Below are 60948 nucleotides of genomic sequence, written 5' to 3' on the forward strand. Positions count from 1 at the left end.
AAAGTCAGGGCTTAATGGGTCATGCTGCTCTCTCTACAGGACTTTTGCATGCAAGATTACAACACGGAGAGGTAGTGGAGGCTTTGTTTTCCTCCTAGTTACTAAATTAAGAAGTGAAAACAGAACCTGGGGATAGCTTAAAACTGTACACATATTTTAGGACACCCAACTCTATCTCATGTGGTGATCAAGTGGCATATCTCAGCCATGAGAAAGTCAAATTTAACTCATGGGGGAAAAGCCACAAAAAGGACTTACCAAGATAATCCTTAAATGACAGGACTTGGAAAGAAGAGATTAATCTGGCCACAGAAATCCCCTATTGGCTCTGCAGTTGCCTTAACTTCTTAGCTGTTGCTACATTTCCAAGATGACTTCTGACAATGTAATAAAATGGCCCAGGTTTAGCTTAGGGACATCTTGCTTTCTCTTCTGCTTAATCTCCCATTAAAGATATACTCATAGATACCCAGAGTAGCAACTGGCTGATTCAGACATCGGTAGACCAATTTCTCCACAGGTGTATACATGCAGAGACCTCAAAGCAGGGGTGCATAGTTAATCAGAATCTCATCATCAAAGAGCCTTTCATTCATTCTAAAAGCCAGTGTCTTTAATATTTTCAAGAGAGAAATCCTTGTTTTGAGAGCCCGGTGAAGAGCCTCAGAAACAGTTCCATCTGCTTGTTACAAATGATAAAATCGGTGACGAGAGTGATAAATTGCTTGCTGCTGGGGCTGCTAAGTCGCTTCAGTTGTGTCCGACTCTGTGCGACCCCATAGATGGCTACACAAGGTTAATTTTAGTGACAGGTTTTATTTGTTCAAATTTCCTGATTTTCAATCATTGAATTTTCTTCAAATTCCATAAAGAAATTTGGAGGTGAGCACAGAACTGATGGTGTGGATCTTAACTGTGATTATGTGGGGGTTTCTTTCTGCATCCTTCGGAGTCAGATTTTCCTTTGTGAGAACTTCCCTGAGTTTTCAGTTGATCCAGATGAAATCAATCCCTCCTTTTTCTGTGTGCCTAGGGTAATTTTGCATATTTCTCGACTATACCATTTCACTCATTCATTTATTATTTGTTTATTCATGTGTGTATGTATGATTGCATTCCCCAAGAACATCACATTTTACTAGATTTGTTATTTAATTGTCCCTTGTCTTCTTGAATCTGATACCTAAAGTCAGGTACCTGACTTTAGGCAGCTATCAGATTGAATAATGGCTTGCATAATGGCTATCACAGTGAGAGAAATATACAGAGACAGAGAGAGGAAAAAGAAGAGAGGAGGGAGAAAGAGAATATAGTGTAGGGGAAAGAAGAAAAAAGAAAGAAAAGAGAGAGGAGAGAATTTAGGAGATGTTATGGACATCTGCTGATATTGCCTACTGAGCATCTCTATCCCCTTCTTCCAGCTCTAGCATCAACATTTTCATCTGGGAAACCAGACCTCTCTACTCTCACCCAGCCTGTGGACCTCATGTGGGGCTGACCTCACAGTCCCCTACTCTAGGGATGCACACACAAAGCAGGGTGTCCAAGCAGCTTGGTTCATTCTTTGACCATAATCATGGGCAAATGTGACCAAGTCAGACTGGTATCACTCAATTCTGGGAATTTTATGAGAACTACTAAAAGGAGAAGCTCTCTTTTCACAAGTTTCAAGGGAATGTGTCTGGGTCTATCAGAAGCAATTTTGTCAGCATGAGGGGAAAAATCTTCCAAAGAACAAAACTTATTCAGATAGAAGCAGAGATGAAAATAGATTCCTGATGCTGTGATTTGAACCCCTGAATACAGCTGTACCTGAAGCTGGATTATTTTATGAATCTAGTCATCTGAGCCAATACATTTCCATTTTCTGGCTGAAACCAGTTTGAGTTAGATGTCTTTCATCTGTCTATAATCAATAGAACTCCAATTAACACAAGAGTTATAGAAGGAGAAAAGAGAAAAAAGTAAGGAAAAATAAGAGGACAGGCTTTGGGTACCTTTGGGTCCTCTAGGTACCTTCTAGGTCCTCTCCACTGATTGAATATTCATGGTCTAACCCAATAACAGGAAGCAACAGTTAGAACTGGATATGGAATAACAGACTGGTTCCGAATAGGAAAAAGAGTACATCAAGGCTCTATATTGTCACCCTGCTTATTTAACTTACTTATATGCAGAGTACATCATGAGAAATGCTGGGCTGGAGGAAGCACACGCTGGAATCAAGATTTCCAGGAGAAATATCAATAACCTCAGATATGCAGATGACACCACCCTTATTGCAGAAAGTGAAGAAGAACTAAAGAGCCTCTTGATGAAAGTGAAAGAGGAGAGTGAAAAAGTTGGCTTAAAGCTCAACAGTCAGAAAACTAAGATCATGGCATCCAGTCCCATCATTTCATGGCAAATAGATGGGGAAAGAGTGGCAACAGTGGCTGACTTTATTTTTGGGGGCTCCAAAATAACTGCAGATGATGATTGCAGCCATGAAATTAAAAGACGCTTACTCCCTGGAGGGAAAGTTAGACCAACCTGCTTCCGCTGCTGCTAAGTCGCTTCAGTCGTGTCCGACTCTGTGCGACCACATAGACGGCAGCCGACCAGGCTCCCCAGTCCCTGGGATTCTCCAGGCAAGAACACTGGAGTGGGTTGCCATTTCCTTCTCCAATGCATGAAAGTGAAAAGTGAAAAGTGAAGTCACTCAGTCATGTCTGACACTTAGCGACCCCATGGACTGCAGCTACCATGGAATTTTCCAGGCAAGAGTACTGGAGTGGGTTGCATTGCCTTCTCTGATGACCAACCTAGACAGCATATTAAAAAGCAGAGACATTACTTTGTCAACAAAGGCCCATCTAACCAAGGCTATGGTTTTTCCAGTGGTCATGTATGGATGTGAGAGTTGGACTGTGAAGAAAGCTGAGCACCAAAGAACTGATGCTTTTGAACTGTGGTGTTGGAGAAGATTCTTGAGAGTCCCTTGGACTGCAAGGAGATCCATCCTAAAGGAGATCAGTCCTGGGTGTTCTTTGGAAGGGCTGATGTTGAAGCTGAAACACCAATACTTTGGCCACCTGATGGGAAGAGCTGACTCATTTGAAAAGACCCTGATGCTGGGAAAGATTGAGAGCAGGAGGAGAAGGGGACAACAGGATGAGATGGTTGGATGGCATCACCAACTCTATGGACATGGGTTTGTGTGGACTCTGGGAGTTGGTGATAGACAGGGAGGCCTGGCATGCTGTGGTTCATGGGGTCTCAAAGAGTCGGACACACCTGAGCGACTGAACTGAACTGAACCCAATAACCAGCTTGTGAATGAACTTTCTTGTTAGGTGGGAGGGAAAGGCCATGCCTGGGCAGACCCATGTTGGAGGTGTGTTTGGACAACGGCCTCCTCAGCCTTCTGCAATTTATTCTACCTACCACTCTAGTTAGGCCTCCTAGGTAGCACTAGAGGTAAAAGATCCACCTGCCAATGCAGGCGATCCAAGGGACTGGGTTTTGATTCCTAGATTGGGAAGATCCCCTGGAGGAGGAAAGGGTAACGCACTCCAGTAGTCTTGCCTGGAGAATTCCATGGACAGAGGAGCCTAGCAGGCTACAGTCTATGGGGTCACATATAATCAGACACGACTGAGTGACTAATACACACACCTCTCCAGTTAGGAATGACATAACCACGGGTACATCATTCCTTTCCTTTTATATAGCAAGTCTAACAGAGGAGCCTGGTGGACTACAGTCCATGGGGTTGCAAAAGAGTCAGACATGACTTAGCAACTAAACTACAACAACAGACCATAAAACAAGGATTTGGCCTATATTTTCAAAGCCCCTTCTATCTCTGACACCCCAGGTGCCTCACCTGGTTCTCCTGAAGCTCCAAACCAGTCTCATCCCCAGAGGTCTCTCTGAATCCCATGATGGGGCATTTTGGGTGAACAACCATCTCAGCTTTCCCAGGACTTAGGGGGGATCAGGGGACACAGGACTTTTAGTTCTGAAACCTAGAACATCCCAGGAAATTGGGACAAGATTGGCTCCCCAGACTGACATATTCCCATTAGCTGCTGCAGCCCAAGGGTAAGGCTCCCTCTAACAGATCAGACATTGAAGAGGCTAAAATGATGGTGACCTATCTCCAAGAATTTCAGAACTTTGCAACAATGAGTTGTAAAACTCCTTGTATAAAAACATTGTTTAATTGTTAAGTCTCATAATGATAAAAGTCAAACATGTTATTTATAGAAATGTAGATAGAAATAATGGGGGATTTCCAAGTGGCTTCTATGGTAAAAAAAAAAAAAAAAAAAAATCTACCTGCCAATGCAGGAGACTCTGGAGACCTGGGTTTGATCCCTGGGTCAGGAAGATACTCTGGAGGAGGAAATGGCAACCCACTCCAGTATTCTTGCCTGGAGAATTCCACGGACAGAGGAGCCTGCCGGGCTGCAGTCCATGGGGTCACAGAGTCAGACACAACTGAGTGAGCACATGGGCACAGACAGAAATAACAGGTTAAGTAGGTTGATAGACAGACAGACAGACAGACAAGGGATATGCCCGTATTCGCCTTACTTTTCCTTCATCCATCTTGCTTTTTGGAATTCAGATCGCTGTCAAGCCATCCTTGCTGATGCAGAAACAAAAACAGCCTAGGGATGGCAGAGCAACAAGAGAGGAGGGTCCTGGATCCCTGAATGACCTTGTAGAGCAGAGAGGCCACGCTTGCCTGGGTTGCTTTCCTTGCATCTCATCTTTTTTATGTTTAAGTTATTACTATTCTGGGCTGTTGATACACACAGGTAAACTAACTAATTCACACATTGTCTCATCTGGCCATCGCTGGAGCTGTTTCTGAAGAGAAGTTAAGAACTTTGCCCTTGACCACATACCCGGTTAGTGGCTGAGATTCTAGTAGAGTTTAGGCCTGACTCACATACAATTTGGGCTTCTAATCTCCAGGCTTAACTGTCATTCTCACTTTTGCTTTTATGCAGTGCCTTCCAGCTTCCCAAGTGTTCCATGATTATTACTTAGTTAAGGAGGCAGGAATTATTACTGTAGTTATTAGCCAGATCACTTAGGTATTTGACTAAAATCATCCAGTGAATTAGAGATGGAGCTAGGATAAAAGTCCTAGTCTTTGAAACTTTGCAACATTGCCTCTTTTACTTGACTTTATCCGTCAGGCTCTCTTGGAAGCACCAGACTCCACCAGCCTCTCCTAATATTTTTTAGTTACTCTAAGCCATTCATTCGGATATTAAATTCAAGAATACTAATGACAGCTATTTTCTTTGAATTAAGGTATATTTGACAGGGGAAAATTAATTTGTTAGACATAAATGAAGTTATGGTCAATTTCAGTCTCCCCTCCCACAGAGAGTAGTATCTTTTTCACTAGGTTTATTCAGAATTTTTATTAGTATCAATGAAATGGAGTTTAAACACTCTCTCTTTTAGCAAACAGATGATCTAATTCAGCCACAACCTGTCAGGCTTTGTTTATTGAGATTTAACAGCAGTACCTAATTCTTATCATCAATTTAGCATCCTTGAAACAGTCAGCTTCGTTCCCCAGTGCTCGACTTTCTGACAAACACTCTATTTTTCTTGCATATTTTCTGAACTGTAGGTTCTAATTCTATGTTCCAGTTAATTAGCACCGTCTGTAATTTTAGACAACCCATATCTGTTAAGGCACCCAAAATTCCATCTTTGTTTCCAAAGGTGGCTGTTTGTTGTGCCAGAAGGTACTTAGCTGCCGAAATAAATAGATGACGTATCACTTATAAAAAGTGCTGTTGCCTCATTGGGCAGATGTCTGGTGGTGATGGTACCTAAATATAGCATGCCGATTTTAGGGCAAAGATGTAATTTTAAAAAGTAATCATAAAACTATTGATCGGAACGATATCACTCATTTCCTGTTCACTGCAATTAAAGAAACCTTCATCCTTACCAGGCTTAGGAATTTTTAACCCTTGAAAACTAGAGCCCCCATGAACAGATTTCACACCAAAAAACTAAAAGGGATGGTTAGATAGCATCACAGACTCAATGGGCATGAATTTGAGCAAACTCCAGGAGATAGTGAAGGACAAGGAAGCCCGGTGTGCTTCAGTCCATAAGGTCAAAAACAGTCAGACACAACTTCAAGGCTGAAAGGCAACAACAACCCAGAGGGAGAAAAGTGTGAGTCAAAGACTTTTTTCTGCCCTTTATTCCAGCAATGAAAACACATTCAGGAGGGAAAAAAGGAGGTGCTATGGGAGGTACCATCTTAAATAATAATAAAACTCCTAAAAATATAATCCGGAGAAGGCTATGGCACCCCACTCCAGTACTCTTGCCTGGAAAATCCTATGGATGGAGGAGCCTGGTGGGCTGCAGTCCGTAGGGTTGCAAAGAGTCGGACACAACTGAGCGACTTCACTTTCCCTTTTCACTTTCATGCATTGGAGAAGGCAATGGCAACCCACTCCAGTGTTCTTGCTTGGAGAATCCCAGAGAGGAGGGAGCCTGGTGGGCTGCCATCTATGGGGTTGCACAGAGTCAGACACAACTGAAGCGACTTAGCAGCAACAGCAAAAATATAATCATTGTTACCATATTTCAGACTTCATCATGTGCCAGACATTGTGATAAGCACTTTATTTATATTGTGGGTTCATTCAGTTCTTGGCGTGCCTGTCATCAGAGCAAGATATATTCAATGTGAAGAACACAAAACTTACGTTTTAGGGTCCCCTCCCTCATATGGACCATTTCTAAGGCCCAAGCAACGTGTTTCCATCATCACATATTGCTTTGAAAATTTGTAAAAGTAAAATGTTTGCCTGGCAGTGGCTTAAGGCTGTGAATTCTTTCTCCTGGAGCTTGTCCTTTATTACATATTCCATCGTGGTTGGTGCTGGAGAGGCTGAGAGCACTTGGGGATTTGGGATTCAGCAGCAGTAACACATCAGGGTAGGGTTTTGTGGGATATATTTATGTGTTTCTCACTCATTTCCATGAATAGTTAAGTTACTCTACCCGGGAATGACTTATCCCTATGGTTTCCAGGAACACTCCCGCCGCCACTGCGCTGACTCATATGATATCTTGATCCAGAACTGCAGGGGCAGAGGTGGTACTTCAATGGGGCCAGAAGAAATGCAGGTACCAGAGGAGAATTTAGGTTGGAAGTTTACGGAGTCAGAAACTAGTCTGTGGGAAATTCTTCTAAAGCTTATAACTCATATATGAAACAAATTCATTAGAGCTTTCCCCAAATTTAGTGACAATACAAATTTACATGACATTACTAAAACAGTGAGTTGTGCAGCTGAAACAAAATTTTCTAAACAATCAATAGTCATATAGTATTTTATCAACCATGCTAGAAAAAGTTAAAGGGACTTCCCTGGTGGTCCAGTTACTAAGACTCCGAGGTCCCAATGTAGGAGGCCTGGGTTCAATCCCTGGTCAGGGATCCCACATTCTGCAAACAAGACCTGGCACAGCCAAATAAATAGTTTTGAAAAGAGAATGTTAGAATTCTTTATTCTCTTTATAGAAAGTATCTTTATAAAATTATTGTCTTATGAAGACAGAGTAAGCAGCATGAGCATAGAGGGTAAAAATATTATAGAGATTGATTAGTCTCTTAGTAAAAACTATTATCTTTAAAAATTTGGTGATGTGGGCATTTATCATCTTTTAAAATTTGAAATCTGCTGTGGCTTCTTTTTTAATTCTAAATTAACATTTATTTCTGTACCTAATTTTCATAGTTTTGATTTTGCTTTCTTTTAAAGAGTGTATACAACACAGAATAACTTGAAGATCCCATAAAATGTAAAAATGGCTAAGCAGTAGAGAGATTTATTTCTCATATGATAAAGCATCTAGAGAAAAATGTTTCAGAGAAAGTAGATTCAGCACCTAGACACTGTCAGGGCTCTGTATCACTTTTCTGTGATTTTCTTGCTTTTCCCCTCATGACTGCAAGATGGCTGCTGTAGCACCAACCATCATAGAATCATTAATGTCTAAAACTATGAAGAAGGAAGATGGGCTCACTCTTTTCTCCATTCTCTTTCTTCTTGTTAGGGAGGGAAGTCTTTCCCCAGCATTCTCCAGCAGGTTTCCCTTTGGACTGCATGATCCAGAAATGATTGCATGGCCTAACCTGAATGGACTAGGATTATTATGATCACTCTAAAAGTCAAAATTCATCCCCTGGCACAAGATACCTTGCCTTGAGTACCTAAATGAAACAATACTCTATTTTCAACAAAGATGGGATGACTGTTGGTTAGGCAACAGCACAATAGCATCTCACAGTCTCACAATAGCATCACTGTCTCCCTTCTGTCCCCTTACATAAAAGGCTTAGTGATATAAAGTGTTGTGTTTCCAGAGTCACGCACTGGAAGTCATGAAGTTAGAAAGCCCATATGTGTTTAACTCTGGGACTCAACTGATATCTTATACTATGTCATGTAGCCTTCCCAACCCACAAGGCCACTGGTACACACTACACTCTGTAGAACTTTGGGGAGCATGGGAGGAAGGAGTGTAGGACAGCAGAACTTTGAGACTCAGAAAGTCTCAAAGGGTCAAAGAGGGAGAGGGGCCTCTGTTCTGAATCCAGGGATCAAATTTCAATAGGGACCATTACAGGTACCCAAGACACATTTTGTTGTTTTTTGAGTGAAGAAGGGCATTTCAGGTAGTGGAGATGACATAAAGAAAATAATAGTGGAACATGACTGGATTAAGGGTAAAGAAAGACTGTGTTTGAATCAGAAATCTACCATTTTCAAGATCTGTTATTTCCCCTTGCAATATCTTATATTTTCAGAGGGGGATAGTTTGATGGGGGTCAAAGGAAAATCAGAGGAACCATCAGCTTCATGCCCCTTTTCCTTCACAGGGTATGAAACTGAGGCCCATAATAGTAAATTAGTGACTTGCCCCCAAATCCCAACCACTTATTACCAAAGCCTTCATCTACAAATTCAAGTTACTTGTTATTCAGTCTATCTTTTAGACCCTGAACTGGGAAGGCATCATTCTGTACTCAGTTCCTTATACAACCTACTCAGATCGTTTAATGCTAATAACATGCTTCTTTCCTTGTGGAAGTATGTCTATGATGACACTTATCAGCACCATCTAATACTGTGATTAAGTAATGCTTTTGAATTACTGTCTCCATTTCCAATAGGGTGTTTGGGAGATGTCAAACCCAATAGAGATCATGAATAATATTCCACATGAGATTAATATGATTGCTATCAAGGGTGCATTCCACATGGTACCTCTCATTTCTGGTCAGTTACACATCCATTCATTCATTCCACAAGATATACCACACATCAAATATGCTGCTCCAAACTCAGTTTATTATTGTTCAGTTCAGTTCAGTTCAGTTGCTCAGTTGTGTCCAACTCTTTGCAACCACGTGGACTGCAGCATGCCAGGCTTCCCTGTCCATCACCAACTCCCAGAGCCTACTCAAACTCATGTCCATCGTGTTGGTGATGTCATCCAAATATCTCATCCTCTGTCATCCCCTTCTCCTCCCGCCTTCAATCTTTTCCAGGATCAGTGTCTTTCCCAATGAGTCCGTTCTTCGCATTGGGTGACCAAAGTATTGGAACTTCAGCTTCAGCCGCAGTCCTTCCAATGAATATTCAGGGTTGATTTCCTTTAGGATAAGTCTATTAAGAAGATTAAAGAAATGAAAGTGGGTAAAGCGCTCAGAAGAATAATTGGAGCATCAGATCAGATCAGTCACTCAGTCATGTCCAACTCTTTGCGACCCCATGGACTGTAGCCTACCAGACTCCTCCGTCCATGGGATTTTCCAGGCAAGAGTACTGGAGTGGGTTGCCATTGCCTTCTCCCTTCACACTGTTTAGTTCAGTTCAGTCACTCAGTCGTGTCCGACTCTTTGCGAACCCATGAATCGCAGCACACCAGGCCTCCCTGTCCATCACCAACTCCCGGAGTTCACCCAGACTCACGTCCATCGAGTCAGTGATGCCATCCAGCCATCTCATCCTCTGTCATACCCTTCTCCTCCTGCCCTCAATCTTTTGCAGCATCAGGGTCTTTTCAAATGAGTCAGCTCTCTGCATCAGGTGGCCAAAGTACTGGAGTTTCAGCTTCAACATCAGTCTCTCCAATGAACACCCAGGACTGATCTCCTTTAGGATGGACTGCTTGGATCTCCTTGCAGTCCAAGGGACTCTCAAGAGTCTTCTCCAGCACCACAGTTCAAAAGCATCAATTCTTCAGCGCTCAGCCTTCTTCACAGTCCAACTCTCACATCCATACGTGACCACAGGAAAAACCATAGCCTTTGTTGACGAACCATAGCCTTTGTAGATGAACCTTTGTTGGTAAAGTAATGTCTCTGCTTTTGAACATGCTATCTAGGTTGGTCATAACTTTCCTTCCAAGGAGTAAGTGTCTTTTAATTTCATGGCTGCACTCACCATCTGCAGTGATTTTGGAGCCCAGAAAAATAAAGTCTGACACTGTTTCCACTGTTTCCCCATCTATTTCCCATGAAGTGGTGGGACCGGATGCCATGATCTTCGTTTTCTGAATGTTGAGCTTTAAGCCAACTTTTTCACTCTCCACTTTCATTTTCATCAAGAGGCTTTTGAGTTCCTCTTCACTTAGGCGCCCAATAAATTCTCTTTAAACTTTGGAAGATCCAGCAATATGGTTATTACTCTGACAACTTACAGCAGTGTTTCCCCAAGTGTGGCCAAACTCTCTAGGTCTGAACCTAGAAATATGCATTTTAGTGCACTCCCCAAGTGACATGGACATAGGCTTATGTTGGAGAATCACCAGCTTACCTGCTAAGAGATGTTGGGTAAATTTATTTGGTTCACAGCAATTTCTTCCTTTGGTCCTCAATCAATTAAGTCCATGTCAAGAAGACAGGGTGCACATCCAGTGCCTTCTAGTCTCTGTCCTTCAATAGCTGGCCATTTGGGGTCATGTGATCTGCATGAAATGGAAACAGGCAAGCTGATGTGTTTAGACATGGAGTGAGGATTTTCAGAATGAATTTTTCAGTTGTCATCCAGTTAAGTCACCATTGCGGGGACCCTGGCAGCAACTGTTCCCCTTATTGGAGAAAGACACCATTGGGAGGCCAAGGAGAGCCATGGCTGCCCTGCCCCCCCATCCCCACTGAGAGTTGGTGGGTGGTATCTGAATGTGCCTCCCATCCATGATCACACTGGGGCTTCCCAGGTGGCACCAGTGGTAAAGAGCCCACGTGCCAAAGCAGGATACATAAGAGACTCAGGTTTGATCCCTGGATCAGGAAGATCCCCTGGAGGAGGGCATGGCCATCCACTCCAGCATTCTTGCCTAGAGAATCCCATGAACAGAGGAGCCTGGGGGGCTACAGTCCATAGGGTTGCAAAGAGTCAGACATGAATGAAGCGACTTAACATGCATGATCACACTTGGTCTTTCTGAAAAGAAAAATAGTGACTTTATGTTATAATGATTTGACTCTGCCAAAAATCCAGAAATAGCAAACTTGAAGTAATCAAATCAATAAACAATGTCTAGTAAGATGTACTAAATAACAGTATTTAGTATGTTCTTACATACAAGAACAGTTTGTGAATGGGGAACTTTCAGACTTAAAAAGGATATGAAGCTCAGGGGCATGACTTTACAGGATGGCTTATAAAGTGACAATGAGGAAGTTGTTTAACCTTTAGAGTCATTGCTTATTACAATGGAGATTTCCAGGTATCAGGAGATTGGTTAAAAGTGACTATCTTATTCTCTCACCATAGTGAAGGTGTGGTTTAAGGGTAGAAACTTCCAGCTAGTAGATAAATAAGTCCTGGATATCAAAAACATAGCATAGTGTTTACACACAATAATATTGTAATATAAATATCAAAATAGCTAAGAGACTAGAATTTAATTAGGCTCAGAATGCTTATTCCTAGAAATGATAATTATGTGTTGTGATAGAGGTGTTAGCTAAATCTACAATGATCATTATATTGTGCTATGTAAATGTATCAAATTAACGGGTAATATGCCTTAAACTTATACAATGTTATTATGTCAAATATATTTCAATAAAGAAATAAATTTAATAGACTCACAGACATAGAAAACAAACTTATGGTTACCAAAGAGGAAAGGCAAGGGGAGGGACAAACTAGGAGTTTGGGATTAATAGATACACACTCTCCTCATTTCTGTTCTGGAAAACCATGGCTACCCCCAGCTGGCCTTTTATGGAGCACGGAGGTATTGAAGAACTCCTATGGGAGGCCAGAAAGCCACACTCCTGATAGGACCCAGAAGCAACAGAGCCAGGAGTGATGTGGCAGTGTGACCAGGATGTTAGTGATGAGACCATCAGTGGGCTGGTCTTTGAGCATGTGTGAAGCATGGCTGGGGCCTCACAAATAGCCAAGGGAGATGGTGGGGAAGGAAAAGGCCATGTAGTTCTTTGCTGGAGACAAAGGGTCATGGCAATTTAAGTGTTTGTGCCAATTTGGCTCCATGTGTGGGTAAGCCAGGTGAAACCTGGATCATTTTGGATATATCTGTGCATGTTGCTGCGCTAGACTGTAAACACCTAGAAGGAAGGACTCGGGTCTTGCATGATTTTTAATCCCAGCATCAGGTGCACAAAATTGGGGCTTAATCAATACTTGCTAAATGCCCTGAGGAACTCCATTTATTAATCAATTCATTCATTCATTTATTTAACAAATAATCAGTGAATATAATATTGTCCAGGCACTGTGTTAGAGCTGGGTTAACATTGGTGAATAAACCACATTGTTAGCTGCCCTTGTGAAGCCTGTAACCTAGTGAGGGACAGACAAGCACATAAAATTAATATATAATTGAAAAGATTATGAAAAATGCTAAATGTGGAATATAGGGAGAAGGATAAAGGGAGAAGGAAGATGCGTGAAGATCGAGTACCAGGAAAACCCCCTTTGAGGACTGATGTTTAAGTCAAGAATTCTTGAAGGATGGAAACATGGAAGGTGGAAGAGCCTTCTCAGCAGCCATCACAGCATGCACAAAGGCCCCGAGGCAAGAATTAATGGAGTGGCACATGATTTATGGACATGAATTAGAGCAGACTCCAGGAGATGGTGAAAGACAGGGAAGCCTGGCATGCTGCAATTCATGGGGTCGCAAAGAGTCAGATACGACTTGGTTACTGAACAAAAACGACATAAGATTTATAAGAAATATAACCCACACCCTAGATTGCTGCTCACTGAATAGCCCTACCCTATTTAAGCAACAGAAATCCTGAACTAAGAGTCAAGTCTGTCTGAGACAAACCAAGTTCTGTTGTGAGCCCTCGGGATTGCTTTGGTTTGTGCTCCTTTACAAAAGGAGAGTCATCCATTTGGAAAATCCAGGCACTGCGGGGTTGGAGTTTCTAGGAGACGTTAGCATCTCAGGGCTCAACCTAAAATCTCGTCTTATAGGTTTCTAATTTGTTACTCTTCACCCTGCACCCCGCACCCCCCCCACCCCCCCGCTCTTGATCGTGGAAGATGAAAGCGTGAGTCATGCGATTTAGAATGTGTCAGTGTCACATTTCAGGGCCACGTTCCAAATAGAAAGGAATATTTTTTTTTTTTTTTGGTGAAGATAATGAAAAAGTTCTAGCTCTGCTGTTACTATTTATGTGACCCTGAACCTCTTACCTCAACTTCCCACACCCGGTTGCTTCCTTGCCAAAACAGTCTTTGTGAGCCCCGTGATGTTTATGAGAACTGGCTCAGTTTTGTGCAGTAGGAAGGCATTTCTTGAGCACCTAACAGTCAGTCACTCATTTGACAAATGCATTGATTCCCTCTCTGTATGTTTTAAGCACTGAGTGAAACTCTGGAGATACAACAGAGTAAAACAGGAGCATCCCAGCTGCCAAGAGCTCACGGTCTACCAGGAAAGACAGGCTTAAAGAACAGCAGATGTGAATTTCAGCCCAAAATGTTAGCACTATATATAAAACAGGTAAACAACAAGGATTACTGTATAGCACAAACATCTTGAAATACAGAAAATAATGGAAAAGAATCTAAAGAATTTTTTGAAAAAAAAAATACACACACACACACACATACACACGTATATATTGTTGCTGGTTTTTTGTTGCTAAGTTGTGTCTTTTGCAACTCCATGGGCTGTAGCCTGCCAGGCTTCTCTGTCCAGGGGATTTCCCAGGCAAAGATACTGGAGTGGCTTGCCATTTCCTTCTCCAGGAGATCTTCCCTACCCAGGGACTGAGCTCGCATCTTCTGCTTGGCAGGCAGATTCTTTAGCACTGAGCCACTAGGGAAGCCCTATATATATAATCACTTTGCTGTACACTTGAAACTAACACAATATTGCAAATCAACTATACTCCAGTCAAATTATTTTTTTATAGTGAGGTTGCAAGAAATAGCAAAGATATTTATTGTCTGTAAACCAAGTGAAGGCTCATTTCAAGCCCCAATTGTGTCTGGTTGGCAGGTAATTCAGTCTTGGACATCACCAGGCTCAGTCTCTTAACGTGGGACTTTGCAGAGAACCTTGATTTCATCCTGTGAGATTTCTAGCAGACTACTTATGCTCGGCCCAGATTCCTGATCCCAGGAAATGGTGAGACGATAAATTTGTATTGTTTTAAGCCCTTGGATTAGTGGTGGTTTTGCAGCAGTAGAACAAAAATACAGAGGGTCTCCCATCCTTCCCTACATCTCTCCCGGTTTCTGTGAGTGTCCTTGTGTGTGAGCCTTCACGGTTCCTGCTGTGGTTTCCATGACACCTGAGACCAGTCTTACAGACCAGCAACCCAGACATTGTGATCCAATGTCTTTGGTGCACCAGACCTCCAAGTCCTTGTGCCAAGCATCCATGCCCACTGTCCATCCTAGCTCTGGGGGACTCTCTTGTCTCAAAGCTAGACCCCAAAGTCAAGCTCTTCTCTTCCTGTTCCCCTGCTGGGATGATGCCAGAAACGGCTTAGAATTTCATAAGATGCAGGGGGAAAAATAAAACAAACCCAGGTTCTTACTTTGCTTTAAAATGACATGGAGAATCATCACAGAACACTGAGTTAGAGGGGTGGGATGGGGGAGGGAGGCCCACGGGGGAGGGGATATGTGTATACATACAGCTGATTCACTTTGTTGTGCAGCAGAAACTAACACAACCTTGTAAAGCAGTTATGTGCTCAGTCGCTCAGTTGTGGCCGGCTCTTTGTGACCCCATGGACTGTAGCCCACCAGGCTCCTCAGCCCATGGAATTCTCCGGGTAAGAATACTGGAGTGGGTAGCCATTTCCTTCTCCAGTAAAGCAATTATACTCCAATAATAAAATAAATTCACAAACAAAAAATTGACACGGAAGAAGGGGTCCCATAGACAACTTGGGATTAGTGTGGGGAACTGGGGGGAGTTTGGAAAGCAAGGCGTGGCTATTTCTCCTCTGTTCTTGTCGTTCTGCAGAAGTGGCAGTGGAACACCAATGTCTTCATATATTTTCCCATCAAACTAATGCTGATATTATACCGTTTCAAGTGCTGTAATAGGAGAAGAACATGGGGCAACAGGAGCATATACCAGGGGCCGTTGGCATTTTCTAGCAAGTCTAATGGAAGATTGTTGGGTTGCACCCAGCAGTCTGCAAGCCCTGTACTTAGCTAGCTTCAGGACGGAAGAAAGAGCTCGGAGTCAGTGACAGAGACATCAATGGTTTAATGAATGGGGGGATCTTACAAGCAAGTTCCTGGAGCGACACCCCACCATGGGTGGCAGATGGTAGGTGGGACATGGCAGGAGGTTACCGGTTATAGAGGGAATTGACGTCAGATTGGCTCATCCGTTACCAGGGAAACAAGCAGAGGGGCACACTGCTCACCACCCCTTTGATAAGCTATCATGGTTGAGATGTTCTAATCTGAAGATTGGAACAATCACTAGCTGGGGCAGAGGCACTGTATGTAGGAAGGTCAGTTATGTGAGTAGGGTGTAGATGAAGCAGGCATTGGTCAAGCAGGGGATGTACAGAGAGCAAGAAAACAGCCATCTTAGGGGCCTGATCATACAGAAACTTACTGGTGGAAATGGAATTTAGTGTGAGAGCCAAAGAATGAGGAATTAACCAAGTGAGAGGGTAGTGGGATTCGGAGGGGGGAGGGGGGTGGAATGAGACAATATGTTATTAACTCAAAGCCAATCAAGACATGGCACAGTTAAAGAATTAAAGAGCAGAGCACGTGCTGGAGAGAAGGGGATGACGCTGGGGGATAAGTCTGGGTAGATAAGAAAGGCTCAGCCAGGGAAAGCCGTACAAACCCAGTTAACAACTTTTCTGTATCAGTCAGCTTTTGCTGTTGTAATTCTGCCTAACAAAAACCTCCCAAACTACGTGGGCTATTGAAAAAAAAAAAAAGCATTTCAGTTTTGCTTATGGGTCTCTGGAGAGGCAGTTGTGTTTCTGGGCTTGACTAGAATCAGCTAGGTTTGAATCTAGGTTGGGCAGTGGGTTGACTCCACCTGCTTCCTCCTTCTCTTTGGACCAGTGGCTAAGTGAGGCATGTTTTTCTCATGGTAGATGGCAGATATGCAACAAGGTGAGAGGAAGCATGTAATGTTTCTTAGGGTCTCAGCTGGGAACTGGCACAATGGGAGTTCCATTCAAGTTCCATTGGCCGGTCACCTGGCCAGGGCAGGAAAGGTCACTTTGCCCGCAGAGGAAGAGACACACTTCAGACGCCCATGGGAAAGGGCAGGGAGGTGCGATTTCTAATTCAGGGAGGGAAGAGAGAAGTGGGAACAGTAGCCCAACTTGTAATCCTAGGGGTAATAGAAACCCATGCCAGGGTTTCAAGGAGAGCTATGAATAAAATGATCAGATGAGCAAAATGTTATGCCAATGTGAACAGCCACCACTCTCAAGAGTCCTGAGGGGTGCAGCACTTCCTCCATGGATCTTGATCCTACTTGGTCACCTGAGCCTCAAAGCTGGCCTATCTGTTCTCAGAGATTCACACAACCTTTAATGAACTGTTGCCCCTTCCCTCAGCTGTGGTCCTTAATAGGACTAACCCAGGATTTGAACCCAGGTCTCCTGCATTGCAAGTGCATTCTTTACCATCTGAGCCACCAGGGAAGCCCCAAGAATACACCAGAGTGGATGTCCAACACAGTCCCCTTCTGCCGTCTTCTGTCCCAAATCCCTGGAAATGGCCAAAATAATATGACTAAAAGGGAAAACAAATGATCAATGGAAAACATCAGTTCAGTTCAGTTCAGTCGCTCAGTCATGTCTGACTCTTTGCAACCCCATGAACTGCAGCACGCCAGGCCTCCCTGTCCATCACCAACTCCTGGAGTTCACTCAGACTCATGTCCATCGAGTCAGTGAACATAACATCAATGAAAAACAACAAGAGAGGGACATTAGTGGACCAGAAACAATGAGAAATCACTACAAGCAAGTAAACAGGATGTGACTGAAGGAAGGAAAATTGGTGAGAGGCTTGGGGATGGGACTGGTTACAGGCTTTGCAGGGCCCAGTGCAAAGTGAAGATGCTGGGCCCAGGTTAAGAAATGATTCAGGATTTCTAGATGGCAACACCAGAGAACTCAAATAAGCCCAGAGCCCTTCTACGTGTACAGCCCATTGAGAAGAAGAAAGATTCCATCAAGGTGACTAGTCAGTTGACCTTAATACAGAGAGGATCCTAAGTTATTCAACTGGGTCCAGTGTAATCACGTGAGCCTCATGAGATTCTAAGTAGAGAAACCACCAAGCTAAGCTGCACGTAACCTTCTGAAAGATGGAAGGTATGAGATAATAAATCTATATTGTTTTAAAAAAAAGAAGAAGAAGAAGAAGAAGATCCCTTTTCTTTCCTGGCAAGGGCTCAGCCAATGAAAAGCCATGGACACTGCACAGGCCACATGCCCATGAAGCTGGCCGGCTAAAGGCAGCAGGTATCATGTGCAGGAGGGGGCCAAGAGCAACAATCATGGGGATTGGTTTGAAATCAGATTTATAACCAGGGCAGGATTCCCACGTGGTGCCATGGTAAACAATCTGCCTGCCAGTGCAGGAGATGCAGGAGATGTAGGTTCGATCCCTGGGTTGGGAAGATCCCCTGGATGAGGAAATGGCCACCTACTGCAGTGTTCTTGCCAGGATAATCCCATGGACAAAGGAGCCTGGCAGGCTATGGGGTGGTAAAGAGTTGGACACAACTGAGCAACTGAGCACACATTACAACCAGAGCAGTTGATGAGTTTAGCACGTGTCTTCTGCCAGGCCTGAAACCCTCCACTTGTTCCCATCAGGTGAAAGATTGGTTCTTCCGACCTGGACTGCTGTCATAGTAACCACTCACTGGGTGGCTTAGACAACAGAGACACATTGTCTCCTAACTCCGGAAGCCAGAAATCAGGAACTGTGGTGTCTGCAGGGCTGGTTCCTCCTGGTGGTGAGAGAAGTCAGTCCCATGCCTCTTCCCTAGCTTCTGGAGGTCTGGTGGCAATCTTTGGTGTTCCTTGGCTTGTGTCGAGGCATTGCCCTGATCTCTGCCTTCAGCTTCACTTGATGTGCTGCCCAGGTACATGTCTGCGTCCAAAGTCCCACTTTTCATAAGACACTACTCATACTGGATTAAGGGGAGGGTCCATCCTTCTCCAATAGGACCTCATTTTAAATAATTACATCTGCCATGACCCTATTTGTAAACATCATATTCTGCTCAATATTTTGTAATAATCTATAAAAGACTCTGAAAAAGAGTATATATAGATACATAGATAAAACTGAGCTATATTGCAGTACACGTGAAACTAACACAACATAGTGAATCAACTATAGTTCCATTAAAAAAAATAAAGTCACATTCTAAAGCACTGGGGATTAGCTATATGTCTAATGACAAATGAATGGAAAATGAAGATGTAATACATATATACAATGGAATACTACTTAGTCATAATCAGTAACAAAACTGGGTCCATGTGGATGGACCTAGAGTCTCTCATACAGAGTGAAGTAAGTTAGAAAGAGAAAAAACAAATACTACATACTAATGCAAATATATGGAATCTAGAAAAATAGTGCTGGTGCTGCTGCTACTAAGTCGCTTCAGTCGTGTCCGACTCTGTGCGACCCCATAGACGGCAGCCCACCAAGCTCCTCTGTCCCTGGGAGTCTCCAGGCAAGAACACTGGAGTGGGTTGCCATTTCCTTCTCCAATGCGTGAAAGTGAAAAGTGAAAGTGAAGTCACTCAGTCGTGTCTGACTCTTAGCGACCCCATGGACTGCAGCCCACCAGGCTCCTCCGTCCATGGGATTTTCCAGGCAAGAGTGCTGGAGTGGGGTGCCATTGCCTTCTCCGATAAAAAGACATGAAGGAACCTTAAATGGAACCTATTTCCAGGGCAGGAATAAAGACACAGGTATACAGAACAAACATATGGACCCAGGGGGAAGGAGAGGGTGGAACGAATTGGGAGAGTATGACTGACATATACACACTACCATGTGTAAAAAGGTAGTGTAAAAGGGCTCTTGTGGGAGCTCAGCTGCGTAAGCTCCTGTATAAAAGGTAGTGTAAGAGGGCTTCCTGTGGAAGCTCCTGTATAGAAGGGTTTCCCTGGTGGCTCAGCTGGTAAAGAATCTGCCTGCCATGCGGGAGATCTGGGTTCAATCCCTGGGTTGGGAAGATCCCCTGGAGAAGGGAAAGGCTACCCACTCCAGTATTCTGGCCTGGAGAATCCCATGGACTATACAGTTACAAAGGGTCAGACATGACTGAGCGACTTTCACTTTCACTTCATGTGTGAAAAAGATAGCTAGTGGGAAGCTGCTGTATAGTACCAGGGATTCAGCTGAGTGCTCTGTGGTGACCTAGACAGATGGGGGGAGGGGTGGGAAGGAGGTCCAAGAGGCAAGGGATATATGTATACAGAGAGCTGATTCACTTCACTGTACGGTAGAAACTAACACAACATTGTAAAGCAATTATACTCTAATGATAAAATAAAAAATAAAATTTTAAAGCACTAGGGGCTAGGAATTCAACACATGAATCTGACCAGAGACACAATTCAACCCACAACCGGGGTGTGGTGGGAGCTTGAGGCCGAGGTGCAGGGCCATGCCCCGACACAGACTTCTTCACTCCCAGGACACGGGCAGGCAGGGAAGCTCCCTCACCCCCCGCCTCACCTGGCTGCGTTCTGCTCCTCTCTCCACAATCACAGGCAGCAGATGGCCCTAAACAGACAGAGAAAACCAGGACCATCAAACACCAGGGCAAACCAAATGTCAGGGAATGAGAAAGTTTCTCATGAAGAATATCATTTGATTAGACTGCATTACTTATACAAAACAGATGGACTTTTCATAGTCCCCTGACCGTTCTGAATTTGTACTGCAATTACCCAACAGGTGCGGCTGTCTCTTGCACTACCTTACCTGCTGCAGTCAGGTTACAGAGTTTGGAAACACTGTGGCTTGACTCATCCAAGGTCAGAGGTTGTGAACCTCGGCTACACACTGGAGTCCTCTGGGGGGCTTTGAAAATGCTGCCTGGGCCCCACCATTGAACTAGTCTGGGGGGTGCAACCTGGACACTGGACTGTTTTTCTTTTGAAAGCTCCCAGGGATGGCGGAGCCTGGTGGGCTGCCGTCTATAGGGTTGCACAGAGTCGGACACGACTGTAGTGACTTAGCAGCAGCAGCAGCAGGTGATCAGAGTGCATGGCGGAGGCTGAGAACCGCTGGCTTGGAACCCTCCCACAACCTAGCCATCTGCGTAGCTGTAATGATGCATATTGATTGCAGATGGCATGGAATAGGTTTGTCGGAGGTTGTCTTTTGTTCGTTGCTTTTGAATGAAATGCATCAATATCTCTATTCTTTAACTCTGCAGGGCCACATGCTCTATTTTCTTTAACTTCTGTCGGCTGCTAAGGAGCCAAATCTTTGCCGTATGAAGTTCGACTTTGGCTTACACAAGCAGCACCTCAGCTGGAAACCGAGGCAGCACAGTGAATTGTAGTAAAATGGAATAGAACAGAAAATAGGTTTGCATTCAGTACAATGTATGATCAGGAGTAATCGTGTGGACCATAGCATCTTTTTTTCCCCAAGGATGCAGTTTGGTCCTGCTTACTCTATTCAGCAGAAAACACTGGTCTGAGGCCACAGTGCATTGCTCCCTCTGCCTCCTGGGTTCTTTTCCTTTTACTCTCTCTCTCTGATTCTCTTTCCATCTTCTCATTTATTCTCATTCCCTTTCTCTTCTCTTATGTTCCTTCCCACGTTGTCTCTCTCTTTCCCTTTCTATCCTCAAAACTGTTACTCTCACCACTTTCACAGGTTGGGGTTGGGGCAGTGTAGGTTCAATAGCTAAAATGCTCTGACAATCAAGACATTATACATGCAAACCCTATGATCTTCTGGGACATCTTCTATTGCTTCTTGTAAAAGATGTGAGGAGAAACCACGCAGCCAAGAGAACTAAGTAGGTCTCTCTTTCCCTCAACCCATGAAGTCTTTCTCTCCTACAGTCTTCTCTTTCCAAATCTGCTATGTCACCCTGTTTGCTGGTCCCAGAAACTATACCTAGGGAAGTTGGCTCTACAAACCTGGGAAATAATAATAGTGATTGACTAGAGCATGCTTCTTACGTGCCAGGCACCCTTCTTAGCACCTCTGACAGATAAGGAGACATAGCCAGAGATGGGGGTAGATTTCAAGCCCAGGCTTTGTGCTCCAGGGTCTTTATATTATGAGCATTTCAGAAGGGGAAGTGAGAAAGAAAGATTACAGCGAAGGAGAGAGACAGAAAGTAGAAAGCAGAAAGATGAAAGACAGAGACACAGGGGGGATGAAGAGAGACAGCCACTAAGACATAAAGAAGAAGAAACAGAATGGGACCATAAAAACCTCAGCAGCAACAATCACAGAGCCAGAGAGAGCCCTGGTGAACACACTTTGTATTGGCTGTGAATTGGGTAAAAGCAAGTCCATGTCTGGGGCCAGTTTAGCTGAGAATCTCCAACTGTATGAAGTACAAGTTTGACTCAGGTATGGCTTGAAAGAAAATTCTGATGTCATGGTTCACTGGTTTTGGAAAATGTGTGTTTGTTTCTGGTTCACCTGGTGTCTTTTGAAAAGGGAGGAAAAAAATCCCCTTTACTTCTAGTTTCAAGCCAGAAGAGAAAAAAAAAAGTAAAACATTGTATTTAAGTCTTGTTTAATTCAGCCTTCAGAAAACCAAGGCAAAAAATTCTGATTTTTTTTCCAAGTCTCATCATTGGCACTTGCCAATTGAAATCTTCAGAGACCTTGTTAAATCCAATGCCTAACCTACTGCAGCCATGAAATTAAAAGATGCTTACTCCTTGGAAGGAAAGTTATGACCAACCTAGATAGCATATTCAAAACCAGAGACATTACTTTGCCAACTAAGGTCTGTCTAGTTAAGGCTATGCTTTTTCCAGTGGTCATGTATGGATGTGAGGGTTGGACTGTGAAGAAGGCTGAGCACTGAAGAATTGATGCTTTTGAACTGTGGTGTTGGAGAAGACTCTTGAGAGTCCCTTGGACTGCAAGAAGATCCAACCAGTCCATTCTGAAGGAGATCAGCCCTGGGGTTTCTTTGGAAGGAATGATGCTAAAGCTGAAACTCCAGGACTTTGGCCACCTCATGTGAAGAGTTGACTCATTGGAAAAGACTCTGATGCTGGGAGGGATTGGGGGCAGGAGGAGAAGGGGACGACAAAGGATGAGATGGCTGGATGACATCACTGACTCGATGGACGTGAGTCTGAGTGAACTCCAGGAGTTGGTGATGGACAGGGAGGTCTGCTGTGCTGCGATTCATGGGGTCGCAAAGAGTCAGACATGACTGAGCGACTGAACTGAACTGAAGGGATAATACTGATCAATTTTTGCTTATCATTTCTCTTGGTGGAAGAATATCTGTGCAGTAAATCAGTTGATAAACAGAAAACAGGAAGAAGGAAGGCAAATAAAGGGTCTATCCAGCCATTAAGGTTCCACTAGGCAGAGGATGAGATGGCTGGATGGCATCGCTGACTCGATGGACGTGAATCTGAGTGAACTCCGGGAGTTGGTGATGGACAGGGAGGCCTGGCGTGCTGCGATTCATGGGGTCGCAAAGAGTCGGACACGACTGAGCGACTGAACTGAACTGAACTGAACCTAGTAGTTTCATTAGAAGTAAGTGGGGATAACAAGGCAGGATGGGGCTGCATTTCCTGGATCTGAAGTTCCAAGAGCACCCATCGTAGGGAAGTAGGGGTGGATGGAACCTGTTGGTGGTTATAATTGGTAGAGGTATTGTATTGTGATTTTCAGGCCAGTTCCAGTAGCCTCAGCTAATCAATTTTATTTCTTTAATTTCTTAGTGTGGTAGGTGTTAGGATGCTAGTGACCTAAGACCTATCTTTTGTGGTATGTTGGTGGGACCTTGAATCATTAAGAGGAATTATTTCCCTTCCAAATGGTCTTGGAACATTGCTATCTGCTCATTCCATTCTGTGGTCACTTGAGTGTAAGATGGAGACCTAATTTAATTCAATAAAAGTTGCATGTTCTTCAATAGGTGAATGGATATGTGAACTATGGTATATTCAGACGATGGAATATTATTCACTGTTAAAAAGAAACAACCCATTGAGCCATAAAAAGACATGCTGCTGCTGCTAAGTCGCTTCAGTTGTGTCTGACTCTGTGCGACCCCATAGACGGCAGCCCACCAGGCTCCCCCATCCCTGGAATTCTCCAGGCAAGAACACTGGAGTGGGTTGCCATTTCCTTCTCCAATGCATCAAAGTGGAAAGTGAAAGTGAAGTGGCTCAGTCGTGTCGGACTCTTAGCGACCCCATGGACTGCAGCCTACCAGACTCCTCCATCCATGGGATTTTCCAGGCAAGAGTACTGGAGTGGGGTGCCATTGCCTTCTCCGATAAAAAGACATGAAGGAACCTTAAATGCTTATGACTGACTAAGTGGAAGAAGCCAATCTAAAAATGCTACATACTGTACAGCATTCTTTCAGTTTTGAGGTGAACCTAAAACTGCTCTAAAAAAATAAGGCCTTTACTTTCAAATTGTGGTGTGGAGAAGACTCTTGAGAGTCCCTTGGATGGCAAGGAGATCAAACCAGTCAATCCTAAAGGAAATTAACCCTGAATATTTATTGGAAGGACTCATGCTGAAGCTGGAAGCTCCCTTACTTTGGCCACCTGATGAGAAGAGCCAACTCACTGGAAAAGACCCTGATGCTGGGAAAGATTGAGGGCGGGAGGAGAATGGGACAACAGAGGATGAGATGGTTGGATGGCATCACCAACTCGATGGGCATAAGTTTGAACAAGCTGCAGGAGATAGTGAAGACAGGAAAGCCTGGTGTGCTGCAGTCCATGGGGTCACAAAGAGCTGGACATGACTTAGCAACTATACAATAACACAAACATTTTAAAAGAGATTATGTATTAAAGACTTGATAATCTCATTTGTTAGGATGCTATTAAACATGAAAATTCCCTTTCCTCTTTGATTTTTCCATCTCCTCCTCAAATTGATTTTTGATAGAACAACTACTATGAGCCAAGTTTCTCTCTTTTACAAAGGAGACTTAGGCTCAGAAAGGCTATCAATATTTCCAAAGGACACAGCACATAAAAGAACCAGGATTTTTCAAACACAAGATTTTCCAAATTCTGAGCTTTCCCACTGCTTCTCCATCCTGAGAATCTGCTAGAGGTTTGGCAGTCATTTCCATGCAGCTTTCTGTAGCTTCCTACTTAATTCCTGGGATTGAAAACTCCTCAGTCTCCTGTTTCATATTGCAATTCACAAAGACTGTCCCAGAACTGATACGTGGGAGCCACCTGGACCCAGATTTCAACGAATAGAAATTGCTCCACAGGGCAGAGAGCTCCCCAGGGTAGAATGGACTGCCTCAGTAGTAATGACTTCCCCATCACCACAGATATTCAAGCAGATGATAGAAAAACAAGGATTCTTCAATTGGGATTCACAAATGAACTGTGGACCATCTAAAACTGCCAAATTTTGAGTGTGGAGAATACACATATATGGAGAAGAGTTACACTAGGTTTTCAAATTTTAGTTTGACCCAAAAGTTGAGAACTTTTAAGACCAAAGGTGGAGGAGAGGGTGGAATGAAATTATATCCCGAAGTTGATCATCCAAACGTCTCCCTACTGAGTCATTTTCATGAGTGAAAATGAGTCCTCAGGGATAATATCAAGCCAGGCATCAGCTGAAAGACTTGAGTCTCCTGTGTTCCAGTAGGAGTCAGTGCTTTCCTAGGGTCAGGGTGAAAATGAACTGTAAATTGCATAAAGAATAAGGGATCTTACTAAGGTGATGGAAGTGCTCTAAATGTGTACCATGTATTTTTACTGAAAAAAAAAACAGCTATATTTGAAAGCACTAAAAACTAATATATACACTTAAAGGACAGACTTGTGGTTGTCAAGAAGAAGAGGTGAGAAGGAGGAATGGATTGGGAGTCTGGAGTTAGCAGAGGCAAACTATTATGTATAGAATGGATAAACAACAAGGCCCTACTGTATAGCGCAGGAACAACATTTAATATCCTGTGATAAACCATAGTGGAAACGAAAAGAAAAATGTATGTATGTGTATAACTGAATCTGCTCTCCAGCAGAAGTTAACACATTGGAAATCAACTGAACTCCAGTAAAAAAATTTTTTTAAACGAATGTGTCTTAGCTTCTTAGAGCTTTTGTAACAAAGTACCACCAACTTGGTACCTTAAAACAAGACAAAGTCACATTGAACTAAATTATACCTACAACAATCCTATTTTCAAATAAGGTCATAATCTGAGCTACTGGGGGTCGAGATTTCAATATATCTTATTTGATGTACACAATTCAATACACAGCAAAGTAAAATCATAGTTTTGCTTGCAAATGTATGTAAGTTTACAGGGATAGGTATATTTTATAATATGTAAGTTAAACTTTGTAAAAAATGAATAAACAGAAACCTCAATAAAGTAGAGTTGGGAAACCAGAAGGGGGAGCTCTCATGCCCTCTGATGATAGCACAGCCCAAAGGAAAGAAGGACTCCTTTTCTTTGCCGGCAAGGACTCAGCCAGTGAAAAGCCATGGAACCTTTGTTTACTATTACCCCCACCCCCACCCAACTTGCTTTTCCTCTTTTAAAAGCCTTCTCCTTCTCTTGCTCCTCGGGGACTTGCAGTGACTCAATATGGTTGCAGACCCCAAAGTTAACATTCTCTGCTGATTCCGAATAAACCCATCTTTCATGGAGAAAAAATACCAGCAGTCTATTTGTTTCAGGTCAACATTTTAAATCAAGTAATTTTTAAAGAGTGGCAAGGAGATTTTTCAAACCATTGCTGGGACTCTGAAGTTCATATAGTCAGCCAGCACTGTATCTTAACACACCATCTGAAAGTTTCAAGTCATATTTAGTGAACCAGCTATTCCATTTCTCATGTATAGCTCAGAGACACACTCGCATTGAGTTTAGATAGCACAAAATTAGGAACAATCTAAATCTCTTGGTAAATAAATTGAGATATAGCCAATCATGGAATACTATGCAGCAATAACAAAGAATGAGATAATGTGACATTTCGTGACATGGAAAGAAATCTGAGATAGCTTGTTGTGAGGAGAAAAAAAGCACACAACAGACTGACACAGGAAACATACCATTTGAATAAAACACAAAAAGTCAACATCAAAAAAAAAGTATATTACATGTTGTCTGAGGATACAAACATAAAAAATAATATTGAGCATTTACTATATTTCAGGCTGTGTTCCAACAGACTGACATATAATAACTTATTAACTTCTCAGAACTAATTAACTGCTATATTATTATAGCCCGTTTACTGAAGATGAAGCTAAGGCACAAAGAGGTTAAGTTACGTCTCCAAAGATATTACCTGGTGGAATCAGAATTTGAATCCAGGCTTGTCTGAATTCAAAGAACTCTTTCCACTCCGGGCTGTTTTATGTATTCCAGAAGAATGCACATTAAAATAATGAACGTGCTTATACTCACTGGGAATATACTACATACCATCTTATAAGTTGCTTTTTTCATTTACAAGTCTATTATGAACACTACCCCCATTACATTAAGTATTTCTCTAAAAAATGTATTTTGGCTTTTTCCCTTAATTACTCTTAGTCATCATGATAAACCTACTATGTTCAGGGAACTTGCAGGAGAGCTGGAGGTAATGTTAGAGACCACCTTGCTCACCTTCCTTGCTTATGAATGTAGCGTATTCTCAGTGAGTATAAGCACACACACATACATACACACACACATGTGTGCGTGTACATGTCTGTGTGGGTATGTGCATAGAAAGATTTCACACATATAAAAAATTATCTAAGACTAAGCAGATTATTACCAGTGGTGGCATTGAAATTACTGATATTTTATTCTTGGTATATTTTTGCATTTTATAATTTTTCTGTAAGGTACAGGTTTTACTTTATTAGCTGGAGAAAAATAAGTTTTGTGAATGTTTTCTTCTGATCATTAAGTTAGTATGTGTGCCTTCTAATAGAGCTAATATTTTGTAACTATGTAATTGGAATTAAAATGATAGTTGACCAAAAGAAAAAAAAACAAAAGTCCTGAGCATTCATCTTCAGAAATGAGTAGAGGGGAATCCATGACTCCAGTTAGTAATCAATAGGATTTTAACTTTTTGACTATTGTAGGAAATAATGCAGAGAGATTTGTGTATCATTTACTCAGTTTCCCCTGATAATATGATCTTGCATAATTGTAGTAAAATAACATTATCAGGACACTGACATTGGTATATTCACTGATAAATGCACCTATTTTTACTCATTCATATGTGTGTATTTGGCTGTATGTACTTTTAAAATTTTATCTATTTATTTTTGGCTGTGTTGGGTCTTCGATGCTGTGCACAGGCTTTTTCCAGTTTTGGTGAACGAGGGCTATTCTCTAGTTGTGATGCACAGGCTTCTCATTTCGGTGGCTTCTCTGGTTGCACAGCATGGGCTTTAGGACTTCCGGGCTTCAGGACTTCCGGGCTTCAGTAGTTGGGGCTCATGGGACTTAGTTGCCCTGCAGCACATGGAATTTTCCTGCATGAAGAATCAAAAGTTCCATACATCCCATATGAATTTTAGAATCATTTTTACTATCTCTGAAAAACTCTGTTGGAATTTTGATAAGATTTGCATTGAGTCTCTAAATTTGGGGAGGCAACATGGACACTTAAAAAATACTTTTCCAGTCTACAAACACGGGGTATCTTTCCCTTTATTTTTATGTTATTCAATTTCTTTCATCAATGTTTTGTAATTTCCAGTATCATGTCTTTCACCTCCTTGGTTAAATGTATTCCAGGTCTTTTGATGCCATAGTTTACTCATAGCATGTAAAAATATAACTGATTTTTTCCATGTTGAATTTATATCCTGCAAATTTAATGAGTTCCTTTACTAGTTCTAACAGTTTTTCTGGTGGCGTCTTTAGGATTTTCTATATATAAAATCATGTCATCTGCAAACGGAGGCAATTTCACTTCTTCCTTTCCTACTTGGGTGCCATTTGTCTCTTCCTCTTGCCTAATTACTTCTGGCTAAGACTTCCAATAGTATTTTAAATAGAAGTGTTGAGAGTGATACCTTTGTCTTGTTTCTGATCATAGAGCAAAAGGCTTCAGTTTTTCACCATTACAGTATGATGTGAGCTCTGGGTTTGTCCTTTATTGGACATTTGGCCTTTATTATGTTGACATTCATCTCCTCCACACCTAATCTGCTGAGATTTTTTTTTGTCATGAGCAGATATTGAGTTTTGGCAAATGCTTGTTCAGCATCTATTGAAATGATCATATGATTTCTATCCTTCATTCTGTCAATGTGGTGTATCATGTATATTGATTTGTATGTGTTGAATCATTCTTACATTCTGGCAATAAATCCCATTTGATGGTACTGTATGATCCTTTAAATGTGCTGTTGGAATTTGTTTGCTAGTATTGTGTTGAGGTTTTCTGCATTCATACTTATCAGGAATATTGTCCTGGAATTTTCTTTTCCTGGAGATCCTCATCTGACTTTGATATCAGGGTTCTGTTGGCCTCATTAGGAGCAATTCGTTTCCTCTTCAAATATTTGTAAGAGTTTGAGGAGGATTGACATTAATTATTCTTTAAATGTTTGGTAGAATTTACCCATGAAGCCATCTGGTCCTGGGCTTTTCTTTGTTAGGGCCTTTTTGATTACTGATTTAATCTACTTATTAATAATTTATCTGTTCAGATTCCCTATTTCTTCATGATTAAGACTTGGTAGTTCACAGGTTTTAAGGAATTTATCTATTCCTTCCAGGTTGTCCAATTTATTGGTATGTAATTGTTCACAGTAGTCTCTTATTATCCTTTGTGTTTCTGTGGCATCAATTGTAATATATCCTCTTTCATTTTTATTTATTTTAATCTCTTTTTGTCTTAGTCTTGCTAAAGACTTCTCAATTTCATTTATCTTTACAAAAACTCAACTGTTAGTATCATTGACCTTCCTATTTTTTTTCTAGTCTCTATTTACATTTATCCAATATAACTATGTGTTCAATGATCATGAATCTAACTAGGTCATGGCCTAGTTAGTACATATAAGTTTACTGCTGAGCTAAGCTGTATACATGGATTATCTTTTCTCAGTAATGTAACTTTATATTTTCTTGGAGTTGATAATTGCTTCAGTTTTTCATTTGCTTAGCTTTCACACTCCACAGAACTCTAGAGATCATTTTTACTGTTTTCCTCACAGTCAAGTGAGACAGTTATAATTCATCTTTCTCAAGTGCCTCTGTGTTCCTGTTCTGATCTGTTGTGGCTGTTCGCTGGGCCTACTTCCCAACGTCATCTAGAGACATCCCCTCAAAACCATTCTTAAAATGGCCTCTGCCTCTGCTTTCTGCTGGATGCCTCCCCTAGAAATCTTATTTTTCTGTCTTTTGGCTACATCTTTTTAGAGGAACACTTTGTCCAATAGCTTTCTGAGAACTTACAAATACTAAGGAAAAAAAAGCTTTCCCTTAATACTTGGTCGCTCGTTTGAATGGCATAGAATTCTTATTCAGAAATCATTATTAGTCAGAGAATTGAAATCATTGCTCTATTGTCTCCTAGTTTCCAACATCATTGCTAAGAAAACTAATACCATACTCATTTCCAGTTCTTTGTATATTGTCTCCTTTTTGTCTCTTTTGAAGCATTTCAGTTTTTCTTTATTCCTCTTGTTTTAAAATTAAATAATGATGTGTCTTAGTTTTATTATTGTTATTGCTTTGTTCTGGTCATTGGGTTAGAAAGAGAGTGTTTTTCAAAACTGGAAAATATTTCTTGTATTTTTTCTTTAATAGGTTTTTCCTTTCTCTGTAATTCCTGTTCTATTTTTTTTAAACTCTCTTTAGTAAAATATTGAATCTCTTGGATTCATGGTCAAATTTAAAGTATGTATATATGTGTTTCTGTGTTTTTATCTTTTGGTACTACTTCCTCTGAGATGTCTTTGATTTTATCCTTCAACTCTTATGTTTATTTTGTTCTTTAAAAAGTTTGGTTATGATATTTTAATTTAAAAGATCTCTTTCATACATCTGATAGTTTATCTATGATTTCCTGTTTCGTGGATATTTCATGAATTATAAAGTAAAATTAGCTATAATGATAGCTAATATTAGTTGAACCATGGAGTATTTTAAGAACTTTGTGAAATTAGCTCCTTTAATCCCCAGAACCATGGACTGAGCAAAGGGAGTAGTTCTTTAAAACAAACAAACAAAAAAAAAGGCATTGATAATAGAAGAAAATGAAAGGAATGTGGAATGCCAAAAAAGGACAGATAGTCATGAAAGAATGATTCAAAGTTATATATACCTACCAGGAGAAGGGGACACCAGAGGATGAGATGGTTGGATGGCATCATCGACTCAATGGACGTGAGTTTGAACAAACTCTGAGAGATAGTGAAGGACGGGGAAGACTGGTGCCCTGTGGTCCATGGGGTTGCAAAGAAGTCTGACAAGACTTAGCAACTGAACAGCAACAACCAGTGCCCAGGCACTATTGTAGGCCCAGGGGCTGGGACCTTGGAGAGGGCGATAAGGTACCATTCCTGCTGTATTCACATCCTTTAGTATAGTTGAAATCTAATGGCATTTGCCACTTGTCAGCCCCTGATGAATTCCTCCCCCAGTGCCTTGAAGCAGCCAGGAGCTCTGCAGGAAAGGCCTCCTGGAACAGGAGGAGGAAAGGGAGGGGACCTTGGAGTTGCTCCTTCTTTGTGAAAAACTTTGATGGGAAAATTGTCAGCTGTACTCCCACTCTCTCTGAAAGTCAGTGTGATGCTGCATCCATCTTAATCACCATCGGAGAGAGCAGGCATTTTAATAAGCAGCATTATTCATGAAAACTGTGTTCTCCTTTCCCACTTCCTTCCAAAATAAGATAGACATGAACTTGGAATGAACTCCTCATTTGTCTTCTTGCCTCTTCTTTATATTGAAACCTGTTACCTTCCCATCATGGTCTCCATCCTCTGGACATCTCTGGGGAATAACTGAGGAGCAGCTGTCCACCTGGGGGTGGGGGGGAGGGAGAGTGTGGCTGGAGGTGTCTGGACCCTAAGAGTGTAGGGACCTGTCACTACAAATTGAGAGGCGAAAGAGATGGGATCCCTGCTGTGGTGGAACCTAGAAGTCATTCACTGAACCAATGACTTATTTAACAAGTATTAATTGGTCACTTAATGTGTGCTTTGCTGAGAACACAGTGAATCAGATATGATTTCTATCTCTGGCATGCATACATGGTAAGTTGCTTCAGTAATGCCTGACTCTTCATGACCCTATGAACTGCAGTCTGCCAGTCTCCTCTGTCAATGGGATTTTCCAGGCAAGAATATTGGAGTGGGTTGCCACACCCTTCTCCAGGGGATCTTCCCAACCTAGGGATCGAACCCATGTCTCTTATGTCTCCTGCATTGGCAGGCAGGTTTTTTACCACTAGTGCCACCTAGGAAGCCTTCTATCTCCAGAGGAACTATCAGTTCATTCAAGAAATAGTTTTGAGCTGTGGAACAGACCCCAGACAAGATTCTTAGTATGCATATGCATTATGCATTGTAGTTCATTGCATTATAGGGACACCTACATATTTTAGGTACTGTACTAGACACTGGGCTTATAGAAACATAGAAAGTCCAAGCCTTTGTTCTACTCAGGGTCTAGAAGAAAAGGTTAGGAAAAGAAAAGAAATCTATAAAACATATTATATATTGTGGGGGATGACTTAGGTAACAGCTCACAACTTCTCCCTTCTAGAGATTTCTCTGTGTGTTTCAGAGGCACTATTGCACCTTCCTGAACACAGTGCTTGTTTCAGAGATGGAGCAGGACTCAGACTGAATAATGCAACACTTTGTGGGGACACTGCTGGGACCATTGGAGTAAGGCATGTGTTTATATTAGGGTTTCTCAGTGTGTTTCTGCTCCCATATGCAGAGAGAGTTGTTGTTGAGTCTCTCAGTCATGTCCAACTCTTTGAGACCCCGTGGACTGCAGCACACCAGGCTTCCCTGTCCTTCACTATCTCCCGGAGCTTGCCCAAACTCATGTCCATCGAGTCAGTGATGTCATCCAACCATCTCATCCTCTGTCATCCCTTTCGCCTCTTGCCCTCAATCTTTCCCAGCATCAGGGTATTTTCCAGTGAGTCTATTCTATACACCGGGTGGCCAAAGTATTGGAGTTTCAGCTTCAGCACCAGAACTTCCAGTGAATATTCAGGAGAGAGCCTGCCTGAGAATAAAACCAATGAGGAGCAAAATAGAGCAGAGATGAAAAGAAATCAAACCCTTTTGACACTGGAGTGCCTGGAACCAGTCATACCTAAAGTAGTCATATAAGAGTAATCCCTAAACTCTTGGGGATTTTAGGGAGGCCTCAATTTTTGGGCTTCACTTAATAGTGCATTGTAGATACTTTTTTTTTTTTAACAAATTGAAGATTTATGCAAATCCTACATGGAGCAAGTCTATCATCATCATTTTTCTGACATTTGTTGATTTTATGTTTCTGTGCCACGTTTTGGTAATTCTCACAATATTTAAATTTTTTCCATATTATATTTGTTATGATGATCAGTGATCATCATGTTATCAGTGATCTTGGACTTTACTACTTTGGCTCACTGAAGGCTCAGATGACAGCATATTTTTTAGCAATACAGTATTTTTTTAAAATAATTATTTCTTTATTTGGCTGTGCCAGATCTTAGTTTTGGCATGTAAGATCTTCAGTTGCAGTATGTGGGATCTAGTTCCCTGACCAGGAATGGAACCCTTGCATTAGGAGCACATGGAGTCTTGGCCACTGGACCACCAGGGAAGTCCCCAGCAGTGGAGTATTTTTAAATTAAGATATACACATTGCTTTCTAAGACATAATGCTTTTGCATACACAACAGACTACAGTAGAGTGTAAACATAACATTTATATGCACTGCTGCTGCTGCTAAGTCACTAAAGTCGTGTCCGACTCTGTGTGACCCCGTAGACGGCAGCCCACCAGGCTCCACTGTCCCTGGGATTCTCCAGGCAAGAACACTGGAGTGGGCTGCCATTTCCTTCTCCAATGCGTGAAAGTGAAGTCACTCAGTCGTGTTCCGACCCTCAGCGACCCCATGGACTGCAGCCTGCCAGGCTCCTCCATCCATGGGATTTTCCAGGCAGGAATACTGGAGTGGGGTGCCATTGCCTTCTCCTAGGAAACCAAAAAATTTGTGTGACTTGCTTTATTGTGATACTTTACCATTGTTGTTCAGTAACTAAGTTGTGTCTGTCTCTGCAGCTCCATAGACTGCAGCACACCAGGCTTCCCTGTCCTTCACTATCTCTTAGAGTTTGTCTGTTGAGAAGGTGATGCCATCCAACCATCTCATCCTGTCATCCTCTCCTCCTGCCTTCAATCTTTCCCAGCATCAGGGTCCTTTCCAATGAGTCAGTTCTTCACATCAGGTGGCCAAAGTATTAGCGTTTCAGCTTTAGGATCAGTCCTTCCAATGAATGTTCAGGTCTGATTTCCTTTAGGATTGACTGGTTTGATCTCCTTGCAGTCCAAGGGGCTCCCAAGAGTCTTCTGCAGCACCACAGTTTGAAAGCATCAATTCTTGGGTGCTCAGCCTTCTTTCCCGTTCAACTCTCACATCTGTACATGACTACTAGAAAAATCACAGTTTTCGCTATACAGATCTTTACTGGCAAAGTGATATATCTGCTATTTAATACACTGCTTAGGTTTGTTATAACTTTTCTTACAAAGAGCAATTGTCTTTTAAATTTTGTGGCTGCAGTCACCATCCTCAGTGATTTTGGACCCCAAGAAAATAAAATCAGTCACTATTTCTACTTTTTACCCATCTATTTGCCATGAAGTGATGGGACAGGATGTCATGGTCTTAGTTTTTTGAATGCCAAATCTTAAGCTAGCTTTTTTACTCTCCTCTTTAACTCTCATCAAGAGGCTCTTTAGTTCCTCTTCACTTTCTACCCTTAGAGTGTTATCATCTGCATATCTGAGGTTGTTGATGTTTCTCCTGGCAATCTTGACTCCAGCTTGTGATTCATCCAGCCTGGCATTTCAAAAGATGTACTCTGCATATAAGTTAAATAAGCAGGGTGACAGGATACAGCCTTGATGTGCTTCTTTCCCAATTTTGAACCAGTCTATTGTTCCATGTCAGGTGCTAACTGTTGCTTCTTGACCTGCATACAGGTTTCTCAGGAGGCAGGTAAGGTGGTCTGGTATTCCCATCTCTTAAAGAATTTTCCACAGTTTGTTGTGATCCACACAGTCAAAGGTTTTAGCATAGTCAGTGAAGCAGAAGAAGATGTTTTCTTAGAATTCGCTTGCTTTTTTGGTGATCCAGAGAATGTTGACAATTTGATCTCTGGTTCCTCTGCCTTTTCTAAATTCAGCTTGTACATGTGGAAGTTCTCAGTTCATATACTGTTGAATCTAGCTTGAAGAATTATGCTCATTCCTTTGCTAGCCTGTGAAATCACTGCAATTGTACAGTAGTTTGAGCATTCTTTGGCACTGTCTTTGGGACCGGAATGAAAACTGATCTTTTTCAGTCCTATGGCCACTGCTGAGTTTTCCAAATTTGCTGGCATATTAAATGTAGCACTTTAACAGCATCATTCCTTTCCTGTGATGTTCGCTTTATTGCAGTGGTCTAGAACTGAGCCCTCAGTATCTCCCAGGGATGCCTTGACGTGGATCATTAAATCTCCCCTTTGATCTAAGCCAGTTTGAGCTCTGTTCCTAACTAATATAGAATCTGATACATATTAATATTTCCCAACTCTTCAGCCTTTGTAGAATCAAAGAGGGCCATGTGTCAGGTGTCTGCAATTCCTAAAATGAGATTTTATTTTTTATACAGAAAAAAAAATAAGAAAAATGAGATCCAGCGAAGTTAAACATAGCAGAGTTGAGATTTGGATTTAAGTTAGTCTGATTCCAAAGAAAAAGCTCTTCATCATCGTGATGGAGGCCCCATATAACTTATACTCAGAAAATGTACTGTTGAATCCTAGAGGGCTGGGGTGGGGGCATGGCAGAAAGCTCAAGAAGCAGGGGATATACATATATTTATGACTGTTTCTAGTTGTTGTATGGCAGAAATCAGCACAACATTGTAAAGCAATTATCCCCCAATTACATTTTAAAAATAAATAAAATGTACTCTTAACTATCAATCAACAGAATTTTAAGGGGGTTTTCCAGTGGCTCAGTCAGTAAAAAATCCACCTTCAGTGTAGGAGATGCAGGAGACCCAGGTTCAATCCTTGGGTTGGAAAGATTTTCTGGAGAAGAAAATGGAAACCCACTCCAGTAGTCTTGCCTGGGAAATCCCATGGACAGAGGGGCCTGGTGGGCTACCATCCATGGGGTCTCAAAGAGTTGGACATGACTTAATAGAAATTGTGCACACATGCATGTGTGTGTGTATTATTTCATAATAACAAAATATCTATGAATTGGGTACTTTTATGCTCACTTTGCAAATGAGAAAACTGAGGTTCAGAGAGTTAACTTGGGCAAGATCACTTACTATTAAGAGGCAAATCATGGATTGGAACTGGAACTGCTCTTGTTCCAAAGGTCCTTTCATGTTCTTTCCAGAAAATCAGTTTTCCAAACTTATTCAGTGGTATCTACAGGGGATCTGATTTTATCTCCAAGAATGCCTTCACTGTGGTGCACAGCTACAGTCCATCTTGCTTGCTGCTGTTCCAAAACTCTTCACCCTGTGTACTTTCCAATACCCAAGGGAAGAGAAAGTACTGAGCTTTTTGGGTAAAAATGGCATTTAAAAAAATGCTCTTGGAGAACAAGATGGTGGAGGAGTAGGTGGATATGAAGTACATCTCTCTCCATGGATACATGAGGAATATACCTTCAGACACAGAAGTGTATGCAGAACACCAGCTAAGAGCAGACAGGAGTATCTGACCAGCGGAAAAGAATATATCAGATCACATCAGATCAGATCAGTCACTCAGTCATGTCCGACTCCTTGCGACCCCATGAATCGCAGCACAGCAGGCCTCCCTGTCCATCACCAACTCCCGGAGTTCACCCAGACTCACGTCCATCGAGTCAGTGATGCCATCCAGCCATCTCATCCTCTGGAGTCCCCTTCTCCTCCTGCCCGCAATCCCTCCCAGCATCAGAGTCTTTTCCAATGAGTCAACTCTTCGAATGAGGTGGCCAAAGTACCGGAGTTTCAGCTTTAGCATCACTCCTTCCAAAGAAATCCCAGGGCTGATCTCCTTCAGAATGGACTGGTTGGATCTCCTTGCAGTCCAAAGGACTCTCAAGAGTCTTCTCCAACAGTTCAAAAGCATCAATTCTTTGGCACTCAGCCTTCTTCACAGTCCAACTCTCACATCCATACATGACCACAGGAAAAACCATAGCCTTGACTAGACGAACCTTTGTTGGCAAAGTAATGTCTCTGCTTTTGAATATGCTATCTAGGTTGGTCATAACTTTCCTTCCAAGGAGTAAGCGTCTTTTAATTTCATGGCTGCAGTCACCATCTGTAGTGATTTTGGAGCCCAGAAAAATAACGTCAAGATCAAGCCCTGAGCCCTTGGAGTGGGAGCACTGACTCCAAAACCCTAGACTACCAGATAACTAACCCTAGGGATTATCAAATAGTGAGAACTCCCACAAAGGAAACCACTTGAATATAAGACCTGGCATCACCCATTCACCAGTAGCACCCTGTGCAGGAGGCCTCATCCAAATAAGAAACAAAACAAAAATACAAACCTAATCATCAGCAGACAGGATTGCCACCTCACTCAGCCTTGCTCATCAGAGGAAAAACTAACAAACAAAAAACTCAGCACAAATCTCACCCTATACAAAGCTTACACAAACCACTGCACCAAACTTAGGAGGGCAGAAACCAAAAGGAAGAAGGAATTCAACCTTGAAGCCCGAGAAAAGGAGACTTCACACCCAGTAAGTTAAAAAAAATGAAAAGGCAGAGAAATACTGCACAAATGAAGGAACAAAGTAGAAACACAGAAGTCCAAATAAATGAAGAGAAAATAGCCAAACTACCTGAAAAAGAATTCAGAATAATGAGAGTAAAGATGATCAAAAATCTTGAAAACAGAATGGAGAAAATGTAAGAATCAATTAACAAAGACCTAGAAGAATTAAAGAATAAACATAGAGTCAAACAAAACAATTACTGAAATTAAAAATACTCTAGAGGGAATCAATAGCAGAATATCTGAAGTGGAAGAACAAATCAGTGAACTGGAAGATAAAATGGTAGAAATAACTTCTGAAGAGCAGAATAAAGTAAAAAGAATGAAAAGAACTGAGGATAGTCTCAGAGACCTCTGGGACAATATCAAATTCACCAACACTTGAATTATAGGGGTCCCAGAAGAAGAAATGAAAAAGGAAAATGAGAAAAATTTTGAAGAGTATAGTTGAAAATTTCTCCAACATGGAAAAGGAAATAGTCAATCAAGCCCAAGAAGTGCAGAGTCCCCTACAGGATAAACCCATGGAGAAACAAGCCAAGACACATATTAATCAAACTAACAAAGATTAAACACAAAGAAAGAATATTAAAAGCAGCAAGGGAAAAGCAACAAGTAACATACAAGGAAAACCCCATACATTTAACAGCTGATCTTTCAGCAGAAACTCTACAGGCCAGAAGGGAATGGCAGGATATATTTAAAGTACTGAAAGGGAAAAATCTACAACCAAGATTACTGTACCCATCAAGGATCTCTTTCAAAATTGATGGAGAAATAAAAAGCTTTTCAGACAAGCAAAAGTTAAGAGAATTCAGTACCACCAAACCACATTTACAACAAATGTTAAAGGGTCTTATATAGTCAATAAATACAAAAGAAGTAAAAGATCTATAAAATCAAGCCCCAAACAATTAAGAATATGGCACTAGGAACAAATATATCAATAATTACTTTAAATGTAAATGATTTAAATGCTCCAACCAAAAGACACAGACTGACTGAATGGATACAAAACCAAGACCAGCATATATGCTGTCTACAAGAAACCCACTGCAGACCTAAAGACACAGATAGACTGAAAGTGAGAGAATGGAAAAATATATTCCATGCAACTGGGAAGCAAAAGAAGGCTGGAGTAGCAACTCTCATATCAGACAAAATAGACCTTAGAATAAAGAAGTTTACAAGAGATAAGGAAGGACAATACATAATGATCAAGGGATCAGTCCAAGAGGAAGACATAACAATTGTAAATATCTATGCACCCAATATAGGAGCACCTCAGTATATAAGACAAACACTAACAGACATAAAAGGAGAAACTGACAGTAACACAATAATAGTAGGAGACATTGACACCCCACTTACACCAATGGATAGATCATCAAAATAAAAAACAAATAAGGAAACACAAGTCTTAAATGATACATTAGATGAGAGGGATCTCATCGATATCTTCAGGACATTCCATCCAAATGCAGAAGAATACACCTTCTTCTCAAGTACACATGGAACGTTCTCCAGGATAGACCACATCTTGGGTCACAAATCAAACCTCAGTAAATTTAAGAAAATTGAAATCGTATGAAGCATCTTTTCCGACCACAACAGTATGAGACTAGATAGCAATTACAAGAAAAACCTGTAAAAAAACACAAATACGTGGAGATTAAACAATAAGTTTTTAAACAACGAACAGGTTACCAAAGAAATCAAAAGGGAAATCAAATAATTTCTAGAAACAAATTACAATGAAAATAAAACAACTCAAAACCTATGAGATCAGCAAAACAATTCTAAGAGGGAAGTTTACAGCAGTACAATCCTACCTCAAGAAATAAGAAAAACATCAGATAGACAATTTCTAACTTTACACCTAAAACAACTGAAAAAAGAACAAAAAAACTCCAAAATTAACATAAGGAAAGAAGTCATTAAGATCAGAGCAGAAATGAATGAAAAAAAAAAAAGAAATGAAAGAAGAAATAGTAAAGATTAATAAAACTAAAAGCTTGTTCTTTGAGAAGATAAACAAAACTGACAAACCTTTAGCCAGACTCATCAAGAAAAAAAGAGAGAAGAATCAAGTCAACAAAATTAGAAATGAAAAAGGAGAGGTTACAACAGACAATGCAGAAATACCAAGGATTATAAGAGACTATTATGAACCACTATATGACAATAAAATGGATAACCTAGAAGAAATGGACAGATTTTTAGAAAAGTTCAATCTTCCAAGAATGAACCAGGAAGAAATAGAAATTATGAACAACCCAATTACAAGCACTGAAATTCAAGCTGTGATCAAAAATCTCCCCCCAAACCAAAGCCCAGGACCAGATGGCTTTACAGGAGAATTCTATCAAACATTTAGAGAAGAGCTAATACGTATCCTTCTAAAACTCTTTCAAAAAATTGCAGAGGAAGAGACACTTCCAAACTCATTCTATGAGGCCACCATCATCCTGATACCAAAACCAGACAAAGACAACATAAAACAAGAAAACCACAGGCCAGTATCATTGATGAACATAGATGCCAAAACCCTCAACACAATTTAGCAAACAGAATTCAACAACACATTAAAAAACTCATATACCATGATCAAGTTGGGCTTAGTCCAGGAATGCAAGGATTCTTCAATATATGCAAATGAATTAATGTGATGCATCATATTAACAAATTGAAAGATAAAAACCATATGATAGTTTCAATAGATGCAGAAAAAGCCTTTGACAAAATTAAGCACCCATTTATGATTCAATTCAGTTCCATTCAGTTCAGTCACTCAGTCGTGTCTGACTCTCTGTGACCCCATGAATCGCAGCACGCCAGGCCTCCCTGTCCATCACCAACTCCCGGAGTTCACTCAGACTCACATCCATTGAGTCAGTGATGCCATCCAGCCATCTCATCCTCTGTCGTCCCCTTCTCATCCTGCCCCTAATCCCTCCCAGCATCAGAGTCTTTTCCAATGAGTCAACTCCAAAGTACTGGAGTTTCAGCTTCAGCATCATTCCTTCCAAAGAAATCCCAGGGCTGATCTTCTTCAGAATGGACTGGTTGCATCTCCTTGTAGTCCAAGGGACTCTCAAGAGTCTTCTCCAACACCACAGTTCAAAACCATCAATTCTTAGGTGCTCAGCTTTCTTTATAGTCCAATTCTCACATCCATTCATGACTACTGGAAGACCTATAGCTTTCATTAGATGGACCTTTGTTGGCAAGTAATGTCTCTGCTTTTTAATATGCTGTCTAGGTTTGTCATAACTTTTCTTCTAAGGAGCAAGCACCTTTAAATTTCATGGCTGCAGTCACCATCTGCAGTGATTTTGGAGCCCAAGAAAATAAAGTCTCTCACTGTTTCAATTGTTTCTCCATCTATTTGCCATGAAGTGATGGGACCAGAAGACATGATCTTAGTTTTAAATGTTGAATTTTAAGCCAACTTTTTCACTGTCCTCTTTCACTTTCATCAAGAGGCTCTTTAGTTTTTCTTTGCTTTCTGCCATAATGGTGGTATCATCTGCATACCTGAGGTTATTGATATTTCTCCCTGCAATCTTGATTCCAGCTTGTGCTTCATCCAGCCAGGTATTTCACATGATGTACTCTGCATTTAAGTTAAATAACCAGGGTGACAATATACAACCTTATATATAAAGGAAAGTACTCCTTTCCTGATTTGGAACCAGTCTGTTGTTCCATGTCCACTTCTAACTGTTGCTTCTTGACCTGAATACAGGTTTCTCAGGATACAGGTCAGGTGGTCTGGTATTCCCATCTCTTTAAGAATTTCCCACAGTTTGTTGTGATCCACACAGTCAAAGGGTTTGGTGTAGTCAATAAAACAGAGGTAGATGTTTTTCTGGAACTCTCTTGCTTTTTTGATAATCCAACAGATGTTGGCAATTTGATTTCTGGTTCCTCTGCCTTTTCTAATTCCAGTTTGAACATCTGGAAGGTCACAGTTCATATACTGTTAAAGCCTGGCTTGGAGAATTTTGAGCATTACTTTGTTAGTGTGTGAGATGAGTGCAATTGTGTGGTAGTTTGAGCATTCTTTGGCATTGCCTTTCTTTGGGATTGGAATGCAAACAGACATTTTCCAGTCCTGTGGCCACTGCTGAGCTTTCCAAATTTACTGGCATATTGAGTGCAGCACTTGCACAGCATCATCATTTAGGATTTGAAATAGCTCACCAGGAATTCCGTCACCTCCACTAATTTTGTACGTAGTGATGCTTCCTAAGGGCCACTTGACTTTGCATTACAGGATGTCTGGCTCTAGGTGAGTGATCACACCATTGTGGTTATCTGGGTCATGAAGATAGTAACATAGTAAAGGCCATATATGATAAGCCTACAGCAAATATTATTATCAATGGTGAAAAACTGAAAGCATTCTGCCTAAGATCAGGAACAAGACAAGGGTGTCCACTTTCACCACTATTATTCAACATAGTTTTGGAAGCCCTAGCTACAGCAATCAGAGAAGAAAAGTAATAAAAGGAATCCAGATTGGTAAAGAAGAAGTAAAGCTCTCACTGTTTGCAGATGACATGATACTGTGCATAGAAAACCCTGAAGATATTTTCAGAATATTACTAGAGCTGATCAGTGAATTTAGCAAAGTTGCAGGATATAAAATCAATACACAGAAATCACTTGCATTTCTATACACTAACAATGAAAAATCAGAAAGAGAAAATAAGAAATCAATCCCATTCACCATTGCAACAAAAATAATTAAATATCTAGGAATTAACTTATTAAGGAGACAAAGGGAGAAGGCAATGGCAACCCACTCCAGTACTCTTGCCTGGAAAATCCCATGGACGGAGGAGCCTGGTAGGCTGCAGTCCATGGGGTCGTGAAGAGTCAGACACAACTGAGCGACTTCACCTTCACTTTTCATTTTCATGCCTTGGAGAAGGAAATGGCAACCCACTCCAATGTTCTTGCCTGGAGAATCTCAGGGACTGGGGAGCCTCGTGGGCTGCCATCTCTGGGGTCAAACAGAGTCGGACACAACTGAAGTGACTTGGCAGCAGCAGCAGCAAGGAGACAAAAAGAACTGTACACAGAAAATTATAAGATACTGATGAAAGAAATCAAAGATGACATAAACAGACGGAAAGATATTCCATGTTCCTGGGTTGGAAGAATCAATATAGTGAAAATGACTATACTACCAAACACATTCTACAGATTCAATGCATTCCCTATCAAATTACCAATGACGTTTTTCACAGAACTACAACAAAAAATGACACCACCCTTACGGCAGAAAGTGAAGAGGAACTCAAAAGCCTCTTGATGAAAGTGAAAGTAGAGAGTGAAAAAGTTGGCTTAAAGCTCAACATTAAGAAAACGAAGATCATGGCATACGGTCCCACCACTTCATGGGAAATAGATGGGGAAACAGTGGAAACAGTGTCAGACTTTATTTTTCTGGGCTCCAAAATCACTGCAGATGGTGACTGCAGCCATGAGATTAAAAGACACTTACTCCTTGGAAGGAAAGTTATGACCAACCTAGATAGCATATTCAAAAGCAGAGACATTGCTTTGCCAACAAAGGTTTGTCTAGTCAAGGCTATGGTTTTTCCAGTGGTCATGTATGGATGTAAGAGTTGGACTGTGAAGAGGGCTGAGCACCGAAGAATTGATGCTTTTGAAGTGTGGTGTTGGAGAAGACTCTTGAAAGTCCCTTGGACTGCAAGGAGATCCAACCAGTCCATTCTGAAGGAGATCAGCCCTGGGATTTCTTTGGAAGGAATGATGCTAAAGCTGAAACTCCAATACTTTGGCCACCTGATGCGAAGAGTTGACTCATTGGAAAAGACTCTGATGCTGGGAGGGTTTGGGGGCAGGATGAGAAGGGGACTCCAGAGGATGAGATGGCTGGATGGCATCAGTGACTTGATGGACGTGAGTCTGAGTGAACTCCGGGAGTTGGTGATGGACAGGGAGGCCTGGTGTGCTGCGATTCATGGGGCTGCAAAGAGTCAGACACGACTGAGAGACTGATCTGATCTGATCTGACAACAAAAAATTTCACAATTCATATGGAAACACAAAAGACCCCAATGGCCAAAGCAGTCTTGAGAAAGAAGAATGGAGCTGGAGGAATCAACTTTCCTGACTTCAAATTATAGTTCAAAGCTCCTGTCATCAAGACAGTATGGTACAGGCACAAAAACAGAAATACAGACCAATGGAACAAGATAGAAAGTCCAGAAATAAACCCATGCACCTATGGGTACCTTATTTTTGACAAAGCAGGCAAGAATATACAAAGAGGCAAAGACACCCTCTTCAATAAATGATGCTGGGAAAACTGGCCAGCTATATGCAATAGAATGAAATTAGAACACTTTCTAATGCCATACACAAAGATAAACTCAAAATGGATTAAAGACCTAAATGTAAAACCAGAAACTATAAAACTCTTAGAGGAAAACATAGGCAGAACACTCGATGACATAAATCAAAGTGAGATCCTCTATGACCCACCTCCTAGAGTAATGGAAATAAAAACAAAAATAAATAAGTGGGACCTGATTAAACTTAAAAGCTTTTGCACAGCAAAGGAAACTATAAGCAAGGTGAAAAGACAACTCTCAGAATGGGAGAAAATAATAACAAATGAAACAACTGATAAAGGATTAATTTCTAAAATATATCAGCAGCTCATACAACTCAAACAAACAACCCAATGAAAAAGTGGGAAAAAGACCTAAACAGACATTTCTCCAAAGAAGACATGCAGATGGATAACAAACACATGAAAAGATGCTCAACATTGCTCATTATTAGAGAAATGCAAATCAAAACTACAATGAACTATGACCTCACACCAGTCAGAATGGCCATCATCAAAACATCTACAAACAATAAATGCTGGAGAAGGTATGGAGAAAAGGGAATGCTCTTGCACTGATACAGCCACTATAGAAGACAGTATGGAGATTCCTTTAAAAACTAGCAATAAAACCACCATATGACCCAGCAATCCCACTCCTAGCCATATGCTCTGAGGAAACCAAAATTGAAAAAGACACATGTATTCCATTGTTCACTGCAGCACTATTTACAACAGCTAGAACACAGAAGCATCCCAGATATCCATCTTCAGATGAATGGATAAAGAAGTTGTGGTGCATGTACACAATGGAATATTACTCAGCCATAAAAGGAATGCATATGAGTTGGTTCTAATGAGGTGGATGAATCTATAGCCTATTATACAGAGTGGAGTAAGTCAGAAAGAGAAAGATAAATATCTTATACTAACGCATATATATGGAATCTAGAAAAATGGTACTGAAGAATTTATTTGCAGGGCAGCAATGGAGAAATAGACATAGAGAATAGACTTATGGACAGGGGAAGTGGGGAAGAGAGGGTGAGAAGAATGGAGAGAGTAACATGGAACGTTACATTACTATATGTAAAATAGATAGCCAATGGGAATTTGCCGTATGTCTCAGGAAACTCAAATAGGGACTCTATCAATCTAGATGGGTGGGATGGGGAGGGAGATTGGAGGGAGGTTCAAAAGGGAGGGGATATATATAAATATGACTGATTCATGTTGAGATTTGACAGAAAACAACAAAATTCTGTAAAATAAAATTTTTTAAAAATGCTCTTTCTACCTTTCCCTTCAACAGTCATGGAAATATCACTGTATAGTTTACTTTTAATCTGGTTTTCTTCTCTTATTTATTTTTTTATTTTTAATTGGAGGATAATTGCCTTATAATGTTATGTTGGTTTCTGCCTACAATAACATGAATCAACCATAAGTATGCTATATATATGGTAGAATATGTATGTCAGTGCTACTTTCTCAATTCATCGCACCCTCTTCTTTCCCTGCTCTGTCCACCAGTCCATTTTCTACATCTGTCTCTCTATTCCTGGTCTGCAAATATTAATAGGTTCATCAGTATCACTTTTATAGGTCCCATATATATGGGATATAATATATGATATTTGTTAATATATGATATTTGTTTTTCTCTTTCTGACTCACTTCACTCTGTATAAAATCTTATTTTTTAAATAGCACACATGCTAAAATTCAAACAGTACAAAAGTATTTACAATGAAGACTAGGTCTCTCTCCCACCTACAATCCTAGCCCCAGCTGTAACAGGGACAGCTGCCACTGATGAGTCACATGGTTATTCTAAAGATGATCTGTGCACACGCAAACACTCATAGCCCTTAAGTTCCATGCATCTATGGCCATCATTCTTAACCAGCAGTGCTTTAGCATTGCTTTCCCCAGGGAACATCTAGTAATGTCTGGAGATACTATACAGAGTGAAGTAAGTCAAAAGAGAAACACCAATACAGTATATTAACACACATTTATGGAATTTAGAAAGACAATAACAACGACCCTATATCCAAGACAGCAAAAGAGACACAGATGTAAAGAACAGACTTTTGGACTATGTGGGAGAAGGCGAGGGTGGGACGATATGAGAGAATAGCATTGAAACATGTATATCACCATATGTAAAATAGAAGATCAGTGCAAGTTTGATGCATGAAGCAGGACACTCAAAGCTGGTGCTCTGGGACAACTCAGAGGGATGGGGTGGGGAGGGAGGTGGGAGGGTGTTCAGAATGGGGGGACACATGTACGCCCATGGCTGATTCATGTTGATGTATGGCAAAAACCACCACAATATTGTAAAGTAATTAGCCACCAATTAAAATTAATTAATTTTTTAAAATTTATTTATTTATTTATATGTTTGGTCACACTGGGTCTTCTTTGCTGTACATGGGCTTTCTCTAATTGCCGTGAGCAGGGACTATTCTCTAATTATGGTGTATGGAATTCTCCTTGCGATGGCTTCTCTGGTTGCACAGCACAGGTTCTAGGGCACATGGGCTCAGTAGCTGGAGCTCCCAGGGTCTAGAGCAGAGGCTCAGTAGTTGTGGAGCATGGGCTTAGTTTCTCCGCAGCTCATGTGGGATCTTCCCAGACCAGGGGTCAAACTCTTGTCCTTTGCACTGGAAGGCAGATTCTTAACCATTAGACCACCAGGGAAGTCCTGGAGACATTTCTTACTGTCACGGCTTGAGAGTGGTAGGGATTGCCTCTGGCATCTGGTTGGTAGATGCTGCAGATCATCCAACAATGTGCAGCACAGCCCCTCCACAACAGAGAATTATCTGGTCCAAATTGTCAATAGTGCTAAAGTTGAAAATCTCTCCTTTAAAGGAATCTGTTTTCAACTTGTTTTCAACACTTAGCCGTGTGTTGTCTCTTTCCATATCAGCTTACACTGATATTTTTCAGTGTTTTAAATAGCTTCATGATACTCAGTTATGTAGATAGGTCTTAGTTCATTTAATTAGCCTGCTATTGAAAAACATTTAGGTTATTTACTGTATAAGACAAGTACAGTACAATACCATGCAGCAAAGAGTCTGAACATGTCTTTGGGCCCAGAATTCATGTATCTGTAAGATATATTCACAGAGGGTCAATCACTAAGTCAAAGGGAAAGTATTTTCTCTTTGCTTTGAGAGTTATTTCCAAGTTGCTCTTCAAAGAAGCCCTACTGGATTACACAGCCACATCCATGAATAAGAATATCCGATTCCTCACATTCACTCATCCTGTGTTTTACCAAGCATTTTAACTTTAGTCCATTTGATAGATAAATAATTGGTGTGTGCTCAATCATGTCCAACTCTTTGTGACCTCATGGACTCTAGCCCACAAGGCTCCTCTGTCCATAGGATTTCCCAGGCAAGAATACTGGAGTGGGTTGCCATTTCCTACTCCAGAGGATCTTCCCAACTCAGGGATCAAACTCGGGTCTCTTGCATCTCTTGCACTGGCAGATGGATTCTTTACCACTGTCCAACCTGGGAAGCCCCAAATAACTGGATCTAGCTGCTATTCAGAATACCATTTCATTACTAATGAGCATGATTGAACATCTTCAGTGTGCCTAAATTCTGAAGTTCCTTGAAATGGCCCCTTGTTGCTACAGGACCAGGAAACTCACCCTTTCAGAAGGAGGTTTTACTTTAACACCTCTTTGCCCTGCTCCTAGAGCCTGACTGATTCTCTGGCAGAGCCCTCAGAAAGTGTGAGATGATGTCAATGCACTCATGACTGTATGCTTCTTGTGAAAATGAAAGCATTAGTCTCTCAGTTGTGTCTGACTTTTTGTGAACCCACGGACTGTAGCCCACCAGGCTCCTCTGTCCATGGGATTCTCCAGGCAAGAATACTGGAGTGGGTTGCCATTTCCTACTCCAGGGGATCTTCCTGACCCAGAAATCAAATCCGGGTCTCTGGCATTGCAGGCAGATTCTTTACTATCTGAGCCACTTAGAAGCCTACATATTAGTTAGAAACAGATGGGGACTCCCTAATGTATCTGAAGTCATTCCAGTTCTTATCTTCATGACCAGAGGTGTTTTGTTTTGTTTGTTTGTTTTTCTGTGTGGTGATTCCAAGAGAGATTAAAATTGCAGAAAACCAGAAGGAGGACTATGCCTCTGAATAAGCAAATTAATTTATTTTAGGCTGATTAAAAACTACATTTCTCTATTTCCTAGAGTTGAGAGAATATTTCTTATTCTATAAATGATGAGATCTTATATGAAGAAGGCATTTACCCAAAGGGAATGTAAAACAAAAGAAGCTTTAATGACACCTCCCTCCTTTCAGGAGACAGGAGAAAGGCAAGGGTTAGAGCATCTCACCAACCAGCGAGGGTGCCATGCTCACCAGTGATAGAGAACAGGGTGAACCCCCATGAGCCAGACTGTGTCTCAAATGGATAAGGGATAAAGAGCTCTTCTACCAATATGGATGGCAATTGCCATAACAGTCTATACGTACATGAATGGCCTATATGTACCATTGCTCAAGCTGCTCAGGAACAGAAAACTATGGATTGACTTTGTTATGGGGCAATCTGAGTATTGAAAGGAACTAGTCACTAAGGGAATATGCTGCCCAGTTTCTGGCAATCCATAAGTTCTTTTGCCTTGTGTTGCCAACTATTAATCATTCATTTATATTTTGAATGTCACATTTATTCTAAATTTTAATGCCTCATAAATTTGCAGGGAAGAGAAGACAGAGGACTGTCCCAATGTACTCTCCCATTGTGACTTTGTTGTTGTTCAACTGCTAAGTCGTGTCCGACTCTGCAACCTCACGGACTGCAGCATGCCAGACTCCCCTGTCCTTCACTGTCTCCTGGAGTTTGCTCAAATTCATGTCCATTGAGTCAGTGATGCTATCTAACCGTCTCATCCTCTGCTGCCCACTTCTCCTTTTGCCTTCAATCTTTCCCAGCATCAGGGTTTTTTCCAGCGAGTTGACTCTTTGCATCAGGTGGCCCAAGTATTGGAGCTTCAGCTTCAGCATCAATCTTTCCAGTGGATATTCAGGGTTGATTTCCTTTAGGATTGACTGGTTTGATCTCCCTGCAGTCCAAAGGACTCTCAAGAGTTTTCTCCAGCACCACAATTCTAAAGCATCAATTATTTGGTGCTTAGTCTTCTTTATGGTCCAAATCTTGTATTTGTAAAAGCCATAGTTGGATATGATTGGAAAAACCATAGCTTTGACTATTCATATTAGTATGCCATCAGTCTAATTGAAATATTGTCCATGGTATGTTATATCGCTGCTGAAAATATTCACTGCTTTTCTCTAAGGGAAGACTGTACATATTTCCCACTGATATCAGGCTTGACCGTATGACTTGTTTTGGCAAGTAGAATGTGAACCAAAGTGACATCAACCGATCATGAACAGAGTCATCATCTAGTAGTCCACTTCCTCTCCTTTTTCTCTGCAACACTATCAGTGACATTCCAGGGTGGACTTCTTCTATCATCTTGGATACTTAGGTTGGTTGCTGTAACTTGAAATCAAGAATTGTGAGTACTCCAGATTTTCTGTTTTTCAAGGCTGTTTTGGCTGTTTAGGATCCCTTGCATTTTCATATGATTTTTAGTATCAGCTTGTCAACTGCTGCAAAAATGGGAAAAGAATTTTAATAGACACTGTGTTGAATCTGTAGATCAATTTGGGGAGTGTTGTCATCTTAACAGTATGAAGTCTTCTGATCCATGAATACATTCTATCTTCCCCCCACCTTTTTTTTACTTCTTTAGTTGTCTGCAAGGATTTTTTCAGTTTTCAGTGCACTAGCCTTACATTTCTTTTATTAAATTTCCTGAGCATTGTATTGTTTTTAAGGCTACTGTTAGTGGAATTGTTTTTTCATTTCCTTTTTGAATTGTTCATTACTGGTGTATAAAAATACAACTGATTTTTGCATGTTGATGTTATATCCTATATCTTGTGGAAGTAATCTGTTAGCTTCAGTCTTTTTTTATTCCTTTGGATATTCTGTGTAAAAGATTTTGTCATTTGCAAAAATATGCCAAGATGCTAGTTTTACTTCTTTTATTGCAGGATGGACAATTTTATTTCTTTTTCATATCTAATTGCCCTAGTTAGAAACTTTAGTACAATGTTGAATAAAAGTTGCAAAAGTTGACATCCTTGTCTTGTTCCTGATCTTAAGGGGAAAGCTTTCATTCCTTCACCATTAAGTATGATGTTAGATATGAATTTTTCATAGATATCCTTTATCAAGTTGAGGAAGTTCCTTTCTAGTCCTAGTTTATTGAATATTTTTACTCAGGAAAGAGGATTAGATTTTCTCAAATGCCTTTTCTGCATTTATTGAAATTACCATGTAGTTTTGTCCTTAACTCTATTAGTGTGACATATCACATTGATTGATTTTTCATATATCTAACCAACATTATATTCCTGGAATAAATTCCACTCCGTTGTGGTGTGCAATCCTTTTTATATTTTGCTGGATATACTTTCTTAGCGTTGTGTTGAAGATTTTTGTGACTACATAATACAAGGGATATTAGCTTGTAGTTTTCTTTTCTTGTGATGCCTTTTTCTGGTTTCAGTATCAGAGTGCTATTATCCCAATAGAATGAGTTGAAATGTATTCCCTCCTTTTCTATTTTTTAAGATTTTTTTTTAAAACGTTTGGTAGAATTTGCCAGTAAAGCCATCTGAGTCTGGGATTTGTTTTGTGTATGTATCTTTCTTAACTTGATATTCAGACCTTCTTGAGTCAGTGTTGGTAATCTTTGTTTTTCTAGGAATGTGCCCATTTCTTCTTGATTTTCTATTTGCTGGCATACAGGTGTACATAATATTCTCTTATAGTTCTTATTTCTATGAGATTGGTATTAATGACCCCACTTTCATTTTTAACGTTAGTAATTTGAGTCTCCTCTTTTTTTTCTTGATCAATCTGGATAGAGTTTGGTACTTTTGTTTATATTTTCCAAGAACCAAGGTTTGGTTTCATTAATAGTTTTCTCCGTTATTTTTCTTTTCTCTACCACTAATTTCTCCCTAATATTTATTATTTCCTTCCATCTAGTTGCTTTGGGTTTAGTTTGCTCTTCCTTTTCTAGTTTGCTAATGTAGAAGACCAAGTTACTGCCTTGAGATCTTTCTGATTCTCCCACCACATTTTGTTGTCGTTGTTTTGGTCACTGCTGTTGTTGCTGTGTGTTTAGTGACTTTCCTGAACTAATTATTTAACTTTTCTATTCATTGTTATGTGTAGACATTGAAGTTTCTGTTTGCTTGGCTTAATAGTCAGTTAATAATTGGACAGAAATTTTCTTGGATTCTTGGAACCAGTAAGTCATACAGGCTTTGTTTAGTCTGTGTCTGTATGTGGAGACTCCCTTCAGTTCTATGGCAGGCAGTTTACAACTCTTCCTCAGCCTTCACCTCCTACTTGCGTAAAGCCTCAAGGTCAGTAGTGAGAACTTAGGGCCTTCCCATTTCTTTCCTAATCATGTGCAGCACTGTTCATGTGTGTACTCGCCTAGATTCTCAGGAACATGTCAGAAATTTACAAAACCTTCAACGAACATCTCATTTTTCACCTTTTCCTTTTAATTATTTTTGGTCAGGTTATTTTGTTTTCCCAAATTTTTGTTGCTGCCTCAGGCAGCTTCCATGTTAAACAATTGCCACGAATTGTTTCTGACAAATGCCTAGAGGGAAAAGGGCATTCACAGAGAGAAGGCTCTGAGACAGGTCAGGTAAATACAAGTCGCCTTAGTGAGTGTTTCCAGGCAATTGTCAGATAGGTTAAAAATGATAATTACCTGAGAATGGTTTTTCTGGAGAGCTCCAAACTTGTTTTTTCCCTTCACTGGCCACTATGCATGCATGCTAAGTCACTTCAATCATGTCCTACTCTTTGTGATCCTCTGGACTGGAGCCTGCCAGTCTCCTCTGTCCATGGGATTCTCCAGGGAAGAATACTGGAGTGGGTTGCCAGGTACTACTCCACGGGATCCTCCCAACCTAGGGATTGAACCTGCATCTCTTATGTCTCCTGCATTGGCAGGCAGATTCTTTACCACTAACACCACCTGGGAAGAGTTTTCACTGTGGTTGCAGGCTTTTGATTTTCAAGGCTATCATGGACCTGGAGAGAGGGACTTAAAGGGAGCAAGTTAAAATGCCACAAAGCTCTCTCTTCTTATTGGTATTTATCTGCTTTTCTTGACAAATATTTCTTAGATTGTTGCAAGCCTTTGGTTAACCTCCAGAGTTCTGAAAAAGTTGGGTTTTGACAATTTTCACTAGTGTTGTATATATGGAACAACAGATTTTTGAAGTTCATTACAATGGCATTCCTACTGATGTCCCTCTGATGGATGTTAAATCTTAGCCTAAATACTTTACTTTTATAATCCTTTTTTTTTTTTCTAAGTGTCTCTCTCATTAAACCAGAGGCTCCACAAGGGCAATAGTTCAGGTTTTCTTATTTATCATATTCCACTATGTGAAAGTCACTCAGTCGTGTCCAACTTTTTGCGACCCCATGGACTATACAGTCCATGGAATTCTCCAGGCCAGAATACTGGAGTGGGTAGCCTCTCCCTTCTCCAGGGGATCTTCCCAACACAGGGATGGAACCCAGGTCTCCTACCTTGCAGGCAGATTCTTTACCAGCTGAGCCACAAGGGAAGCCCATTCCACTATGTTGTACAATACAGTGTAGCAAGCATTCACTACGTATTTGATGTGTCAAGGAATAAATGAATTTCCCCATAGCCAACCAAGAGAAAATGAAATTTTAGAACTAATCAATTATCTATTTACTTCCCCCCACCCCTCCACAACAGTGAACTAACGTTCCCTTTTCTCCATGCATGCATGCTAAATCGCTTCAGTCATGTCCAACTCTTTATGACCCTATGGACTATAGCCAACCAGGCTCCTCTGTCCATGGAATTCTCCAGGCAAGAATACTGGAGTGGTATGTCATGCCTTTCTCCAAGGGATCTTCCCAACTGAGGGACTGAACCCTTGTCTCCTGCAGCTCCTGCACTACAGGCAGATTCTTTACCACTGAGCCGCCAGAGAAGTCCCCCTTTTCTCCACATCTTCCCAATTGTTGTTGTTGTTCAGTCACTCAGTAGTGTCTGATTCTTTGTGACACTATGGACTGCAGCATGCCAGGCTTCCCTGTCCTTCCCTATCTTCTAGGGTTTGCTCAAACTCATGTCAATTGAGTCAGTGATGCCATTCTTCCAATATGTGGTGTCTTTTTGAAGCTAGACATTCTGACAGCTGTGCAGTGGTACCCACTTGTGTTTTTGATTGGCATTTTCCTGATGATTAGTGATGTTGAGCACCTTTCCATGTGCCTGTTGGCCAGTTGTATTTTTCCTTCGGGAAAAAAATGTCTATTTAGGTCTTTTGCTGATTATTCAATTGAGTTGTTTGGTTTTTTGATACTGAGTTATATGAGTTCTTTATATATTTTGCACCCCTTATCAGACATCATACTATGAAAAGCAGTATGGAGGTTCCTCAAAAAACTAAAAATAGAACTACCATATGATCCAGCAATTCCACTCCTGAGTATATGCACAAAGAGAATGAAAACACTAACTTGAAAATATATATACACCCCAATGTTCATCAGTATAGTTCAGCCACTCAGTCGTGTCCAACGCTTTGAGACCCCATGGACTGCAGCACACCAGGCTTCTCTGTCCATCACCAACTCCTAGAGATGTTCAAACTCATGTCCATCAAGTCGGTGATGCCATCCAACCATCTCATCCTCTGTCATCCCTTTCTCCTCCCACTGTCCATCTTTCCCAGCATCAGGGTCTCTTCCAGTGAGTCAGTTCTTCACATCAAGTGGGCAAAGTGTTGGAGCTTCAGCTTCAGCATCAGTCCTTCCAATGAATATTCAGGTCTGATTTCCTTTAAGATTGACTGGTTTGATCTCCTTGCAGTTCAAGGGACTCTCTGGAGTCTTCTCCAACACCATAGTTCAAAAGCATCAATTTTTCGGTACTCAGCCTTCATTATAGTCCAACTCTCACATCCATAGTTGACTACTAGAAAAAAAGATAGCTTTGGCGAGACAGACCTTTGTTGGCAAAGTAATGACTCTACTTTTTAATATGCTGTCTAGGTTTGTCATAGCTTTTCTTCCAAGGAGCAAGCGTCTTTTAATTTCATGACTGCAGTCACCATCTGCAGTGATTTTGGAGCCCAAGAAACAACCTGTCACTGTTTCCATTGCTTCCTCATCTATCTGCCATGAAGTGATGAGACTGAATGCCATGATCTCAGTTTTTTGAATGCTGAGTTTTAAGCTGACTTTTTCATTCTCTTTCACTTTCATCAAGAGGCTCTTTAGTTTCTTTTCACCTTCTGCCATAAGGATGGTGTTGTCAGGTGAGGGTATGTTACTCAGTTCTGCCTCATCACAACAAAGATTTGGAGTGACGGACATTAAAGCCCTCATTGCATCACACTCTTGGGTCTTAGATTATGTTATAGCTCTCAGGTCTTGAACAGACCATGTTATAGCTCTTAGACAAATCAGTGTTTCACCTCTGTGTTACAGCTCTATTTTATTTAGAAAATAGCACGAAAATCCATCCTCGAGGCGTGAGGGCATGTTGACCCAAAGATGCGAAGAGAAGAGCACCCCAGCGAGTGGGGGAGAGAGAGAGACCCCCGGCCTTTTGGCTCCTCCTTTTATATGTTTTTTTCTCCCCCTGGACCTGCCCTATATAAACTGGGCTAGCTGGGAGTGTTATTTGTTCTACCTGAGGTCCTCACTCTGGTCCTCGGACCTTCCTTTGTTCTATTTTTGCAGGCTTTTCCCTTCCTTATCTTTTAGCCACCACCATTCTGGACTCCTGTTTCCTATTCTACCTACTTAACAGCGTTATCTGCATATCTGATGTTATTTATATTTCTCCTGGCAAATTTGATTCCAGCTTGTGCTTCATCCAGCCTGGCATTTCACATGATGTACGCTACATATAAGTTAAATAAGCAGGGTGACAATATATAGCCCTGATGTACTCCTTTCCTGATTTGGAACCAGTCCATCATTCCAGGTCCAGTTCTAACTGTTGCTTCTTGACCTGCATACAGATTTCTCAAGAGGCAGGTAAGATGGTCTGATATTCCCATCTCTTTCAGAATTTTCCACAGTTTGTTGTGATCTACACAGTCAAAGGCTTTGTTATAGTCAGTAAAGCAGAAATAAATGTTTTTCTGGAGCTCTCTTGCTTTTTCTATGATCCAGTGGATGTTGGCAATTTGATCTCTGGTTCCTCTGCCTTTTCTAAATCCAGCTTGACCATCTGGCAGTTCTGGGTTCACATACTGTTGAAGCCTGGCTTGGAGAATTTTGAGCATTACTTTGTTAGTGTGTGAGATGAGTGCAATTGTGCTGTAGTTCGAACATTCTTTGGCATTTCCTTTCTTTGGGATTGGAATGAAAACCAACCTTTTCCAGTCCTGAGGCCACTGCTGAATTTTCCAAATTTGCTCGCATATTGAGTGCAGCACTTTCACAGCATCATCTTTTAGGATTTGAAATAGCTCACCAGGATTTCCATCACCTCCACTGGCTTTGTTTGTAGTGATGCTTCCTAGGCCCACTTAACTTCAATGTTCATAGAAGTCCCATTTTCATAGGAGCATTATTTACAATAGCCAAGATATGGTAACAACCTAAGAAAGATATGGTACATATGTATATAATAGGACATTATTCAGCTTTAAAAAAAAGAATGACTTTTCCCATTTGCAACAACATGAATGGACCTGGAGTTTAGTGAAATAAGTCAAACAGAGACAAATACTCAATGTTTCCACTTACATATGGAATCTAAAAAAAAAAAAAAAGACAAAAGACAAAATGGAAACAGATTCACAGGTATGGGAACAAACTAGTGGTTACCAGAGGGAAGAGAGGTGGAAGGAGAGGCAATATAAGGGTATGGGATTGAGAAGTGAAAGTGAAGTCACTCAGTCATGTCCGACTCTTTGTGACCCCATGGACTGTAGCCTACCAGGCTTCTCAGTCCATAGGATTTTCCAGGCAAGAGTACTGGAGTGGGTTGCCATTTCCTTCTCCAGGGGATCTTCCTGACCCAGGGATCGAACCCAGGTCTCCCACATTGTAGGCAAACGCCTTACCCTCTGAGCCACCAGGGAAGCTGTGAGATTGAGAAATGGACTGCCATATCAGCAAACAAAGATGTCACAGTCTTCAGGGATTTCAGCTTTCCAATGTGAATTCCTGAGCCCTAAGGGCAATCAAGAAGGAGAATGCCGGCAGTCTCAAAGCCATCCTATTCCAGTTACTCCCTCTGGGTGAGCCCAAGAGAGCTCAGAATGTGAAAAACACAGGATACTGGCCACAAGGCAGCTGAGATTCATATGAAAGGAATGAATTCAGGGAGCCCAGACTCTTGTATCTTCCGATACATAGAAAAGTGCTCTAAATTCCTTAACTTGGGAAATCTGGCTTTCTTTAATTCCCAATAATCTTTTGATGTTCAGACTACCTGATCTTTGTTGCAAAACATCTATAAAACCTGACTCGAACCCTCACCTCCAGAGCAGTTCTCTCAGGGTTACTTGAGATGCTGTCTCCTGGGCTTAAAGTCCTAAAAATTCCCACCAAATAAAACATAACTTTCAACTTTTAGGTTGTGGCTAATTTTTAAATCGACAAGATTCAGAGATACAAACCACTATGTGCAAAATAAACAAGCTACAAGGATATAAGGTACAACATGGGGAACATAATTAATATTTTACAATAACATCAAATGCAGTATAACCTATGAATCTATTGAATTACTATGTGGTACATCTGAAATGAATAGGTCATTGTAAATCAACTTTATACCCCCCAAAATCAATTATCTTACTGCAGTTAACTGTACTTCATGATTCTCATCCCTGGCTGCATATTAGAATCACCTGGGAAGGTTGTGACTCATGGGGCTTGGGGTGGAGCCCACTGGCTGATTCCACAGTGGGAGCCAAGGTTGAGAAGCAGTGCTTCAGGGCCTCCCAGCTCTACTTCAATTCAATGGTGTGTTTGTAGTGTCTTAAACTTCAGGTTTCTTGGCTTTAACTGGAGAGCTTGTTTAAAAAACCCAGATGCCAAGAATCCACCCCTGCGCCCATTTTCTCAAAATCCATGGAGGTGAGGAGAGCCATCTGGAATTTAGCAAATCCCTCCGTTGAGAACCAGTGATCTGCCTTCATCCTTTTGCTTCACACAGGAAGAAGCAGATGCCCAGAGAGGAAGGAGACTTTCCAAGTCTGTCTCTCCCAGGTTTTAGTTCCTCTCACCAGACACAGAGCTTAACCACAGCAGACACACAGTAAAAGTTTGATGACTGAATAATTGTTGAATGGCTTTCACCTTTTGAATTTAGAGAGGCAGTGCATAAAGTAACAGGCTCTGGAGCTAGACTTCCTTCATCCAAATCCCAACTCTGCCACATACTAGCTTTGCCATTTTGGGTGAGTTAACCTAACCCTCTGCCTTTGTTTTTTCAACTGTATCATGGGACTTAGAATCTCCCTTATAGGGTTGTAAGGAATAAATGGGTCTAATTCACTTAGTAAACTGACAGAATCAGCAAAGAAAAATACAGAAACTTACAATACTAAAGAAGCACTCACTGTTTATCTAAAATCCAAGTTTAACTGGATTTCTTGTGTTTTTATTTGCTAAATCTGGCAACTATCATTTAGCATACCCAGCAAGTGCTAATAGATGTTTTCTATGTTTTTTTTTTTTTTTTTTTAATTTTTATTATTGAGCCTACTCTGGTCTAAGCCTTTTGCTCAGAGTAAGGAGTAAAGAGCCCTTCAGAACCTTACTAATTTGGCTTCTAATAATATTAATGCATAACCAAACAGAGGTAGACGGGAGCTTTTCATTACTAAGTAAACACCCCCTCAAAAATAAAATAAATTTGTGCTAAAGATAATAAGATCATGGTGGGAACACTTAAAATAGTTAACTGAACATGATGTTTTAATGAAACTTCTGATGTTTTAGAAACTCTCATTTCCATACAATTAGGATAATTATAAATTATTTTGTGCTTGAACGAAAGCCCACTCAAAGGCATCTTCTCAAGCCAGTTCAGGGCTTGAGCTATCACCTCCGGAAAATAAATCCTTATTAACAGAATTTCCTTTAACTTTATTTTCAAGATGGTGTCAGAAAATCAGTATTTGGCAGAAATGGAGACAAGACATAGATAACAAATATGTGGATTACGAGGGGGAAGAGGGTGGGTGGAATGAATTGGGAGATTGGGATCGATATATATACACTATTGATACTATGTGTGAAATAGATAACTAATGAGGACCTACAGTATAGCTCAGGGGACTCTACTCAAAGCTCTGTAGTAACCTAAATGGGAATGAAATCCCCCAAAGAGGGGCTCTATGTAAACATAGAGCTGATTCACTTTGCTGTACAGTGGAAGCTAACACAACATTGTAAAGCAGCCGTGTGTGTGTGTGTGTGTGTGTGTGTGTGTGTGTGTGTATCAGTCACTCCGTCACATCCTACTCTTTGAGACCCCATGGACTGTAGGCCACCAGGCTCCTCTGTCCATGGATTCTCCAGGCAAAAATACTGGAGTGGGTGCCATTCCCTTCTCCAGGAGATCTTTCCAACCCAGGGATCAAACCCAGGTCTCCTGCATCGCAGGCAGATTCTTTACCATCTGAGCCGCCAGGGAAGCCCTATACTCCAATAAAAATTAATTTAAAAAAAAAAGAAAATCATCATTTGAATTCTGGATCTGCTACAAATTCATTGTGTGTCTTTGGGTAAAGGTATTTTTGTTTCAGGACCTTTATGTCCTCATTTTGAAAATGTTGCTATTATATCATACAGTCTCAGAGATCCCTTTCAAGGCCAATGACTCTACCCTTTATTTCCCACTGAGGTCTGTGTCTGAGCAGAAAAGGCACCCAGCAAGGCGCAAGGCGATTTGTATTTATAAACACTATTTACATTGATTGTTACCAGCCCATAAGGAGGAAAAACAGACAGAACCCATGATTGTGGAGTTTTGGAACACACGTAGCCCAAGGTTCTCAGTCTAGGCTGCATGCTGAAATAAGCGAAGGGACTTTAAATTAAATGCCCATACCAGGTCTCCACTCCCAGGGATGCTGATCCAGTTGGTCTGGATAGGGAGCAGGCACACTGGAGCTGCCCAGGTATTAATGATACAGAGCCAGGGCAGAGAACCATTGACTTAACTGGCCTCCATGATCCCAGTTTTTATCTTTCTCTCATATCCCTCTCAAATTCACCCCAAATCCTTCAAGATGAGGCTCATAGGTGATCACAGATCACATTGCTCCAGATCACTTGATTTTCATTTGCACGTGGCTAACTAGGATGCTATAAGCATGAAGGAAAAAGCCCCATGCAGGATCGACCTGGAAGTACAACAGCACAGCTTAGTCTTGGCCACACCCTCTGCTTCTCTCTCACTTTTAGAATTTTTTTGTCAGAGGATAACTGCTTTACAATGTGGTGTTGGTTTCTGCCATACAACAATGTGAATCAGCCAGGTGCCTCGGTCCACGGAATTCTCCAGGCAAGAATACTGGAGTGAGTAAGCCATTCCCTGCTCCATGAGATCTTCCTGACCTAGGGATTGAACCTAGGTCTCCTGCACTGCAGGCAAATTCTTTACCATCTGAACCAGGGAAGCCCAAATCAGCCATAATTAAATACACACACACACACACACACACCCCTCCTCCCTCTGGCGCCTCCCTCCCCTCTTCCATCCTACCCCTCTTAGGTCATCAGAGCACTCGGCTGGCCTCCCGGTGTTGTGCAGCAGCTTCCCCCTAGCTACCTATGTTACACATGCTAGTGTACACGTGTCAGTGCTACTAGGTATCACCTCACAGCAGTCAGAGTGGCATTTGCACCCTTCTTTTGGCTAAACTCCCTGTTCATCTCATTTCGACTCACCTCACTCTTGGGGTCCCAAGAAAGTCGTCTCTGCAGCCTCCCCACACCGTGACTTACAAATCTCACTGTCCAGGATATAGTCTCCTCAATCCACCAGTGTAGCACATTTCCTTTCCTTGATCATTATGAACTATCTGGAATATATGGAAGAGGATAGATTCATTTAATAAGCTAGCAAGCCGCCACACCTGTCTGCCAGGGTGAACAAATGTTAATGCTTTGTTCAGACTTCCTTTATGGTCTTTTCTAATCTTGTGCTCTTAATTTTTTCCCAGGTGTTACCATCACTCTCAGAATAGTGAGCATCCCTCTCATTTTGGGGATGTTAAAGCCTTTCTATATACAAATGTTAATAAGTAACAAAGGATATTGTTTGGTGTGTTTATAAAACTATATATGAATGGAATCACACTGGATGTTTATTCTGCAGCTTACTTTTTTCATACAGCATTTTGAGATTTATCTAAATTCAGTGTATTCATTTTAACACCTCTGTAACATTCCATTGTGTAACTGTCTAACACTTTATTCATTCTAGTGCATTATCTTTCTACCAACAGAACATTTAAAATCTTTCCAAACACACCTATTCACACAAAAATGATCTTACTGGCTAAAGAGTTTCTTCTTTTCCAGAAAAAAATGTTGGATTATGAACCCCAATGTGTGCATATTCATTTCTACATTGTGCACTTACCCACTGTCAATCACATGTTAAATATCCATAAAGCTTAATTTCCTTCTTTTTAAAAAAACCGTTTTAT

General features: G+C 41.1%; 1 long non-coding RNA gene across 1 annotated transcript; it reads right to left on the minus strand.

Moving 5' to 3' along the window:
* Window positions 1-10626: 10626 nt before the first annotated feature.
* LOC113883156 lies at window positions 10627-60313 on the minus strand. The gene is made up of 3 exons (XR_003508581.1): window positions 60185-60313; window positions 20262-20309; window positions 10627-11019 (listed from the first exon to the last, which is right to left on the minus strand). It is a non-coding gene; the product is annotated as an uncharacterized LOC113883156 (long non-coding RNA).
* Between the last annotated feature and the right edge of the window lie 635 nt (window positions 60314-60948).

Source organism: Bos indicus x Bos taurus, chromosome 25 (genome assembly GCF_003369695.1).
Source record: "Bos indicus x Bos taurus breed Angus x Brahman F1 hybrid chromosome 25, Bos_hybrid_MaternalHap_v2.0, whole genome shotgun sequence".
NCBI lineage: Eukaryota > Metazoa > Chordata > Mammalia > Artiodactyla > Bovidae > Bos > Bos indicus x Bos taurus.